The sequence below is a fragment of the Apium graveolens genome, chromosome 10, assembly GCF_009905375.1.
Source record: "Apium graveolens cultivar Ventura chromosome 10, ASM990537v1, whole genome shotgun sequence".
Classification (NCBI taxonomy): Eukaryota; Viridiplantae; Streptophyta; class Magnoliopsida; order Apiales; family Apiaceae; genus Apium; species Apium graveolens.
Window position 1 is genome coordinate 36,632,992 of NC_133656.1, and position 72,089 is coordinate 36,705,080.

The following is a 72,089-nucleotide window of genomic DNA, read 5'->3' on the forward strand; positions in this document are numbered from 1 at the left end:
TGTCTATGACACCTCTAATAAAGCTATTTTCAATAAGAAATTCAGAGAGAGTGTCATACCATTTTCTCGGAGACTGTTTGAGTCCATAGATAGCCTTGAAAAGAAAGTAGACAAAATCCAAATGATCTGGATCTTCAAAACCAGGAGGTTGCTCTACATATACCTCTTCATCCAGCTTTCCATTCAGAAAGGCACTCTTGACATCTATTTGATAAACTTTAAAGTTAGAGAATGCTGCAAATGCCAGAAATATCCTGATGGCCTCTAGTCTGGCCACTAGAGCATAGGTTTCATCATAATCAATGCCTTCAGCTTGAGAATACCCTTTAGCTACCAGTCTTGCTTTGTTTCTTGTAACCACACCATCTTCATCTAGTTTATTCCTGAATACCCATCGAGTACCAACAGCTTTCTTGTGTGTAGGTCTAGGTACCAGTTTCCAGACTTGTTGATGTTCAAACTGATTGAGTTCATCTTGTATAGCAATCACCCAATCTGCATCAGTCAATGCTTCCTCAATCTTCTTAGGTTCCATCTCAGAAAGAAATCCTGAGAACAGACACTCATTTTGAGTAGCACGTCTAGTTCTGACTCCAATATCTGGATCACCAATAATCAACTCAAAAGGATGAGCTTTATTCCAGACAGTCTGTCTTGGAAGATTTGATCTTGATGATTCGCCTTGAAATTTATTGGGATGTTATGTCCTACTAGTTGATCCTTCAGCATCTCCCCCTGAGTTGTTGCCATGTTGACTTGAAGATTCTCCGTCAGTAGCAGTGATATCTCCATTGTTGCCAAAGTTTCCATCACCATTACCTTGAGTATCATCATGATTAACAGGTTCTTCACCAGCAACAACCTCAGGTTCTTGATCATGTTCTGATTCTGAATCTGACATATCATCAAACTTCTGTTTCTCAGAAGGATCTTCAGTTTGGATACTAGGGAGTTTAGTGTCATCAAATGTAACATTGACACTTTCAGTTACTTTGTGTTGATCAATGATATACACCCTGTATGATCTTCTTCCATATCCAACAAAAATACCCTCATATGCCTTTGCCTCGAATTTACCACGACGATCATCTCCATCCTTGAGCACGAAGCATCTGGCACCAAATATATGAAAGTATTTGATAGAAGGTTTCTGTTCATTCAAAATCTCATAAGGAGTTTTCATGAAATCTTTGTTGATTAGAGTTCGATTCTGAGTATAACATGCAGTATTGACAGCTTCAGCCCAAAAGTACATTGGAAGACCTGATTCACTTAACATCGTTCTTGCAGCTTCAATCAATGTACGATTCTTCCTTTCTACCACTCCATTTTGCTGAGGGGTTCTAGGAGCTGAAAATTGTCTGGTAATCCCTTTGTCTGTACAGAATCCATTGAGAAGTGAATTCTTGAATTCTGTTCCATTATCTGACCTTATTGCTTTAACAGGGACATTAGAATCTAACTCGATCAACTTGATATGATCAATCATAACTTGTGGTGTTTCATCCTTAGAGTGAAGGAATAAAACCCACGTATACTTGGAATAGTCATCAACTATCACAAGACAGTAACACTTCTTTGACATTGAAAGAACATTAACTGGTCCAAATAAATCCATGTACAATAATTGCAGAACACCAGTTATGGAGGATGTGTCAGTGCCTCTGTGACTTGCTTTCTTTGACTTTCCTTTCTAGCAAGCCTCACATAGTCCTTCTGGGGAGAATTCCAGCTGAGGCAGACCTCTGACCAATTCTCTTTTGACAAGAGAATTCATTGTTTTGAAATTGAGATGAGAAAGTCTCTTGTGCCATAGCCAACTCTCATCAGACGATGCCTTTGCATAGAAACAATTGACTGCAGGATTGCTTCTAGAGTTCATGTCAGCTACAAACAGATTTCCTTTCCGGATTCCCATCAAGGAGGGTTTTTCATTTTTGTTGTGCAGAATCTGACACTTCAGCTTGTCGAATAAAACATTGTAGCCGTTGTCATAGAACTGACTAATGCTAAGCAGATTGTGTTCAAGTCCTTGCACAATATACACATTTTTAATGATAACATTTCCAGCTAGCAAATAGCCATATCCCTCAGTTAAACCTTTGTTGTTATCTCCAAAGGTAACCACTGGGCTAGCTTTCTCAACCACATTTGATAGCAGGGCTCTATCTCCGGTCATATGTCTTGACGATCCGCTGTCAAGAATCCACACTACCGGTTGTACCTGTTTAATGCCCTGCAATACAAATGGATTAGACCTTCTTCGGAACCCAAGCTTGGTTGGGTCCGGCATACTTGTAAAACTGGCCTTTATCAGGCAAAACAACATCCTTAACTTTAATGTTCTCAACTTTCTCAATGACTGGACATTTGACCTTGTGAACAACCTTGACAAATTTCTGTTTAGGCTTAGGCACAAATGTCTCCTTTCTAGCTTTAGGAGGACTAGCAGTCTTAGACCTATCATGCTTCCTATTATTCACATGCTGATGAAGATTAGTCTTATCATTAGAAACATGCTTACCATTAAAATAAGCATACATCAAATTAAAAGCACAAGACATACAATCAGGAACACCACATGCTTTATGAGAGGGATTAACAATAGGCAACTTATGCATGGTAGATATGGCATTTGTGTTATCCAACTCATGTGTGTCTGAGTTAGTCTCAGTTGCTTTCACAACTTTGACTGGAACCTTTGACACACTTGACTTGGAAACAACTTTCTCATTAGCAAGATCTTCAACACGGATTTCTTCTTGAATAATAAATGAGGTCTCATCAAATGGTTCAGCAATTGATTCTTTATAGAGGGGTTCATCAACACCCTTAAGCACATGTGGTACTTCCCTACCTTTAGCACATACATGAGGAGGGGAGTTTATGCCTAATTTTCCAATAGCAACATTGTAATCATAACCTATTCCAGATGTTTGATTAACAGCTTGCTTATTGTAAAACTCTTTGGACTTCGAACAAGAATTAAAGTAAGCTTTAACCTTAGCCTCAAGACCGGTGATCTTGTCTTTGAGAATAGTTTCGAGTTGTCTATAACAGTCAACTCTATTCTCTAGAAAAGATACTTGTTCTTTTAATTTATCTTGATTAATGTGCACAAGTCTTAATTCATTGACCTCTTTCTCAAGGTCTTTGAGTTGTTGATTTAACATTTCATTATCACGAAGAGCACAATCTAAGGAACCTCCTAGATGATAAACTAATTCAGCATCAGTAAATTTTACCTCTTTTCTTGATGATGAGGTGTTTACATCACTAGCCATGAGAGCAAGATTCCCAACTTCTTCATCTTCACTATCAGTATCATCCCAGCTTCTTCCCTTTGCCAGGTAAGCCCTTTCAGATTTACTCTTCTGATTAGAATCATAAGAGTTCTTCCTAACTTGTTTTGGCTTCCTGCATTCTGTGGTAAAGTGTCCCAATTCATTGCAGTTGAAGCATCGAATGGTGCTTCGATCAACCATCCATGTTTTGTACCCACCACTGCTGGTGTTAGAGGATGAAGATCCACCTTTCTGGAATCTGTTGTAGTTGGACTTGTACTTGAACTTGGGATTCCTCTTGAATCTGATATTGGAGAATCTCTTGAAAATCAGGGCCATTGACTCATCTTCCAATTGCTCCAGTTCTTCCTAGGAATAAAAATCATCTCCTGATTGATTTGTAGTAGGAGGATCAAATTATGCTACTATCATATTTTCTTCAACCTTGGAAGACTGTACCATTCTTTCTGACTGTTGAGATTGTTGTTGTTGTTGTTGTTGTTGTTGTTGTTCAGCTACTAGAGCAGTAGACGTGTTGACCACTCTTCCTTTCCCGTAGACTTCCTTCTGCTGAATCTGCTCCAACTCATAAGTCTTTAACACACCATAGAGCCTTTCCAAAGAAATCTCACTCAGATCTCTTGCTTCTCTTATGGCAGTGATTCTATGTTCGAGATGAGTTGGCAGTGTTAAAAGGAACTTTTTGTTGACCTCCCTGATAGAATAGTATTTACCATTAATGTTCAGGTTGTTGATCAATGCATTGTACCTCTCAAACACTTCAGTGATTCCTTCTCCTGGATTGGATTTAAAGTATTCATACTCAGAGGTTAGGATTTCTAACTTGTTCTCCCTAACTTCCTCTGTGCCTTCATTAATAAGCTCAATAGTTTCCCAGATGTGTTTGGAATCTTTACAGTTCATCACATGTCTATTCATCAAGGGATCAAGGGAATCTACTAAAATTAATTGAAGGCTAGCATCCAGGGAGGCTTCTTCTTTTTCAGTAGGAGAAAAATCCTCAGGATCTTTCACATAAGTTCTTGCTTTGGTAATCACCACATCATTTTCTATTACCTCTGGTTCAATAACCATCGGAATTTTAGGACCCTTCTTTAACACTTCCAGATATTTGGAATTTGCAACTTGTAAAAACAATAGCATCTTCTTCTTCCACATAACATAATTTTTTTTATCGAATAGTGGAATTTTAACGGTTCCAACTTTTTGTGTAGTCATTATGAATTTTTGAGTAAATAAAAATTCAAGGAGTGAAAGAATCACAAAAGTCTAGGATCTTGATTTGTACGTTAATCAGAAGGCTCTGATACCAATTGTTAGGTCTCAATATGTTTGTAGAAGGGGGGTTGAATACAAAGAATACCGTTTAATCGAATAAAATGCGGACTAAAAAAGTGAAACAAAATTCAAGTTAAATAAAACTATTATTAAACTTGAAAGGTGTTACAACAACGGTATTGTTTACAAGGGATTAATCTCAAATAAATTATTCCAAATCTAGAATAAATTCGACATGAACTTTTTCTATTTTGTAATAAAAAGGATCAAATGCTAAATGCAATTTGAGATTAAGTTCTAGGGATTTTGATCCACTAGATAGTTACACAAGAACAAGAAAAGGATTTCTAGTGGATTAGATTTAACAATGAATACTAGAAATAAATGATCTGTGAAATTGCAATAAGTTCTCTGCAGTTTTTCTTTTGTTCTGTGTTCTTCTGTGTTTTACATTCAATATTCTGCTTCTTGTTGAAAAATAGCTGCTCTGCTTTATATTGAATCCTGTGATTTTAATTGGCAAGACAATCCATTTAGCTCAGCATGACAATCCTTGGAACTGGTAAGACTTTCGGTAGGACTATCAATTGAACTGATAGGACTTTCGGCAAGACAATCTAAATGCACTAGCATGACTTTCGGTATGACTATTGATTGTCATACCAATTGTCTTGCTAATACAAAAGATAGTCTTGCTGGATTAAAACAGATTTTAATCAAATAATAATTCTGAATTAATTAATCAATTAATTCAATTAATCAATAAATTAATCTTTGCAGATTTAATTTATTCTCTTAATTAAATTATATGACTTAATTAATTAATAGAGAATTAATACTAATCTTGAGCAGCAACCATTCTTCTGAAAATCTTCTGAAAATCACTGTCAATTATGAATCAATTCCACCACTTCAATGTTGACACTCGATGTACTGTCTGGTTCATGAGTGACTAACTTCCGTGACGTTTCTTCATGCCTTGACCTTGATAATCTTGATTTTCTTCAGACTAAATCCTTGTAATTAATTGATACCCTGACGAGATCTCTGTCACTTGATTAAATCCACAATCTTGATTTATATCACTGAGGCTTGATCTATTTCTTGAGCTTCTTCCAGTGAATTAAGTCCTCAAGTCTGTAGACGAACAATGTTACTTAATCCTTTGACATATGTTACTATGAGAGATCTCTCTGACGATAGAACCATTATTTACTTGTTACATCCTTATTTGAGTTAAGTTAATTCCTTGAATAAACAAATAGGCTATGACATATGCCTTTCAAGAATTGGATAAAATCATCCATTGGCTTCAGTCATTTCTCATCATTCTCGCAGATGTCCATTTCTTCAATGAGCAGAACCTGCCCCCGGTTCCATCTGCCCTCATCAGGGCTACATAATAGCTTATTTCCATCTTCTGGTCTCCTCTTTTTCTCCTACTCCTTTTATTGTTGGAAGTTTAATCACTAAATGGTAGGATGATGGGACTGCCATTAAGGCATGTATGTCTGTCCTTCCCATTATTGCATTTTATGTTGACCCTACCTTTACCACCACAAAATTCAACATTTGTGTAGCTTGTCTTGGCTCCTGACCCATTATCAAAGGTAGTTTAATTATCCCTTCAACGGGACATTCGACTCCAGTAAACCCATAGATCGGCATATTAGTCGGGGTTAATTGAGAATCATTGTATCCCATCCTTATAAAGGTATCATAAAGCAAAATGTCAACTAACGCTTCATTATCTACAATGACTCTTTTTCAGGGTTCTTCCCTATGATATATGTTATGACTAGAGGATCATCATGAGAAAACTTAACCCCTTTCAAATAAAAGTCATCGAATGTCATTGATACTCCAGTCTTGGTCCTTTTCGGGGCTTCTCTAACTATTTGCATGACCTCTCGAGCATAAGCGTTCCTTGAGTTTTTAGAAGAGCCAATCGCAAATGGTCCTCCAAAGATCATGTTGATTATTGGGCCTCATGGTTGGGGGTTTCTCCCTTGATCATCTTAATCTCTCCTTCGGTCATCAAAATTTCTTCTCCCATTATTGTTACTTTCTCCCCCTCTCACTATCTCCAATGTACTTGCTCAGTCTTTCTTTTCGAATAAGGAACTCAATCTCGTCTTTCAACTATCAGGACTCATCGGTATCATGGCCAAAATCCTTATGAAATCGATAATATTTGCTTTTATTCAACTTGGTAAGATTGGACTTTAGAGGCTTTGGCCAGCGAACATCTCCATCCCTCTCAGTTTCCATCAAAATTTGACTTCTAAGAGCATTCAATCTAGCCTACTCGGCGAAATTTTGTCATGGTCCTCCCTTCTTCGGGGGTGAATCGGCGTCTTTGTTAACCCGATGATACTTGTCATTTGCATCATACTCTTCATCTGTCTTTTGTTTTTTACCACCAGCGGGCTCATTATTTACCTCCATATTTTTCATGCTTTCCTCGACTTGAATATACTTTCCTGCTCTACTTTCAAGTTGTTGCATGTTCTCTGGGGGCGTTTGGCCAGAGACATTTTGAAAAATTTATCCTTAGTCCCTTGTTGTAAGGCTATCATGGCCACCTTATCATCAAGATTTGGGACCTTCAAAACCTCTTTCTTAAAACGGTTCAGGTAATCTCTAAGAGACTCTTTTGCTCCTTGTACAATGCTCATGAGGGAAGCTGAGCTTTTTTCATGTACTTTCCAGCTGATGAAATGTTTGATTAAAGCCTGACTTAAATGTCTAAAAGATCTAATTGAATTCAGGGGAAGACATTTAATTGCATCGTTCATAGGTTGCATCAGCAGTGTGTTAAAGAAAGTCCTGACATAATTCGCCGGATTTCCATTCCCATCATAGGCCTTTATAATGGGCATCTTGAACTTCCTTGTGATATGGGTATTCATGATCTCTGCCGTAAAAGGCAGGGTCGGATCGTTAAGGTCTCCGAGGGGGAGAAATTCATACGTGTTTCCTCAAGGGACATTCATCTTTTTCCTCCTGGGAGTCTCCTCCAAGTCGATTACTTGAGTAGATCCTCTAGCTCCTCTAGCTCAGTTGGTTCTCGGTGGCTGCTTAGCCTGACTAATTTCCACATCTCTCTTAAGCCTTAGGATTTCAGCTTCATGAGCACGTATACTTTCTTCAAAAGTCTTGGATGCCATCCCTTGAGTTTCTTGAAGCTCGGGGTGCCTACCTCCAACGTGCTCTTGTCCCTACGTCTCCTCATGTGATGAGCATCCGATTCTCCGCTCTCTTCAGTTGTATAGGGTCCAGAGACACCTCGTTCATTATTGATTAGTGGAAGACCTCTAATATAATTAAAATCGTTCCATGGTTGCGGTTGAGGCGGTGGGGGAAGCCTACTTCCTCCGGCCTCAGAGTATAATGGTATCCCATAGGTGGGGTTTATTGGCCTATGGTGCACCACAATTGACATATTAAAACCCACAGATTGTGCCCCCAAATGAGCGTTCAGATTTGAGTTTTTAGGGTTCTCCCCTAAAGTCAGGATTGACCTAGATCCGGACTGGGGGATGATAGGATTCTCCATCCCTTGGGAGTAGGTTGAGTGAGGTGGAATCTCAATCGCGGATGAAATTGTTGGAGTAGTTCCAACTTATGCTCCTTCGGGAACGTTGTTTCCACTTTGAGTGGTTACCATGATTGATGTCTTTTTCCCACAAATGGCGTCAACTGTTATGTATACAAAACTAGATTGCAATTAATGTTAGGGTTTGTGGGCTCAAGGCCTTTGATTGACCACTCTCATGCTTCGTGACTCAAATCTGTCTTCACAATATATCTACGTACCTTGCTATATGCCAAGTATTAAGTCAAAAACGTAGTTCTTGAATGATGGGATAAGACCCTCTATATAGATTTTGGATGTCCACGAATTGGACTAGGGTTAGGAGACTTGGTGAGCAAACCTCCGTCTTTTAACGAACATTGGAGTCCTAAAACGTAGGAAGTAGATTCCTTGTTGGTTTAGGTGCTTTGAAGGCTAAATCATATCTTTTATTGGACATATTTAATGAGCTGTTAATTGACCCTATTAATTAATTATGAAATTATTAAATAACTAGAGTTTCGGGTTTTATTAATTGGGTTTTGTCATTGGACGATATTGGGTGTAATTAATATAACATTAATTACGTTTTTAGGCTTATTTTCGGGCCTTATCAATAACAACACAAGTTATAAGCTTTCTCACAATGTGATCATCAAATCATAAGGGTCTCATAATACTCTTTCCGTAATGAAGCATTACGGAATGATCATTGAGCACTAAATGCATCTTCACCGACCTAATTTCAATCTTCACATTATTGTTGTCTTTTTTCCTTTTAATGTTTTATTTTGAATTTTCAAAATTTAAATACTAAAAAATCATAAATATATTAAAAAAGTAGAATTCAGGTTGCAAAAATTACTTGTAGTATTTTGTCAAATACGCCATGTTTCAAAATCTTTTTGAAAGTTTTTGAAAATATTCATTATTTTTCCCTTTATAATGGTTTAATTCGAATTTTTAAAATTAAATATTAAAAAATATTAATAATAAGTGAAAAAAGAAGTTGTTAAATATGGTGTGTTTCTCAATTTTTTTGTTTGAAATTTTTGGAAAAATGTATTAATTTTTCTTTGTAAATGGTTTAATTTGAATTTTCCAGATAAAAATATTAAACAATCATGAGTAAATGAAAAAAGATCAATTTCAGTTGAAATTTTTTTAGTGGAATTGATTTGTCATATATGATGTGTTTCCAATTTTATATTTGGAAGTTTTTGAAAAAATGTATTTCTTTTTCTTTTTTTAATAGGTTAATTCAAAATTTTTAAATGAAAATATTAAAAAAAATCATAAATAAATGAAATACCAATTTAAGTTGCAGAAACTTTTGGAATTGTTTTTTGATGAACAAGTGAAAGTTTCATTAAAATATTAAAACATAGTTGGAACAAATATTTAAACTTTAAAATATAAATTTATTGTGAAACAAAATACAAGCTAAACAAATAGTTATTTTATTTTCAGACCGTTTAACACATAGAATATGCAATTTTTTGATATAAAAAGTATTATGATTACATCTCGAGCAATCAAACCTCTACCGGTTGTGAAACTAGTAGCATTACAATTAACCTTCAAATAAGTATCATATGTAGCCCAATGTTCAGAATTATGAACAATTTTTTGTTGTAAAAGGTAAGCTCTTGTAATATGCACTACTGTCGCAGATTTGATGCAAGTCATGTGGATCTTCCAAAATACTATAAAAATTCTTTTCAGAAAAATTATCGAACCCGTAAAGGATACACAAAAATATCAAAACAGAATATTAGCATCCCAAAAAGATGAGCACATAACAACCTTGATAAAAAGGTACTTAACAAGATTTCATTCAAAATGATCAAATCTTGGTTGTATTGTAAAAAACATATAAAAAGATGGTGCGTAAGAACGAATGGTAGAGGAGGAAAACTAAAAAATGGAGAAATGGCCGATATGAACCCTACATTTGCGAGTCAACTCTCAAATGTTGACAAAGCGAGGCGCGACATCGCTTAGCTTTGATAATTGATTGCAAATATTTGTTGGAATTATTTTGTCAAATAGTCTGTGTTTCACATTACTTTCAAAATTTTTGAATGTTTTTTCCTTGTCTTAATAGTTTCAACGACAAGCCCGTTGGTTGGAGCATTTGATTCTCATTCCGAGGTGAATAGAGCTGAAAATGAACAAAGCCCTTCGTCAAACAAAACTCGGGATCAACTCATATAAATGAACTCGACTCGGCTCATTTTCTTAAATGAGCCGATCGTGAAAATAAAAATAAACTCGGATAATTAAACGAGCCGAGTTGTTTGTATGTTCGGCTCAGACTCGACTCGAACTCGACTCGACTCGGACTCGGACTCTATGACTCGACTTGGATAATTTTTTTATATATAACAAATAATAAATATTTATTAATCACTTGCATAAAGATTTTAGATTTTTTAGTTAAAATTTATTACTTATTATAAAGTAAAATGATTAATTTAATTCAAATTTATTATATATTTTAATAATAATTAAAATAATTAATTTAATACATTTCACTAGTGCTTGATTACTTTAACAAATAAATTCTAATTAAACTTAACCATAAATTTCACATCACACTTTATTAGAGGAGTCTATGATAAAATCGACTAAAATTACGATTTTAAATAAATTAAAATATCAAGTTGTTAAAATAAATTATAACATTAAAATATTTTTAAGAAAAGATAAAATATTTTTTAATAATTATATTTCTCGACAAGTTAAAGGGGCTTGCTTCCCTCATTTTATTTTATATGTCTTTTCTAATACCAATTTAACTGAAATATCAAAATTACTTAATATTTGACAATCAAAATCACCAATTGAAAAGTAATGTACGATTTCTAAAGTTGTGAATGTTTCAATAATTTAAAATAAAATTGATTTGTTCTTAATACTCGACTTGTCAAATAAAATGATAAAATTATATGAATTAAGAAACAAGTGTAGAGTGTGAGTGTGCATATATAATTATAAGATCCAAACTAGTATTTGATCTCAATATAACTTTTATAAATCATACCTTAAACTTGGTCGATTAAAAAATATCTTATATATATGCGAATTATCAGTTGACAACTTGTTAGATATAATTGATGATATCTAGACAGAAACTATCAGAAGTTCTTATCAGGACTTATATCAGTAATTACTGAAGAGTGACATCATCAGTACTTATATAAGTACTTGATGATCAACAGATGATGTCATCAGGATTTGTCAGTTCGGTAGATATTCGAGGAGGAAAAGGAAAGCACGAATTCAAGGCGGTGAAAGACTTTATCTTAGAAGCAATCATACATGGATATGTTTCCTTATTGTAATAGAATATGATTACTTATTAATTGTGTAACTGTGCTTTATATAAAGCACATATAAGGTTCATGCTTGTAACACCCCCAAATCCGGGGCCGGGGATCTGGGTTGTCACGAGTTCCATTTCCCTTAACAACACTTAATCTAAATAAACAACCAATTACTGCGTACTGTGACCCTACAATATACACACACACCACAAGTTATAGTCTCAGAGATGAATACCAAAATAACACAAGTCATTTTATTCCACAATTATAAGTCACTACACCTCAAAAGGGGGTTTGAATAAATTTACATATTCTTTGCCATTATTATAATTCATAAATATACATAAGTCTGGTATATTAAAAGTTGAAAGTCTAGCCTATTGGTAGTTCCTACCTCAGCTACAACGGCATCAACGCCTACAGGAAACTGGGGAACATTTCCTATCCGCTCACGAATTGGGAACTTGGTCCTGTCCATCTTGTCTATCTGTTGTTGTGTGATGAAAGAAGAAAGTAAGGGTGAGCAACAAGCCCACCAAAATAACATGTATTGTAATTAACAATATATGAGCCTTCTCATAGTACTCATGAAAGTCTTGGTCAAGCAGATATGAACTAAGTTTGATATCTTAATGCGACGAATTCGCAAAATATCAGTATATCTACTTTTCAAAACCTTTGAAGTCCTCTGACATGTATATTATACACAGAGTTCCAGTTTATAACTGTATATAAATATCGTTGCAAGGTGATCTCATATATCTAACCTTGTCTCAACATTTTTCTGAAAATCTTTGTCATGCATAAGATAATCATTTACTAGATATAAGTTGAAAAGATGAAGTTACAAGATACTCCAATATACTTATATCTTTTTTCTGAATACTACTTGAACTACCACCGTTCAAGATATAAATAGTTCATCCCATAGATGAAGCTAAAAGACAAAACTTGTATAAAATCAATCTTTGAAATATCATCAAAATGAAATGAAGTTACGAGATACTTCATTTGATGAAAACATCATTTTGAAAACTCGACCCTGCCAACACTCAACAATCGCCCAGCTGTAGCCTTTCTATCGAAGTGCTCTGGGTAGTGTTGCAGAAATATCCAACTGGATGATGAACTCATTACGGGAGTTTGCCGCGCCAGGAAGACCACTCACGATGATCAGTCGCAGCAGTGCAACACCACCATTTTCTACATGTAGAGGAGAACAGTCGGATTTACTTGTCGATCGAACACTGGACTCCTAAGGAATGAACCGTCTTAGCGAAACTTTCGGACCATTTGGGCCAATAAATAAGGCTGGGCCGGCGCCACTCGACCACTTACACTACTCCTAGTTCAGATGAAATCCATGAATCTGAAACGTAAAGCTCGTCTCCCCTTTCCCCAAGTAGGAACTTGTTAATACGACTCCGCCAAGAAGTCGCATCTAGTTGGAAAGAAAAACTCACCGATATTTCCCAGGCGATGCCTGTTAATGGATTAACTTATTCCAAGAATTTTACTTCTCGAGTGTTGGGTAAGTAATAAAAAAACTCTTTTATCAAAACAGCAACCTTGTAGCGAATATAAAAATATATCACGGAGCCGGATCCCTCAGATTTTTGAGCGAGTATTTAAATCCCCTTCGAAAGGAAGATCTTAAATTTGAAAATGAGTTTTGGGATCCGCTCTAACTTTCAAAAAATAGTTTTGATAAAGTTTAAAAATAATCTCTAGAAATATTTAAAGTAAGAATGATTTGATAGTATCAATTATTTTACAAATACTTGGCAAATATCGATATATTATTCTTTAGGAAAATAAAGAATATTATTTAATAAAATAAGCGGAGTCATAAGTCCTCGAATGTGTATTCAAAATAATATTCATTAAATAAAATAAGCAGAGTCATAAGTCCTCGAATGAATATTCAAAATAATATTCATTTATAATATAAAACTATCGAATAAACCTTATTCGATTAATAGTTTTGAAAACTATTATATATATATAATATACTCGGGAACATCGCCTCCCGGTTTAGAAAAATGTTCAACTCCGGGTCCCCTATACTAAGGGTATACGCAAGTACTGCTTATCTCTAGCATATGTATTATGCAGTTATAATCAATTGAATCATCAATGAGAAATCAAGATTATGAAACAGGCATGCATATATATATCATAACAACATGCTCCAATATATCACAAGACTTGCTAATAACAACCATGCACTTATCACAAGATAATGCACAAACAAATATATACATCACAACAACAGTATAACGGGTAGAAAACTTGCCTGAGTGTTCCGGGGTAGAATTAAGCTTAGAGTGGGTCCGGTAACCTATGAACAACAACATAATCCAGAATTAGACCACGGTCGCTTAAAAACTAGTCAAAACTCACTCATACCTTAACGGTCGCTTATACGCTTAACAATTTGCATTAATTGCTCGTGTACCCTCGGCTCCACTAATTTTAATAAATTAATCGTTACGAATTTTAAGGCGACTCTTTCGCAAGTACTTTACCAACTGCCTAACCCACCTTACATAATTTTAAGGACCTTAACCAAGGTTTCAAAGTAAAGCGAGGGGTAATGGTTCGTCACGAAACGCCGTTACTTAAAACGGTCATTTCTCATCGCTCGTAACTCGGATTTAGGCGAACGACATATCAAAACAAAACTCGTAACATGAACTATCTAAAAATGGCAAAGGTCAGAATTTATAATTAGTTCATGGGTCCTAGAGGTGGGCATTATGACGGCTAGAACTTAGCAATTTCCAATATTTTTACCACTCCAAATCAATCCCCTCCAACTACAATCCATCCACAACTTCAAGATTCAAACCTAGGCTACTGATATTAGCCAAAACAAGCTCAAGATCCTCAATACAATTCAATATTATACCATCTCCATAATCAACTAATCTACTTAACAATCAAAGTTCAATTCAAGCTTAATCATTCAAACAACTACTCATCCATCCAAACCATCCCAAAATTCGAGCAAACAAACTTAGTACTTAAAGGTCCAAAAGTTTTATACCTTTATTTGTGAGGGGAAAGTTGCTACGAAGCCTTAAACCCTTGATTAATCCTTACACAAGCTTGGATCTCACAAACAATCAAGAAAACACAAGGTTAGATTTTGAAGTTTCTAAAAGTTCGATTGAAAGAACTGTAAAAATGAGGATCTTACCATGCTTATTTAGATGAGACTTGTGAACAAGAGTTTTAGGCCATCTCAATACCTTTTCAAAGAGCTATAGAATATACTAGTTTAGTGAGTATTGAAGGAGATATGACAATTTGAAGTTGCTGCTATGGTTTTGGCCGAGAAGAAGCTTTGAAAAATGAGGTGATGAAATGCTTCTTTGATTTGCCTTGGTTAATTGGTGTCATGTTTTATTTGATAAATATCTAGCTTCCTTTATGCTAAACATGTGGTTTTTAGTTGGATACCAAGCCAACTACAAGCTACTAATTGTGTGGCTTATATTAGTTGCTCCCACTTACTTTTACTAATTACAATTTCATGCCTCTAGTCCTCTTGCTTTTCATTTTTAACCTTTCACAAAAGATGCTCTCAATACTTATACTCTAATTCCTTATTTGGTTTCCCTTTGTTTCATTAGTCATTCGTCGTTCAATCTTGTTGATCGTTTGAGGGATCATATCCGGGATCTTATTACTTGGGCTTCCCTGAACCTTTATTAATATTTTATATTCCTTTAATGATCCTCTACTATAATCCTTAAATAAAAATACTTTTAATTATGTTACCTTATACTTAATCCTTTCGATATCTAGTGGATTTTTGGGAAAAACCAAAGTGTTCGAATCCAAATTCTGAGGACCTTTACATACACCCATTCACTTTATAGAATACTAATACGATCTCAGAATTTCCATAACAGTACTCCTATATAGCGTGGTATGATATTTTTCCTTAATCAGCATAGTCAGAAATTTTTTTACTATTTATCAGGGTTTCAAAAATTTCCAAAAATTGGGGTTATTACATTGCTATAAGCACTGCGACATTGTTCTATCATTCGCATAACCTAGCAGCTCTCAAGGATAATTGTTCATCCTTTGAGAGAGTACTTTTGTAATCATTTTTTATCTGTTAATATAAACACTGTTGATTATGTTAAAGCTTTATCGAATTGTTTGCATAAACTATATTCACCCCCCTATACAGTTGATTACGGACCTAACAATTGGTATCAGAGCTTGCTGTTAACATATATACGGTTTAAGATCTGAAAATCAATCTTTAATGGCAGACAAAGAAGCACCATAGAATCCACAACCACCACCTCCAGCCACATCACAGATTAGCAGCAATATGAGTAGGTATGAAGCCATCAAGGTGCCAATCCTGAATATACATGAATATCCAATCTGGAAAGTCAGGATGGCCATGTACTTGGATGCCACATATCCTGAATATCTAAGCAGGATTTATGATGGTCCTCATAAACCAATGAAGATAGTTGTTTCTGTTATAGGAGAACCAGAAAAGATGGTTGACAAAGACAAGAAGGACTATTCTCCTAAAGATCTTTCATCTTTTATGAAGGATGCAAAAATCAGACACATTTTGCACAACAGTCTTGATAGTGTTATGTCCAATAGGGTCATTGGATGTAAAATATCAAAAGAGATATGGGATGCTTTAGAGGCATAGTGTCAAGGCACAACTGCTATCAAGAAGAATAGGAGGACAGTACTTACTCTAGAGTATGTGCACTTTGACTCAAGATATAATGAGTCCTTAACTGAGATCTATGACATATTTCAGAAGTTGTTGAATGACTTGTCTCTTGTCGACAAGGAATATGATTTAGAGGACTCAAACTTGAAGTTTCTTCTTGCACTCCATGTGGGACTTTAATGTAACATCAATAAGGGATAGTTATGAACTTGATGAAATAGCTCTAGATGAGATCTATGGAATACCGAAAACTCTTGAACTAGAGATGGATCAAAGAAGCAAGAGAAAAAGATCCAAGTCTAGACCAGTTGTACTCAAAGTTGAAGAGAAGCCAGAAGAGAAAGCTAGGAGAAAATGATACTCCAAAGGAAAAACTATGATTGCAAAGTCAGATATTGAATCATCAAACTCTGATGATGACTCAAATACTGATAATGATTCAGATACTGACAGTGATCATGACAACAATGAAGACATGGAACAAATGACTACTCTACTGGTTAAAAGCTTCAAGAAGACGATCTACGATCTACAAGAACTTCAAGAAATTGAGAAGATTTTTCAGAAAAGGTTCCAGTTCCTCAAACTCCGATAAGAGGAATAACATGAGAAGTACTTACTGGAAGGAAACAAAGACTGGAAAACTTGATAAGTCAAAGGAAAGATGCTACAACTGTGATGGAATTGGACTCTTTGCAGCTGACTTCAGAATACCCAAAGCTGAGAAGAAACAAGCCTTGATCTCAAAGAAGAAAAACTAGGATAATTCATCAGATTCAGATGATGGGGTCAACTATGCTCTCATGACAAATATTGATACTGAGGCTGACAATACTGAAATAAAGGTACCTCAGACTACCCTTGCTTTTGATACTGATGATATCCATGAATTAAGATTGTTTCTTAAGTCTCTGCATGTTAGTTATAGGGATCAAACCTTAGAGAACAATAGAATCAAGAGTGAAAACTCCGAGTTAAAGAAAATGAATGATCACCTAGAAATTGAGTTGCTTTCCATACTAGAAACTCAAAAAGAAAGAGATAATGTTGTTTTTGTTAAAGAAAATTTGTTAGAAAAGCATGCTTATCTAGAAAAGGAGTTAGCTAAAGAAAGAGAGGTAATTAAACTTTAGACTAACTCAGGAAAAACAACTCAAGAAATTTTAGAGAATGGTTGTTGGGGATCAAGATTAGGATATGCTAATTCTGATAAGAAAATTGGAAAAGAAACTGAGAAAAATAAACCTGGTAAATACTGATACTAAGGTTATACTGAACAAGGTTCAGTTGAAGACCATTAAGTTTAATCCAAGTGCTGATATTGTTAAATCAGTTAATGAGGTAGGTTCAACCTCAACACCCAGATCAAACTTAATTATTGATAAGAGTGAACAAGTTCACACAAAGTCAGTAAATATTGGTTTAATGACTCAGAAACAGCTTAAACAAAAGCTGAAGGATTTATACATGAAAAACAAGGAGAAAAATCCTAGGAAAAACATAAATGGAAAGGTAGGTGTTAATAAGAATGGTAATTATGTAACACCTCCCAATGCACCTAGAAAGACATGTTTGAACCGTGGTAGTACTAATCATCTTGCTAATTCTTGCAGGAAAAATAAAGAGATAAATATTGTTCCTCCCAAATCAGAGTTTAGGAATAAACAGTTAGATTTAAACCACATAGTCCTTGTTTTCATTGTGGTAGTGTTTGGATGTCTATTAAATATATAAAGAGTATCACAGTTTATATTATGATTATTATGAACTGAAACCCTCTTTAAATAAAGCAAAATCTTTTTCTGCATGTATAAATATTAATACTAAGGATGTTAACATAAACTTTGATAAGAAGTCTTCTACTGCATATGTTAACAAATTTAAAAAGGCCAAAGGATCCAAGCAAGTCTGGGTCCTTAATAAACACTAACTGATTTCAAATACTGATTGCAGGGTAACAGGAGAAATTCTCTAGTCTTGGACAGTGGATGCTCAGGACACATGACTGGTTATAAATCACTGCTATCAGAATTTGAGGAGAAAGCTGACCCAAGTGTTTCTTATGGAGATGGAAACTTAGGATAAATCTTGGGACGTGGCAAAATCAAAATTGGGAATGTCATCATTGAAAATGTAGCTCTGGTTGTAGGACTCGAGCATAATCTGATCAGTGTGAGTCAAATCTGTGACAGAGGTTACCATGTGAACTTTTTATGAGGAATATTGTGAAATTGTCAATAAGATTGATGGCAAAATTGCAATGACTGGTTTAAGACATGGTAGTTTATATGAATCCATGGTCTCCACAAATACTGATAAATTAGAAGTTTGTCTACTTAGTAGAGCATCTGTGGAAGATAGATGAAACTGGAATAAAAGACTTTCTCACCTCAATTTCAACAATATCAATGAACTTGTGAGGAAAGATCTTGTGAGATGATTGCCCAATGCAGTGTTTACTCCTGATGGCTTATGTGACTCATGCCAGAAAGCTAAGAAAAGGAAAACATATTTCAAGACTAAAATTGAATCCTCCATTCTTGAACCATATCATCTACTTCATATTGATCTCTTTGGTCCAGTCAATGTTATGTCAATTGCCAATAAGAGGTATGCACTTGTAATTGTTGATGAATATACAAGATACACATGGGTGTATTTCCTGCACACCAAGGATGAATCTCCATCCATTCTTCTTGATCATGTGAGAGAGCTGGAAAAAGGATCAACATACAAAGTAAAGATCATCTAAAGTGATAATGGAACTGAATTCAAGAACATCTCTATGGAAGAGTTTTGCAAAGTCAAGGGGATAAAACAAGAACTTTTTGCTCCTGAAACTCCACAACAAAATGGAGTTATTGAAAGAAAGAATAGAACTCTCATAAAAGCTGCAAGAACCATGCTAGAGGAAGCAAAATTGCCTACCTACTTCTGGGTTGAGGCTGTGCAACCTGCTTGCTTCACACAAAATACAATATTGATCAACAGGCATGAAGAAACACCATTTGAGATGGTGAAAGGAAAGAAGATAAATTTGAAATACTTTCACATTTTTGGTTGCAAGTGTTTTATTCTCAAAACTCATCCAGAACAGCTTACCAAATTTGATATAAAAGCCGATGAAGGCATTTTTGTGGGATATCCATTATTTGCAAAAGCCTTCAGAGTTTACAACCCGAGAACAAAGACAGTCATGGAATCTATACATGTATCTTTTGATGACAAGAAAATTTCAGGTCTAGAAGATGCATATGATCATGACAAGTTGAGATTTGAAACCGAAGTTTTATATGCTGAACTATTAAATCCTGATTTACTAACAAATCCTGATATAGTAAATCCTGATATCACTCTAAGATCTGATGATCCACATGACAATGGAAACAAGCATATGTTGAGGGGGAGCAACATGATTCAAGTCCTGAGACTGCTTCAAGTGATTCAACTCAAGAAACATCAGTAAATAAGTAATCAGACTCTCATTCCTCAATTTTTGATGAGTCAAATACCGATAATAATGGGAATACTGATTCAGAGGGAGCATCAGGACATGATAGTGGTACTAGTCAAAGAAATAACAGAGAGTTTATGGATCAAGGGGGAGGTTCTTCTTCAAGGAGTCAACTTCCATCTACAAGAAAATGGTCTAAGTCACACACACCTGACTTAATCATTAGAAATCCTGATATTGGTGTAAGAACCACTCAAAATGAATATCTCTGTCATTATTTTCTATCTCATACTGAACCCAAGAAGATGGAAGAAGCTCTTCAAGATGCTGACTCGGTTACAACAATGCAAGAGGAGCTTAATAAATTTGAAAGGAACAAAGTCAGGACTCTTGTGCCAAGACCAAAGAACATATCAGTTGTTGGTACAAAGTGGGTGTTTAGAAACAAAACTGATAGTGAGGGCATTATTACAAGAAACAAAGCAAGACTGGTGGCAAAGGGCTATTCACAACAAGATGGCATTGATTATGATGAGACTTTTGCTCCAGTTACAAGGCTTGAGGCATTAAGAATTTTTCTAGCCTATATTGCTCACAAGAAGTTTAAAGTGTTCCAAATGGATGTAAAGAGTGCATTTATAAATGGGGAACTCGGAGAGGAAGTTTATGTTGAACAGCGTCCAGGGTTCATTGATCTAAAGTATCCAGATCATGTCTACTTACTACATAAATCACTCTATGGACTAAAGCAAGCTCCAAGGGCCTGATATGAAACACTTGCTCTATTTATGTTAGAAAGTGGTTTCACAAGAGGTACAATTGATAAAACTCTCTTTTATAAATACCATGATAATGAATTGTTATTAGTACATATATATGTTGATGATATCATTTTTGGATCTACTAATGATAAACTTTGTGAGAGTTTTGCAAAGCTAATGCAGACAAGATATCAAATGAGTATGATGGGAGAATTGAGTTATTTTATAGGGTTACAAGTAAAACAGACTGATGAAGGGATCTTCATAAATCAATCCAAATATACCAGAAATTTTCTCAAAAGATTTGGAATGCAAGACAACTCAACTGCATCAACTCCCATGGCCACTGCAACCAAGTTAGATTTAAATATTGGTTCTTCCATAGATATAACTTACTCCAAAGGTATGATTGGCTCACTTCTATATTTGACTGCTATTAGACCTGATATCATGTATGCTACCTATCTCTGTGCAAGGTTCCAAGCTGATCCAAGGGAACCTCATCTATTAGCTGTAAAAAAAGAATTTAAATATCTCAAAGGCACCATGAATCTGGGATTATGGTATCCTAGAGATTCCGATTTTAAGCTAATTGGACATTCAGATGCTGATTTTGCAGGATGCAAAATAGACAGGAAAAGTACTTCTCGAAGCTACCAATTTCTTGGTGGCATATTGGTTTCTGGGTATAGCAAGAAACAAAATTCAATTTCCACATCAACTGCAAAAGCTGAATATATTGTTGCAGGAAGCTGTTGTGCTCAGATTCTATGGATGAAGAATCAGTTACTGGATTATAGGTTAGACTATTATGCTATTCCTATATATTGTGATAATTAAAGTGTTATTGCAATGACAGGAAATCTAGTGCAACATTCAATGACTAAACACAACAGCATTAGGTATCATTTCATAAGAGAACATGTGGAAGAAGGTACATTGGAATTGGTCTTTGTTCCAACAGATTAGCAATTAACAAATATATTTACCAAGCCTCTATGTGAAGCTACTTTCACAAGATTGGTGAATGAAATGGGAATGATATCAGGACATTTCTCAAACTCTGATAATTAAGGAATAACTAGTGATAGTTAGAGTATGGTTTCTTATCATTATGTATCAATACTTATTAGTTATTGATAATTATATTAAACTCTGATGCCATGCAAGCATGCAATTAAATTCTATTAATCTCATCCAGGATCTGCATGTTAAACTCTGATTATGTGTTAATCTCTGATATTGGTCAAACTTGTTTTGACTAATAGATCCTGACTGTAGTTGTTAAATTCTGATATTGGTCAAACTTGTGTTGACCGATAAATCCTGATAGTTGTGATTAAATACTGATAATGGTCAGACTTTGATTGACTATTATATTTTATTGATTATTTTGAATTTATTCGAAATAAATGGTTATTCAGTGTTTTTTAATCAACAGTGAGTTAGTGGAAAATCTTTTGATTACTTGCATGGTTTAACTATTATTGTAAGTAACTATCAAATACTTGATTACTTACATTGGAAATAGGAATCTTAAGAAAGAGATTACTTTTTGTTTACCTAAATACGCGTAAGAGTGTATGTATGTTATGTTTAATTATTACATGATTAATCAAAGAGTCTTTCAGTTTCTATTTCCTCTGCTATAAATACATACCCTGCACTTCCAAAACAACTCATTCCTTTCTCATACACAACTCTTAATCTTCTCAAATCTTTTGTCCAAAACTCCAAACACTCATCAAAACAATGGCTCAACCCCAATTCTACAAACGCAACAGTAGATACTACCTACCAATCTTCAATTAAAGTGACGAAAAGATGTACTTCGATCCACACGGAATACTGGTCTGGGTCGATGGTGAAATTTATCACCCAACTGCTGTTCCAGACTCAGTGTATGATCATCTCTCTTGGGATGATCAGTTAGAACTGCCTTTCTTCACCAGTGAAGTTCTTCTTGAGGAAGAACGGCATGCTGAGTTGGCTGAACGCTTTTGTCAAGCAGCTCTTGAGCTGTAAGAGAATATCATTTCTCTTGCAGGCTCTATGTCTAGAATCAATCATCGCAGGGCGATGAGGGCGGAGCAGGATGCAAAGAGAGAGAAGAAGACTGAGTAGCTTAGATTATGTTAGGATTTTATTTTAAAATCTAAATTGTACTCATCTTCTTAATATTAATGAAAAATCTTTTGCTTTCATTGATTTCTTATTTGAATGAATGTTTATTATTTTGTTTGTGCTTAACTTATTATGACTTTTCATATTCCAATTAGTATTGTATGTTTAATTACAACAAATATGCAATAGCGCATGTGTACCACTAATCTCTGCTTGAGTTACATATGTTCACTACAGTGCAGATTGAGCACAATATTACAGGAAGCAACTGATATTACAGAAGAAATTGATAAAAGATTTTAATTCTAATCTTATGAGAATTATGATCTTTGAGTGTTTTTGTTTATCAAAATGTCTAAACGTATCTATGTTTCAAAAGTCTGATATTATGAAACAGGACATATTATTTGAAACTTTCTTTTTCTTTCAAAGAAAGTTGTCAACAATCAATCTCAATATCACATATCTTCTATCTCAAATTTCTTCTTTAAAATGAAACGCTTGAATCCATTTCTCAAATGTTGCCAAAATCAAGTGGCATGGTTCCTGAAACTATGCTCACCACTCAGAAATAATATTAAGTTGGTAAAAGACTACTCAAGGGACAATGAGTCCCTTGAAATATGACATTAAGTTGGTAAGAGACTACTCAAGAATATGAGCACTTTGACTCAAGGGACAATGAGTCCTTAACTGAGATCTATGACATATTTCAGTACTTACTCAAGAATTTTCTTTCCATCGGGATTAAAGGTTAAGACTTTAGTCCCTACACTCATTTCTATCTTGACTCCTCCAATAGGCATATCAACAACATATTCAGTTTGATCAATGTACTTTAGAATGTAGTTAGATTTTTACTTCATTCCTCTCTACTTTAACTATATCAGGTTCTTTATGAATGTAGACAATCTGGAAGTTACAGGATTTGTTACCTTGAGAATTGTAGCAATAAGTTCCAATTCCTGCCATGATTTGTCTTTTAATTATTCTTGAGTCAACCATAAATTTCTTTCAGACTCCAAAAAATAAATCATTTTCTCTCCTACAAGATCAATAATAATTTGAACTGATATGATCTTCTGTAAATCTTTAAGCATCACATTTTCTCCAATTTTTGTCAGATTAGCATGCTTCCTTAGAGTCAAACATCTCCTATAGATGAATCAGCATTTACCCTTCCCAGACCACTTGTGATTCCAGGTTTTCTAGAGTGAGAACTTCCACTTTAACAACATGGAAACCTATACTATTGCTTCTGAGATAAAGTCCTTCACCGCCTTGAAGTTCCTGTTTCCTTTTGCTCTTCGAAGATCAACTGATGTGACAAATACTGATTTCATTATCCGTTGACATTATCATCATCCGTCGATGCACTTCATCATCATCAGTCGATGCTTCTGACAGTCTCTATTTGATATCATCAATTTTTCCTAACATAAACATCGATTGTAAATTAGTGAACATGATCAATATAAACATAATTATTATTGCACATTTTTATTAAATTTGTTGTTACCTAGCTTTTAGAATACTCGACAAACATAAATTATTATTTCTTACTATCACTTATGTCAAATTTGCAAGCATGGTCAATGTAAATTTGTTAATATTGATATTACACACTTATATCAAATTTGTTGATGATAATAATGAAGGAATGATGAGTCAATTAGATATTAACCTCAAAATTTTAAAGTCCAAAGAGAAACCGTCACAATGTCACTAAATATATTTTTTTTTTAAAAATCTGAAATAAATATAATTTATCATGTATTTATATATATAATTTTTTTTATTAAAAAAAGTAAAAACCGGATCGGATCCGGATATCCGGTTTTATAAAAAGTTATGATCTGGATCCGAATCTATATAAAAATACCGGATCGGATATCCGGTCCGAATTATTCGGAATGGATATCCTGATTATCAGATTTTTTAAATCGGATACCGGATCGGAAATTCGGATAATCCGATTTTCGGATTTTTATGCTCACCCCCAATGTTTTTCCACATTTGTTTTGGATTTTTTTCAAAAAAAAAATATTTTTTCTTTTTCTAATAGGTTAATTTAAAATTATCCAAATAAAAATACTAAAAACATCATAAATAAAGAAAGTCCAATTTAAGTTGTAAAATTTATTGAAATTATTTTGTCAAATTTGCTGTGTTTCACATTTTTTTCGATATTTTTTTGAAAAGTTTTATATTTTTTTCTTTTTTTAATGATTTTAGGAAGGCGCCTGTTGCTTGGAGTATTTACATTTAATATCCACAAAAAAATGATACAAAAAATTGTTATAAAATAATGTGTCATGACTTATGTGGTACCATAGAATAATTCTACTGGTGTTTTTAATTAAACATAGGGGGTATATTTTTAATTAACCAATAAAAGTTTGACAAGTGGCATATAACAAACAATGTGCAGTTTTAAAAAAACTAAGCAGAAATGACATTTCCATATTTACATGAACAAATTTGTGTCACCTGGAAGCAGTTGAGAGCTGGTAGAGAGCAGGGAGTAGCAACACTATCCACATTATTAAACGAAGTTGTGAACCAAAAATATAACAGTTGAAAATTTAGCAGGATAAGGTTGTATTCAGATTAGTCTTAGTTCGTATTCGGCAGCCATAGTCACCCATGGAAGTGGTTGGTATCCACTTTTCTCTATGAGACGAACCTGCAAAATACCAACATGTCTAGGCTGATTTTCAAATTCATTCTAATAGTAAGAAAGCACCCTCGGCCTCGGCCTAAATTTCAAGGGACTGATTTCTGGAGAAACTTGGAAGCACACCAACAGTTTCATAACCACGACAATAAACTCTTGAAACAAAATAGATCAAGATACACACACCTGAATTCCCGAGAGAGTGAAATATGGTATTTCAAACTTCAAGCTGATAGGAGCTTTTCTATCCGCAGATTCCTCATCAGAAATTAGACTTGGAAGTTTAAATTCTGCGCCTAACATACATTCCTAAACACATTGGAACAAGAAAGTTAGAAATAAAAAACCAATTTCATATGAATAAGACTACTGCACATATACTCTGTGATTGGCTTACCTTGTTACCCGGAAAAGATTTAATCTTCCACAGAATTGCATCTTTCTCTGGAGCGTACTTTGCACACCCCATAGATGTCTTGATGTTGCATCATATGATGTAGGCACCTCGATTACAACATCGTTTGCAGAGCTGTTAAAAAAAGAAGATACAAACTTAAGCAACAATAGTAACTAAATTTGGACACTGCTAATATTTGGAGCACTAGAATCGAATGGTTTTCTGACGATACTTTGTGACTCTGGTTGAAACTGAATAGCATTTTGACACACTATTCTGAACACATAGTGCCAATAATATTTTAGAAGTACCTCATCTAACTCTGTACTAATTATAACTTTACCATCACAGAAATAACCCTTTGTAGAATGACTTCGACCATCACTCAACTATAATGAGTATTTATATTTCACAAAGTCCTATACATGATTATAAAGCCCAAATTTGAAGTAAATTTTACAGGCATAGGAATGCTATAAAATTATAGCTTCACTCCCTGAACTATGTATATACCAACATATACCTACGCTCTCTGAACTGGCTGCAGGCTTTTACCAGGATCTCTACCCGACTTCGTGCATGCCTTTCAATTCGAGCTTCCACCCAAATAAGAGGTTTCACCTGAAAGGTTTATCAGAGGAGAAAGGCAAGTAAATTACTTGAAAGACAAGCATAAGGCAAGTATTATTAGCTCCCAAGGTACCAAAACTTATATATTGTGTAGTGCTAGTCCTTTGTAATTCCATCAAGATCATAGTGTAACATAGTTGTACTATATAAGATGACTCATTAAGATGGGTACCCTAGTGCTCAGTCTGTATGTCATCAGATCAAATGATCCGTCTGGTGGGATGAATGATATAGTCCGGTCACTTTCAAACCGTGCCAAACGTACACACCTAACCGAAATCCAAATTTAAGAATGTTCTAGATTCAACCAACTTGAAACTTTTATCTTAATCAGATTATATGATAGCACTGACAGTATGCTTACTGATGAAAGAAAGAGTTGTTTTTTTACAAGTCTAAATCCTCCGTAGTTTGCAGCAAGCGCGGAGATAGACCATCCTTGCAAACATGGACTATTGAGTCATGTAAAATTGAAATAGAGAAAGTTTACATAGCTTAAGTAAGTTGTCATCTTTAGTGCCCCAGCAACATCTGATCTAAGTATTTGGCCACTGCTATTCACTAATAGATTTACATTTTCCACAACATCCAAGAATACCTGGTTAAATGCAAATGACATTAATAATTATAACACGTACTTCTTTTTTCTTGTGAAAAATCCCTTCACTACGCCAAGAAACTGCATTTGTTACAAAAGTCCATCATTTCATCGGGTATTTCATACTGCACAAAAGCAGAGGAACCCATCTAAGAAAGCTAGAGGGCTCCCAATTACTCATAAATTTAACCAAACAGTAAATGTTACCACAACAACAAAGTTAAGTTTGTTAGAAAATGGAAAATTTGAGGCATATTTTATATTTGGATCTAAGATATTTTCTTAGTGGAATCCATGAATATATTGAGACAAAGTTACTTGTTTGAAATGGGTTATGGGGATTTTGTCCCACATTGATATTGTAAAAGAAAGATATTGAGTTTATATAGTATCCTGTGTTAGTGTTTTTTACAACTACTAGCATAAGTAGAATACTTGTGTGGCCTACTGCTAGTGAGAACTCTTATATTTTTCTTTTTTATTATAAGTTTAATTATTTATATTGATTATTTAATTATTAATATAAAATATATTGAGTAAGGATTATTTTAATCATACTCTGAATATATTTTATAATATTAATATTAAGTAATATGGATATAAATTAAATAATAAGGAAAACCATTTTGTTTACTTTTTCTATTTTGTTACTTGGTGTACCACATCGAGTAAAATTAGAGAAGAGTAACTTGAGATGCCTATATATTGAGAGGTACACTTGAGATAAAAATGACACAAGTCTCGGTGCCTACCTCGCAAACATATATGAGTTGTATAGGTTTTTTGGGCAAACTGAGGTGCGAGTCGCCGTTGATCATTGTTGGTTCTGTGGCCAGATTGATCTGTTGCTGTTTTATCCTGGAAGCGATATTGCTGCATTCCATCACAGTTTAAGTGGGGGGCAATAATCTCTTCAAGAACAGTCAAGTCCTCTTGAAGGGTTTGGCGACTCAGCTGTTGTGTTCTTCTTCTTATCGGAATTTGGAAAGCGATAAGAGATAAGTTTTCTTTACTTTCTTTGTCAATTACAGTCTTTATAGTTTGTTATTGCTTTCGTGTTTTGTTTCGTTAGTTGGGTTATTTGTCATGTTCTTGTTATTATATATATAACTGCCCATTGTTGCTGTGTAGTTAGAATTATACCCAACAATCTTGAAGAGATTATAGTTATATATAGTTAATTAGCAAGATGGTTAACGAAACTGCTGATGTTCCTAAAATTGTTGAGACTGGTTCTGGTTCTGGTGGTACCACTACCATTGACTGAACCACCTATCGTTTTCCCCATCCAATTGATTTATCGGGTATGCCTAATAAATTTAGTGGTGGAGCTTCTTTTTCTCTTTGGCAGAAAAAGATGAAGCTCTAGTTAACGGTTAAGGGTCTATTGTTAGTGGTATAGAATGATCCTCCTGGGTTGGATCAAGAGAAAGCTGAATCTGTTAAGGTTTATGCTTTATGGGCTGAGAAGGATGGGGTGGCTAGGGCAGCCAATTTTGGCATCCTTGGAGAACACCTTGTTCGATGTTTATTCATCAGATGTCTATACTGCTAAAGTCTTATGGGATAAACTGGACCAAACCCATAATACTGATTCTCAAGGATTTGAGAAGTATTCTGTGGCTAGGTTTCTTGATTTTAAGCTGGTGGATGGAAAATCCATGACTGAACAGGTTCATGAGTTTGAGATGTTAGTTCATGATTTGGGTGAGTCCGGTATGGTCTTGCTTGAGAAGTTTCGAGTGATGTCTGTGATTGAAAAGCTCCCTAAGTCTTGGGAAGAGTTTGCTCTCTCCCTGAAAAGACAGAAAGGAGAGATCACATGGACTAACTTGATGTTGGATATCTCAGTAGGGAGCAGCACAAGTCTAAATAGGGACATGTGTTGCCTGTGGAATATGGGAGCTCGAAGGTAAATGTAGTGACTGTAGGACAGAAAAGGCAAGGACTGTCCAAGTAAGAAAGCTAACAAAGCTGGAGTGGTAGCTCAAGCAAATACTGTGCTTGGACTTGGAACCACGAGTGGGCCAATAGCTAACATGGTCATTGGTGAGGTTGTTGCCTCTGGAACCGATGACAGGTATGTTACTTACAACCCTGTACTACTTTCCACTTATCTGTCACATGAGTGGTTGATTGATACTGGAGCTAATGTACATATTTGTGCTGATATTAGCTTGTTTGTATCTTATCAACAGAGTCATGGAGTGACAGTGACGATGGGGAATGCTAGTGCTGCACAAGTGCTTGAAATAGGAAACGTGGACCTGAAATTTGCTTCTGGGCGGATTCTATCTCTCACTAGAGTGTATCATGTTCCCTCTATTCGTAGAAATATTATAAGTGGAAGTTGTTTAGTTAAAAACGGCTTTGAACTTTCTTTGAAGTGTAATAAAATAGTTATTACTCATACTGGTACATTCTTTGGCAAGGGTTACTTGTCTAATGGTTTGTTTTAATAAATGTTAAACCCGTTTTGGGTGGTTTTATTAATGATAGTGTTGCACCTTCTGTTAATTGTGTAGAATCATCTGATTTGTGGCACTTACGACTTGGTCATTTAAATTTTGGTGCTCTAAAGAATATGATGAATTTAGAGTTGATTCCAAAGTACGCCATTGATAAGAAATCTAAGTGTCAAGTGTGTGTAACTGCTAAACAAACAAGGAAACCTTTTCATAATATTGTTAGGGATTCAGACTTGTTAGATTTAGTGCACTCAGACATATGTGAATTTGGTGGTGTGTTGACCAAGGATCACTATAGATATTTCATTACCTTTATAAATGATTATAGTAGATATTGTTATGTTTATTTGCTTAAACATAATAATGAAGCACTAGATAAATTCATTATGTATAAAAATGAAGCTGAAACACAAATTGGCAAAGTACTTAAATGTTTGAGGTCTGATAGAGGTGGTGAGTATACGAGTACCTTGTTTAATGAATATTGCGCAAACAATGGTATAGTTCATGAGGTTACTCCACCATACACACCTGAGTCTAATGGGTGGCAGAACGAAAGAACAGAACTTTTAAAGACATGATTAACAGTATGCTAATTAATTCTGGGTTGCCTAAGTACATGTGGGGAGAGGCTCTGAATACGGCTTGCCATATTCTGAATAGAGTCCCTCTGAAACATATGGACAAGACACCATATGAATTATGGAGAAAGCGTAGGACAAGTTTGAGTTATCTTCGTGTGCGGGGTGCCTTGCTAATATGCTTTTCCCTGAACACAAGAGAAAGAAACTGGGTCCGAAAACTGTTGATTGTATCTTTCTGGGCTATCTTGAAACCACAACTGCTATGAGATTTTAGTATTAAAGTCTGACATAGATGGTATTGTGGCGAATACGATAGTTGAGTTTCGTGATGCAACTTTCTTTGAGGAAGTATTCCCAATGAAGACTGCTATATCTTTGGGTAGTTCTGAGGATGATCCCACTCACACATCAAGTTCTATTCCTGATCATGTGGAAAAGATGACAAATGTGGGGGTGCATCCTGGTAGTAGCTCTACTCCTAATAAAGTAGAGAAACCTAGAAGGAGTAAGCGTGCAAAGGTAGTCAAGGACTTTGGAAGTGACTTTATCACTTACAATGTCGAGGATGAGCCTTTAACTTTCCGTCAAGCCAAAGATTCTTCAGAGTCAAGGCATTGGAAAGGCGCTGTAAAGAGTGAAATTGACTCAATTGTTTCAAATGGAACATGGGAGTTAGTTGATCTCCCTCCAGGGTGTTCTACTATTGGATGTAAATGGATCTTCAAGAGGAAGCTAAACCCTGATGGCTCAATAAATAAGTACAAGGCTAGGCTAGTTGCTAAGGGCTTTAGGCAAAGGGAAGGCATTGATTATTTTGATACATATTCTCCAGTTGCCCGAATGACAACAATCGGAATGCTTATTGCATTGGCTTTTGTACATGGTCTTATCATCCATCAAATGGATGTAAAGACAGTTTTTCTTCATGGTGACCTTGAAGAAGAGATTTATATGGATCAGCCTGAGGGATTTGTTGCTTTTGGTAATGAGAGGAAAGTATGTAGACTAGTCAAGTCCATCCATGGCCTTAAACAAGCACCTATAGATTGGCATAAAAAGTTTGATGAAACTGTTTTAGACTTCAAATTTTTTAGTTGATGAAAGTGACAAGTGTGTCTACTATAAGGTTAGAGGTAATGATTGTGTGATCGTGTGCTTGTATGTAGATGATATCTTGTTGTTTGGAACCAATATTGAGATTATTAACGAGACAAAGAGTTTCTTGAAGATGCACTTTGAGATGAAGGATATGGGTGAAGCTAGTGTGATTCTTGGGATCAAGTTGACTCAGTCAACTGATGGAATAATTTTGTCATAGTCTCATTATATAGAGAAATCTATACTTAAGAAGTATGGTTATTTAAATTGTAGAATCGTTAGTACACCATATGATTCAAAAGTTGCCTTAGTCAAGAATAGTTCAGGAGTTCCTGTGTCTCAGTTAAGGTAATCTTAGATTATTGGGAGTTTGTAATATCTTGCTAATGTGACTAGGCCAGATATTTCTTATTCTGTGTCTAAGTTGGCTAGATATACAAGCTGTCCAAACAAGACTCATTGGGAGGCACTGGATACAGTTCTTAAATATCTGAAGGGAACTATTTCCCTTGGCTTGCATTACCGGAGATTTCCGGGGGTACTCAAGGGGTACAGTGATGCAAGTTGGATAGCTAAGAAATCTGGTTTCAATGGAGTGACTGGATATATGTTTACCCTTATGGGTGGAACAGTGTCCTGAAAGTCTTCTAGACAGACTTTGATTACTCGGTCTACTTTTAAGGCTGAGTTGTGTGCACTTGATGCCACGGGGACGGAGGCTGAATGGTTACATGGACTTATGAGTATGTTACCTGTAGTAAGCAAGCCGCTTCCTGCCATTTCTGTTCATTGTGATAGCCGTACAACTATCGACAAAGTCAGAAGTGTAAAGTATAATGCTAAAACAAAGAGACGCATCCAAGTTAGACTAAAGTCTATAAGGGGTCTTGTGTCTGATAGGATTATTGCTATAGAGTTCATAGGAACTCAAGATAATATAGCTGATCCGCTAACTAAAGGGATTGAGCATGCTATAGTCCTTAAGTTGAGGTTGGGGATGAGACTGGTAACCCATCATAATTCATCAACAGCGGGAACCCAATACACCTGAGAGGAGATCCCTCGAAGTGTATTCAATGTGGTAATAACAAGTTGTAAGGATGAATTGGTAGTACCTCTACCATATACATTTAGATACTTATGTATTTGAGTCTATTCCCTATAAAACTTAAGAGGTACTTGAATTGCTAGTTAGCAAGAGTTATTTGAACTCTGAATGGGGTCAAGTCGTTTGACGAGATGATAGCAGTACATCTCTGGAGATGCCCAGCTAAGCGAATGTAATTGTGTGGTCGCAATTAGAGGAAAGGGTTATTCCTCGAAACATTCGATGAACAGGATCGAGACATGACCATTAACGTCTCAAAGCCGTAGATTGGCACCATAGCCTTTGACTTGTCGTCGTCTATGGAGTGTGGTTACACCCAACGGATAAAGATTCAAGGTAAAACATTCCATCTGTATCCGGAAGCCATCGAAGTAGAGGACTTAGGAGGGTTCAAACCCGGGAGGGTACCGACTCTGAAAAGCAAGTCATGATAAAATCTGGTATGCAATTTAATTATGGATTTGTGGGGGATTGTTAGAAAATGGAAAGTTTGAGGCATATTTTATATATGTTCTTGATATGATTTTCGGAAACTAACACTTGGAGGTTGTTCCTTGATATGAGGACTTAAACTTTCATATTTGGATCTAAGATATTTTCTTAGTGGAATCCATGAATATATTGAGACAAAGTTGCTTGTTTGAAATGGGTTATGGGGATTTTGTCCCACATTGATATTGTAAAAGAAAGATATTGTGTTTATATAGCATCTTGTGTTAGTGTTGTTTACAACTACTAGCATAAGTGGAATGCTTGTGTAGCCTAGTGCTAGTGGGAACTTTTATATTTTTCTTTTCTATTACAAGTTTAATTATTTATATTGATTATTTAATTATTAATATAAAATATATTGAGTAAGGATTATTTTAATCATACTCTGAATATATTTTATAATATTAATATTAAGTAATCTGGATATAATATAAATAATAAGGAAAACCATTTTGTTTACTTTTTCTATTTTGTTACTTGGTGTACCACATCGAGTAAAATAGAAGAAGAGTAACTTGAGATGCCTATATATTGAAAGGTACACTTGAGATAAAAATGACACAAGTCTCGGTGCCTACCTCGCAAACATATATGAGTTGCATAGGTTTTTTGGGCAAACTGAGGTGCGAGTCACCGTTGATCATTGTTGGTTCTGTGGCCAGATTGATCTGTTGCTGTATTATCCTGGAAGCGATATTGCTGCATTCACAGCTTAAGTGGGGGGCAATAATCTCTTCAAGAACAGTCAAGTCCTCTTGAAGGGTTTGGCGACTCAGCTGTTGTGTTCTTCTTCTTATCAGAATTTGGAAAGCGATAAGAGATAAGTTTTCTTTACTTTCCTTATCAATTACAGTCTTTATAGTTTGTTATTGCCTTCATGTTTTTTTTCGTTAGTTGGTTATTTGCCATGTTCTTGTTATTATATATATAACTGCCCATTGTTGCTGTGTAGTTAGAATTATACCCAACAAAGTTATCTCTCAGGTGTATTCATTTGAGATTCTGTAGGATTTTTATTGATTTTCAAAATCAGTAGGTATTCAATAAGGATTTAAAATAATCTTTTAAAATCTGGAGATATTCATTTGAGATTTTAAAAAATCTTATAAAATCTGTAGGTATTAAATCCAGATTCTAAAAAATCAAACAAAATCTCTATGTATTCAAATTTTAACAGATTTGCAAGAGTTATGGATTTTGAAGTATTTGTTTCATATTTTATATACAAATTCATGAACCTCAAATCTCTTACTTGGAGTAAAGATTTTGATGGATTTACAAATGATAACAATTTTTTACTAGAAAATCAAAAAATAATAAGTAAAAAAGATATTACTTGCAAGTATTTATACCTACATAGTTAGCAACCTGCAACCTTTTTTTATAGGCTCAAGTTTGGTGTCACACTCAAACATGGTTTCCAAAGATTTTATTATCATCACAGAACCTCCTCTTGTTGTTACTCTTTTTTCTTTGTTGTTACACTTCTTTCTTGACAGTGTTTCGAAAGTGTCGTAACAATCATCTTTCGAAAGTGCCGTAACAGAAAGAATGTTTTGGAAGTCTTTGCAAAAATGCAGGCCATAAATATTTAGCCACTGGTTCTGGCTTGGCATCTCATCACCGACTGTCTATTGCCAACCATGCAATCCCCTATTTATTCTGGTCAATGCGAGATTTTAATGAACATTTCCATTGGCACCCTGCCAAAGCCTTTCTCAGCTATTGTTGATACAGGAAGTGATCTTATATGGACACATTGTAGTCAATGCACCAAGTGTTTTGATAAACCTCTGCTCTCTCTCTCTGTTTTATTTGCCTTCCTCTCCTTTCTCTACGTTTACTCTTCGTTTTCCTTGAAGGAATGAAGCCCTGGTGTGATCATCTAGACGTTGAAGGTGTTAGCCTTGAAAAAGATTAACAGTTGTTTGTTTTCATTTTTCTATTGGTATTTCAACAATTTAGTAACAATGGATAAGCCACTATAATTAGTTTAACTTTTGTCTTTGAAGATTAAATCTAATACATCTATATATTTATTTATCTAAAAAATATTAGTTAAAATAATCCAATAAATTATGTAAGATTTTATTCAATCCATCAAAATCAATCCATCAAAATTAACCAAAATTTGCATAGAATTAAAAAAATCAACATCCAAATCTATGTGGAATTTAAACAATCCATGGATTTTCAAAATCCATTAAAATCCATATATTATTAAGAATCCATTAAAATCTCAAATGAATACACCCCCGTTAGAAATTCCTCTTCTAACTCTTCAAAGTAATATGTAAATACCTGCATAGGAAGATAAACGATAAAATAACTTTAATTCTGATAACCCCTTTTCTTCCCGGGTCTTCTCCTCTTTCACATAAACTCGAACCCTATCTGCGTTGCTGATGATGTGTGGTTAACCTACTTTGTGGGGGATTCTGCAAAACAGAACCGGAGGGGGCTGTGTCCCCGAGCCTACTCCGGTGTAGCAGTCAAAATATTTTCTAACCCTTAAAACCCTTTTCTTAGGTCCTTTTATAGGCTCCCACATTTAGGGTTTTAGGGGTTTGTACCTCTTCATCCTAAACCTTGATCATTCTTGGTTGGTGAGTGATTGGATGGCTTCGATGGACTGTGGGGCCCGAATGTCCTTCTTCCACCAGGGTTGTCTTGGGATCCTTACATATGGACGGCTGGGATGTAATTGTTCCATTTTTGGTAACATGAGATAGTTGAGATTTTTGTCCTGTGCCACGTGTTCTAGGGACCACCCCGGTTTGGGCCTGGGGTGTTCTCTATCTGGGCTTTTGTATCACTTTATTTGGGCCTGATTATTTATGGCATATCATTTGCCTCCCACTCCCTTATGCGGGTGTGCCCGGATGGGGGAGTAGTCTTCTTTTTTCGGAGTTTGTGTGATGATCTGTGTGACTTTTGGAAAATTTTTGCATTTGTCCTTTGATTTGTGGCCCCCAGCCCCGGGGTGTTGTTGGGGTATAAGTCCCTGGGATTGTGTTTGGTTAGGCCCTCTAATTTTTGTAATTTGGAAAAAAAAATTGCAGCTTTCCTTTGATTTGTGGCCCCTAGCCCCAGGGTGTTGTTGGGTACAAGTCCCCGAGGTTGTGTTTGGTTAGGCCCTCTGATTTTTGTACCTTGGAAATTTTTTTGCAGCTTTCCTTTGATTTGTGGCCCCCTATCCCCGGGGTGTTGTAGGGTACAAGTCCTCGGGGTTGTGTTTGGTTAGACCCTTTGATTTTTGTAACTTGGAATTGTTTTTGCAGGTTTCCTTTGATTTGTGGCCCCTAGCCCCGGGGAGTTGTTGGGTACAAATCCTCGGGGTTGTGTTTGGTTAGGCCCTTCTGCTGGGCTGCTAGGTATAGATGTGACATGTGCGCGGTATTTTGTCATTTTTTCGGGGTGTCAAGTGGCGGTTGAGTTTCCTGTAGGAGTATATGTATACATATATGCATATATACGAAACATTGCAGTTTTTTCCCCATTTTTCTACTTAAAAGTCGTGCCTATTAAATAATTACAACAATGTAATCATTAACTGCAGCGGTTACTATTTGGACGCATAGGATCGCGCCACGTGTTCTGGATCAACGGACAGGATTGTGCAGCAGTTGAGTGGGTTTTTACCCCACTTGTACCTATAAATACCCCTCCTTTCCTTCTTCTTCATTCTTTACGCTAACACGAAAATCAAACACACTTTTATTTTCTTCGAAGGGCCTTGTGGAGTTTTTCTGGTTCGAAGCCATACTTTTTCTCCTGCTTTCTTGTAAATCCTCCGTCTCTACTTAATACTTCGCTACACCATACTTGTCTTTGATTTGATGAATCGAGTAACGAGTTTCTCAAATGCATGTAACTCATTTGATATGCCATTTCTGACTTAACTTTGTAGTTCTGGGTTTTGATATTTTAGTATACAGAACTGTTGTTGATGTTTGGGGGTTTTGTTCGTATATATATTTTTGGTTTTGTTTCACAAAACGAATCTATTTTTTGGTTCTTGTGCATGTAAGAAAGGGGGTTTGGTTTATGTATAAAACTGGTTTTGTTCTTATTGTTCGTGACTGTTCCTGGTGTTTTATTTGCAAGCATATATGTGTATGTATAGACTATATGACGTATTTTGGTGTTTTGATTCTAAGGTTATCTGTTTCTGAGTAGTTTTCTATTTTTTGTCCCTTTTTTCTTTTGTTCCAAAAATAGCATAGACTCCGGGGTTATATGGTTAGGAGAGTGAGAATGAAAAAATTAGCCAACCTGAAACGTAGGCCCGACCGTCCTCACTTTGGTTTTCTTGTCCATTCCTCTAGTGACTCTTCTCCGGAACCTGAGAGTATGCCTCCCCGACGTCAACCCGTAGTTGAGGAGTTGTCCACCTTCCTTCTGAATCCTGGGCAGACTTTGGGTAGGAGAGATGGGTCTTGGGTAGACATAGACCACTACTCCGTCCAGACTCGGGAGAATAGTCCCCCACACGACTATTATTTCAGGGACCTTTATGATATTTATAGGCCCAGGGGCAAAGAACTTTATGATGGGGCACGTATGGATGAGCTGTTTTTTAACGCTCCCAGGACCAGCTATGTTCCAGCCCCCCGTCATCCTGACCTTGCCACCTATTCCTTTGAGCATATAGATGACCTAGTTAAAGCAGTTTTCCACTTCGGGGAAGCTATGGAGTGGAGGTGGCCCGAACCTCACGAGAGGGTTTATCACCGTCTTATGGGTGGTTGGGTAGCTATTCCGTTAGAGAATCTTCGTAGTATGAGGCCAAACCTTCACCAATTCACCAAATCTTTATGCCGCGATGTCTACGGAATACCTTTTACCCAGTTGGCCCCGAACTCTATAAAGTGGGTTTCTTGGTTCCTTGCTAGCTGTCATGTAAAGAAGTACTTGCCTACCTTCAAGTTTTTCCACTACCTCTTTAAGATTAAGAAGTCCACCCTGCCTCCCCTGTTTGTGTTCACTTTTAACATAGATGGCTGCGGGTTCCCTGTTGACGCCAAGAGTGCGCCTGTCTTTATGTTAAATTTGCTCCGGGGCTGGCACCAGGAGTTCATCTTTGTCCGGGGTGGGGACCCGGAGTTTATGCCTGTGTATAAAAATGTTTTAAAAAATAACAGGTTCCCAACCGAGCGGCTCGGTGGAGCTGCCTTGGCGAAGATGTACGACTTTGTCGTGGCTCTGGGTGCTCAGTGGACACGGGATACTTTTTTAGATAACCAAACATTGTATAATGTTGGCTGTAAGTATTTTACTTTATGTAGTTTTTTACTTGTATTTTTTACTTGTATTTTTACTTGACATATATATGTGCTCCGATGCCCCTTTTCTAAATTGTAGTTCCTTTGTGCAGGTTTTCTGTTGCTCAACCCTTTCCATCACGCCATGTCGCCGCAGTTCAGGGATTTGGCTAGTAGGTTTAAGAAGATCGGTGGTGCTGTGCAGCTGGATTCGGGGAAGAAGAAGGTTGGTGTTGGGAGTGGTTCACAGGTCCGGGATGCAGGTTCCTCGGGGACCAGCGTGAGGCAGAGTGTGTCGGAGGTTACTGCTCCTGTTGTTCCGGGGCCCGATGAGGTGGAGGTTCTGGAGTTGGAGGAAGAGGAAGTGGGCGCTTTGAACCCTCGCAAGAGGAAAGCCACAGAGGATGTTGCTGGTGGCTTCGGGACCCAACAGCGGAGGAGGGTGACCACTCTGGGTCCGACTGAGGAAGTGAGTCAGAAGCTGGTAGAGGAGGAGGCCCTGAAGAACCTCTTGGCCCGGATGACCCTTGATGATCGCCGGAGCGAGATGTTTGACAACTATGCCACTCCCGCCGACTTTGTGTGCTATACTAAGGAGGATATGGATAATTTCTTGGATCATCTTGTTCGGGATGTTTCGGAAGTATGTGTACTTCGTTATTGTCTCCTTTTCTTTTACGTCTACGTTAAGTCTTTTCTATTTCTTTCCCAGGACAATGCCCGGATCAGCTACTGCTATACCATCATCCACAATTATCGTGTGAGAGTGGCTAAAGCGAAGACTGCGGTGAAAGAGTTGGCTGATGAGAAGGAAAAGTTCAACAAGTACCGGGAGGTGAAAGAGAGAGAGTCCCAGGAGCATAAGCAGGCCCTTGCTGAGGAGGTGAATGCCCGGGAGGCTGCTGAGAAGGTGGTTGGGTCCCTCCGGGCGGAGTTGGAGAACTTACAGATAGAGCTTACTGTCAGGCCTCGGGCAGAGAAAGTCCTTGCAGCCTTTCGGGGTACTCCCGCCTACTATGCGGAACTCAATAACAAGATTTTTGAGAAGGTTAACATATGTTGGGACATCGCTTCTGCTTATTTGGCTGAGAACCCAGGTGGTGATATGGACGAGTTCATAGAGCTGTATCTTGCGGAGGAGCTCTATCGTGAGGAAGCTAAAGCTGCTGGAGAGGGCACCTCCGGGGCGTATCCACCTCCTCCTGAAGAGGCCCGTGAGAAGACTCTTCATCCCCCCGAGAACTGATGGATGAAGACCCAAGCTTCGTGACTTGTAATTGATTTCTTAGTTCGTTTATGTTGAAGACTTGGCCCTTGTGGCTTTCATAATTGTTGGTTTTTAATTTCCGTATGACTTTGACTTGAATTTGGTTCGGGTCTGGTTTGTCTCGGGCAAGCATGTATATATATTTCCCTTTACGTATTTGGTTTCTGTAGCTGCTTACTGAAAAAGAATTTCTAGTACACATGGTTTGTGCGATCGTCCTCGGGATGGGGTCAAAACTGAATAATTTCTAGTATACTTTGTGTATTCGTCCCCGGGATGGGGTTAAAACTGAATAATTTTTTTAAGCACACATAGTTTGTGTAGTCGCCCTCGGGATGGGGTTAAAACTTTTAACTGAATAAATTTTTTTAGGTACACATGGTTTGTGTATTCGTCCCCGGGATGGGGTTAAAATTTTTATTTGAATAAAAAATTTCTAAGTTTGGGCGCGACCAACAATTGCAATGTAATCGTAATAACATTATTTTGGACAAAATAAGCATGACATATTTTATTGCAAAATAGGTATCGAGAGTCGATTACATTCTAGATGGGAAAATACAGATTTGTGTTTCTTATTATTCAACAAAAACTATATCCATGCGCACCTTTCTACTGATAGAATTTCCAGAGACGAAGTCTGTGCCAGATGTTCGGGACTTTGGTTCCGTTGAGGTAGTTTAGCTTGTAGGTTCCTGGACGGAGCACCTCTTTGACTATGTAGGGCCCTTCCCAGTTGGGGTGTAGCTTTCCTTGGTTAGTTGGGTCTGAAGCCTCGGTGTGCCGGAGTACCAGGTCGCCTGCTTCGTATTCCTATATCTTGGCTTTCTTCCCAAAATAGAGCTTTTTTTTCTCCTTGTAAGCCTCCATTTTTAGCACTGCCCTGTTAGATATATTTGATAAATCATGTGTAATATGATTTGTGTTTAGTTTTCAGATCTTACCTTATAGGACAAATCAATACTTAACTGGAAATCAGCACTTATACTGAAGACAGAACTTAAGATATCAGAACTTAAGTTATCAGAACTTAAGGTTCAGAAGATATTTATCAGGAGATAATATCAGGACTTAAGATAACTTTCAGATAAGGCAGGCGGCTGATTGAAAGGAAAGAAGATCGAGAATAAGACAGAAAGAATTGTGCATGAAGAAGGAATTCTATGAAGAATAGAATACTTGGAAGAAAAGATAACTGGTTGATATATTTTAGGAAGCAGAATTATATTCCATATCAATTAAAAGATTATCTTGTAACTGTGTAGTAAATAAACACAGGCATAGAGTTTACACAAAAGTGTTACGATTATCGAAGTTATTATTCTTTGTAACTCTAGCAGCTCTCGTGATAATTTGTCCATCACTGAGAGAGGACAGTTTCATATTGTAACAGAGTTTATTGTGTTAAATAAAATCTGTATTCTGTTACTTAAGTTCTTATATTCGATTTGATTATGCTAAACACTGTATTCAACCCCCTTCTATAGTGTGTGTGACCTAACAATTGGTATCAGAGCCTTCTGTTAACACACAAACAGTTTAAGATCCAAAATCAATCATGTCTGAAGAAGAAACTCCAACCAAGCCCACCAAAATTGAAGAATCTCCAAAAACAATAACTCATAGTCGATATGAGACTATAAGAGTTCCCATGTTGAAACCTTTTGAGTATTCCATATGAAAAGTGAAGATGTCTATGTTTCTGGAAGCTACAGATCCAGAATATCTCGACAGGATTTATGAAGGACCACATATGCCAACCAAACTCTCTGTGGAAGTTGCAGGACAGCCAGCAAATTGTGTACCAAAGGAGAAAAGTGATTACACTGCTGAAGATATCTCATCGATTGCAAAGGATGCAAAGGTAAGACACTTGCTGCAGAGTGCCATTGATAATATCATGTCAAACAGGGTAATAAATTGCAAGACTGTAAAAGAGATATGGGGTGCTTTGGAAATAAGGTGTCAGGGAACTGATTCAATCAAGAAGAACAGGAAGACAATACTCACTCAAGAGTATGAGCACTTTGACTCAAAGCCTGATGAGTCATTGACTGATTTATATGACAGATTTGTCAAACTCTTGAATGATTTATCTCTAGTTGACAAAGAGTATGATATTGAAGATTCAAATCTTAAGTTCCTGTTAGCTCTTCCTGAAAGATGGGATTTGATAGCACACAATAATAAGAGACAACTATAATCTTGATGAAACAACTCTTGATGAAATTTATGGGATGCTCAAGACTCATGAACTTGAGATGGAACAAAGAAGCAAGAGAAATGGAAGAAAGTCATGAACAGTTGCCTTTGTGATTGAGGAGGAATGTCCCAAAGTAGCTGCCTCAAGAAAAGGCAAGGAAAAAGCTCTCATCATAAAGTCTGATACTGAGTCATCAAGTTCTAATAGTGATGATGACTCAGAAACTAAAAGTATACCTGAGATGGACCCTGATGACGAGATGATGAAGTTGTGTGCTCTTATGGTGAAAGGGATCACAAAAATTGCGTACGGAAAATTCAGGAGAGGAAATAATTTTTCCAGGATAGGTGCAAGTTCTGAAAAGAAAGGTTTCAGAAAATCTGAAGGCAAAGGATGAAAGTCTGACAGAGGAGATTACTCAAATGTTAAATGCTACAACTGTGGTGAGAAAGGCCACATATCTCCAGATTGTAGAAAAGGGAAAAGTGACAAAGGAAAGGCTCTTGTCACAAAGAAGAAAAGCTGGTCAGATGCTTCAGATTCTGAGGATGAGGAAAACTATGCCTTGATGGCAAATGCTGTTAGCAGTTCTGACACTACTGACTTAAAGGTACCTCAAACTACTTATGCCTTTCATATTGATGGTATTACCGAGTTGAGAAGATATCTTAAAACCATGTTCATTAGTTATAAAGATCAAACTTTAACATGTGAAAGATTAACTTCTGAAAATCTTGCTTATAAAAAGAGGAATGATTATTTAGAAAAAGAGTTAGTCATGTTCCATCAAACTCAGAAAGATAGAGATGATGCCTTTTATGTTAGGGATGAAGTGTTAAAAATGAATGAATCTCTAAAAACTGAGTCAGAAAAGGAAAGAGAGATTATCAGGACTTGGACTAACTCTGGTAAAGCAACTCAGGATATTCTTAGTAGTGGAAACTGGAAAGAGGGCTTAGGTTATGGAGATGGTAAGAACAGTAAGGGAACTGTAGAAACTGAGCCTATAGTTGTTAAACAAAAACCAAAGGTAAATCCTATTAAGTTTGTAACTGTAAAGTCTGATATTGATAAATCTTGCTTATAAAAAGAGGAATGATTATTTAGAAAAAGAGTTAGTCATGTTCCATCAAACTCAGAAAGATAGAGATGATGCCTATTATGTTAGGGATGAAGTGTTAAAAATGAATGAATCTCTAAAAACTGAGTTAGAAAAGGAAAGAGAGATTATCAGGACTTGGACTAACTCTGGTAAAGCAACTCAGGATATTCTTAGTAGTGGAAATTGGAAAGAGGGCATAGGTTATGGAGATGGTAAGAACAGTAAGGGAACTGTAAAAACTGAGCCTATAGTTGTTAAACAAAAACCAAAGGTAAATCCTGTTAAGTTTGTAACTGCAAAGTCTGATATTGATAAATCAGAAGTTAAGGAGATAGTAACTTCTGACAAACCTAAATAGGATAAGCCAACTGAAGTTAATATAGGCTTAATGACTAAGAAACAGCTTAAGCATAAGCTGAAAGATGTTAAGAATGTAAACAAGGTAAAGCCACCTAGGAAAAATAGGAATGGAAAGGAAGGTGTGAACAAAAGTAACAATTATAAGCCCGTTCCTAATGCTCCTAGAGAAACATGTCATAACTGTGGAAATTCTAACCATCTGGTTTGTTTTTGCAGGAAGAATACGAATATAAACTCCTTACCTTCAAAATCAGGAGTTAAGAGTCAGTCTATTAGATATAAGCCACAAAATCCTTGTTTTCATTGTGGTAGTTTATGGCATTCCATATATACTTGTAAGGAATATCATAGTATGTACTATGATTATAATCAAATAAAACCTTCTGTAAAGAAACTTAGCATTATTCCTTCTAGTATAAGTTCTGAAGCAAAGTCTGATATTGCAAATTCTGATAATAAAACTGTTAACATAAACTCTGATGCTAAATCCGCTGCAAATGTTAACAAACTTAAAAAGGCCAAAGGATCCAAGCAAGTCTGGGTCCTTAAAACTAATTATTAGTGGTCTTTGTGATTGCAGGGCAACAGGAAGAAAATCCTAGTTCTGGACAATGGATGTTCAGGACATATGACTGGAAATAAAGCCCTGCTATCAGACTTTGTGGAGAAAGCTGGCCCAGGTGTTTCTTATGGAGATGGCAACATTGGAAAAACTCTGGGATATGGCAATATTAATCTTGGGAATGTCATCATTGAAAAAGTAGCTCTTGTCTCAGGACTTAAACACAATCTGCTTAGTGTGAGTCAAATCTGTGACAGAGGTTATCATGTGGATTTCTTTGAAGAACACTGTGAAGTTGTAAGAAAATCTACAGGTAAAGTTGTTCTGAAAGGATACATGCATGGTAACATTTATGAAGCCAAGCTTTCAACAAGTACTGATGGTTCTGTAATTTGTCTGTTGAGTAGAGCATCAATTGAAGAAAGCTGGAATTGGCACAAGAAACTCTCTCATTTAAATTTTAACAATATAAATGAACTAGTCAAGAAAGATCTTGTGAGAGGATTGACAAAATTAGTATTTGCTCCTGATGGCCTTTGTGATTCATGTCAGAAGGCAAAACAAAGAAAATCTTCATTCAAGAGCAAGACTGAATCATCAATTCTTGAGCCTTATCACCTACTACCTATTGATCTATTTGGTCCAGTTAATGTCATGTCTATTGCAAAGAAGAAATATGCTATGGTCATAGTGGATGAGTTCACCAGATACACATGGGTGTATTTCTTGCACACAAAAAGTGAAACTGCATCTATCTTGATTGATCATGTCAAACAACTGGATAAATTGGTCAAAGATTCTGTGAAGATCATAAGGAGTGATAATGGCACTGAGTTCAAGAATTTGATTATGGAAGAGTTCTGCAAAGACCATGGAATAAAGCAGGAATTTTCTGCTCCTGGAACTCCACAACAAAATGGAGTTGTTGAAAGAAAGAATATAACTCTTATTGAAGCTGCACGAACTATGCTTGATGAAACAAAGTTGCCAACCTACTTTTGGGATGAAGCTGTGCAGACTGCTTGTTTTACTCAGAATGCAACACTCATTAACAAGCATGTAAAAACACCATATGAGATGGTGAAGAAAAAGAAGCCAAATCTGAAGTACTTTCATGTATTTGGATGCAAGTGTTTTGTTCTTAAGACTCATCCCGAACAGCTATCGAAATTTGATCTAAAAGCTGATGAAGGAATTTTTGTTGGATATCCACTTTCTACAAAAGCCTTCAAAGTCTACAATTTAAGAACAAGGGTTGTCATGGAATCTATAAATGTCTCTTTTGATGATAAGAAGATTACTGGAGTTGAAGATTTCAATGATCATGATCAGCTGAGATTCGAGAATGAAGTTTTAAATTCTGATTCTGTAAATCCTGATACCGCAAATTCTGATGGATTAAACTCTGATGTTATTGAAACTGTGGTGACTATGCCTAAGGAAAATGCACCTGTGCAGGGGGAGCATACTGAAGATCCAACCACATCTCAAGAAGCATCAGAACCTACAACAGGCTCTTCAAGTTCTGATGATTCTGGAAACTCATGTTATGATATTTCTGGAAACTCAAATAATGAAGGATGCAACTCAGAGAGCATAATTTCAGGGGGAGCATCAGGAAAAAAGGTTGATGGAGACAGCATGGATCATGGGGGAGCATCCAGTTCTAGAGAAAACCTTCCATCTGCAAGGAAGTGGACTAAAGCACATACACCTGACTTAATTATTAGAAATTCTGATGCAGGCGTCAGAACTAGAACAACTACATCAAATGAATGTCTTTATCTTTCTTTTATCTCTCAGACTGAACCAAAGAAAGTGGAAGAAGCTCTTCAAGATGCTGATTGGGTGCAAGCAATGCAGGAAGAGTTAAATGAATTTGAAAGCAATAAAGTCTGGACCCTAGTGCTAAGACCAAGGAACAGATCAGTTGTTGGTACAAAGTGGGTGTTCAAAAGCAAAACTGACAGTGATGGCATAATTACAAGGAACAAAGCAAGGCTGGTTGCAAAAGGTTACTCTCAACAAGAGGGAATTGATTATGATGAAACATTTGTACCAGTTGCTAGATTGGAAGCCATAAGGATATTTTTGGCTTATGCTGCTCACAAGAAGTTTAAAGTCTTTCAAATGGATGTGAAAAGTGCTTTTCTTAATGGAGAATTGGAAGAGGAAGCATATGTTGAACAACCTCCAGGCTTTGTAGATCCCAAATTTCCCAATCATGTCTACAGGCTTGATAAAGCACTTTATGGCCTTAAGCAAGCTCCAAGAGCATGGTATGAGACTTTAGCTCAGTTTGGAAAATCGATTTAATAGAGGAACTATTGAAAAAACACTGTTCTACCTCAACCATGGAAAGGACTTACTTTTGGTGCAATTATATGTTGATGATATCATTTTTGGTTCTACAAATGACAGACTTTGTAAGAAGTTTACCAAAACTGATGCAGTCAAGATATCAAATGAGTATGATGGGAGAACTTAACTATTTTCTAGGCCTTCAAGTCAAGCAGAATGAAGAAGGAACTTTTATTTGTCAATCAAAGTACACCAGAAATTTGTTGAAGAAATTTGGAATGCAGGATTGTTCAAGTGCATCTACTCCTATGGCCACTGCAACTAAGTTGGATAAGGATACTGGTAAATTAGTAGATATTACTGATTACAGAGGTATGATTGGCTCACTACTCTATCTAACTGCAAGTAGACCTGATATCATGTATGCTACATGTCTTTGTGCAAGATTTCAAGCAGATCCAAGAGAACCTCACTTAATAGCTGTGAAAAGAATTTTCAAGTATCTTAAGGGTACAGCTGATCTGGGATTGTAATATCCTAGAGAATCAGACTTTAAGCTAATAGGTTACTCAGATGCAGATTTTGTAAGATGCAAAATTGACAGGAAAAGCACAAGTGGAAGTTGCCAATTTCTTGGAGGCAGATTGGTTTCTTGGTCCAGTAAGAAACATAAGTCAATTTCCACATCAACTGCAGAAGAATAATACATTGCTGCAGGAAGCTGTTGTGCACAGATTCTTTGGATGAAGAATCAGCTACTGGATTATGGGTTAGAATTTTCTAAAATCCCTATTTACTGTGATAATCAAAGTGCAATTGCTATGACGGGTAATCCAGTTCAGCACTCAATGACAAAGCACATCAGCATTAGGTACCATTTCATAAGGGAACATGTGGATGAAGGTACAGTGGAATTGCATTTTGTTCCCACAGATCAAGCTTCACAAAACCACTGTGTGAAGCTACTTTTAAAAGATTGGTAAATGAACTTGGAATGGTTTCAGGTTCTTTCTCTAAATCTGCTTAGTTTATGTTTTGATATATCAGACTTTATGATCACTATTTACAGATAATACTATCTTTGTGTATTCTGTGCTTAAATTGAAAATTACTTAAGTACTGATTATTGTCTGATGTAAATTTCTAAACTCTGATAGTGATATGAATGTTTCTGTGACTATTTAATCCAATGAGGATAACTGTGCTAGATGCTGACCTAGTAGTCTTTAATATACTAAAGATCCCATATTTGAAGTAATTGTTTATGTGGAAATCTTTTAACACAAGCAAATTCTGATACTGAGCTTAGTTGAAGTTTACTTTGTGTATCTTATTACTAAGTCAAAAACTAGAATAGTGCTTCTTATCTGTTAAATTCTGATGTTAGTAAATCTGGTGGATGTACTAAGTGTTGATAAACCTCACTTATCAAAAGAAAAAGAGAAGAAAAGTAATAAAAATCAGGTACTCCTTTGAGATCTAGAGTAAAAATATGGAAGGGAAAACCCAAGTGCATTGCTGGTATTAAGTAATATGCATTAGAAAAGCAAAATAAAATTTTCTTGGTGACTTTTCACACTCTATGATTACTGGAGAAATACTCTGATAACAACATACATTCTAATAAGCAGTCGTGACTCACTTACACTGAGAAGCCACTGTAAAATAGAATTTCAAAAGATGCATAAAATGAGCACAAAATAGTTGAGGTGGACTCATGCATGAACTCATTCTAAAGTAGACTTCTGAATAATGACAGATTTTAAGTAAAGTTCTTAGTTATGCCTTATTTCTAAGATGTACTGAAGTGAATCAGACTTTACTCTTTGTTTGATATTTTGCTTAATGCACACACTTACACTCCATATGAATGATGAAAATTACTGTGGTGATAAATGTTATTTTAGATGAACAGTTTATTTGTCAGATTGCATAAATTTTGAGGATAAGTTCTGATGGAAGTTCTGATGATTAAGTTCTGATGAAACCATATCAGTATTTGTGTGAAGAATTACAGGAATACACATTCACTTTTCGAGTTAAGGAGCCATATTCTGATGACTTATAAATCTTGATAATAATCAAGTTTTGATGCTGTCGTGACTGTATTTATTTACTTGGTTTATTTTTGGTCATTACTTGAACGATAATATTTTTACAGAATATTGGTTAATGTGAGATAAAACAGTCATAATCATTATGGGTTAGTGGTTAGCGTGTATGTCTTGAAAACCTGCATGCGCACAATAATTATTATTATATCCCGTGCCCATTAACTCTGACTTTAGATCTTTTACTGACTATTATTATTATACATTAGTCTATGGAGTCGAGGGGTCATTATTCTTATTTGTAATGTTTAACCAGTCCTCACGTCTCTTGGTATTCCATTGCCTATTTAAATGACTGATCATTCATCAGTAAAACCACATCTGTTCATTTCTTTCAAACAATGGCTCATTTCAGTTAGTTTTACTCTTATGGCACATAAACTGTGACCATTTTTTGAAATGGGATTCCGACTTCATATCCTATCAACAACATTCCATTTGTCATCTGGATTCAACTTCTAGAGAACATTAAAAATGATCTGTTGTCTTTCCAAAGAGAAGCTCATCTTCGTATTCTTAGACAATAGGAGAAAATCATTCGTCTTGCTGTTCTCTTTGTTGAAAGTAGGAAGAAGAATTAATTGTAGCCATCCATTTCTCTTCACCGTTAGCTTTGTCAGGCTTCTTAGACTAGGACTAAGGTTGTTGATGTTAGGAATCGTAGAATAGGACTATCTTGTAATTTTTACATGTAATTGATAAATTTCATCGTATGTAATCATATGATATATTAATGAAATTTTCTTTAAATTGCAAGATTTGTTCTTTGTTTCTCAAATTATGTGACTATGCATGTTGAATTGTAATTTATTAATCTTTACTTCATCGACTTTTAACTTTATTTTGTGATGAATGTTTTGATTAAATTCTGTTGATTTGAGAAAACAAGTGAGGAACAGGTTCCAATATCAGAACCTGTTATTCTAGAAGCTGAGAAGGTTTCTTCTCAGAAAGATACTGTAACTAGGAGTTCTAGGCCCCTCAAAAGGCTTAGACAATTAAACTCTGATGATAAAACTCCTACAGTGTCTCCACCTTTGAGGAAATTAAAGAAACAGAGAGCTCATAAGGACATAATTGAGTCAGATTCAGAAGATGTAGTTGAAGCAGCTAAGGAAGGGGATCAGGAATCTCTGATCTCAACAGAACCAGTTGTTATTGAATTACTTCCTTCTACACAAATAGAAACTGCACAACCAGAAACTGCTCAAGCTAAAATGCCTACACCTCCTCTGTCACATATAGTTGATCCAGTACATACTGAAGAACCAGGTACAAGTGTTGAAATTGATATTCATCACCTGATTCTGCCTGAGGTTTTATACTTGGAAGCTCCACTAATTCAACTCACTCCACCAACAACATCAATGTTGAATGTTGATCGGAACCTGATTGCAGATCAGAATTTAGAGGAAAATGTTGAAGCCTCTATAGCCTCACATACTGCTATTTTATCAGAGGATGCTGATACTGCAGGATCTACAAGTTCTGATGCTGCTAATGAAGAAACTACTGGTGAAGCTGCTGAAAATTTAGATGCTGATGCAGCTGGTCCATCAGGACATGCACCTCAACAAACTGTTCATAAAGCTGATTTAGTCAAGAAGTTTGTTACAGGGGAATCACCAGTACCTTGGAGTGAAACTCCTAGAGCAAAGGAGTGGACTAAAGAATGGAACTCAGTTAGTTTTTTTCCTTCTGAAAAGATTCTTGCTGAGCATCTTGCAAAAGCTGATGAAATGCTACTAAATGATGATTTCAAGGCACAACTGAGAGTTACTGTATTGTGTACAAGGCACCTTCAAGGTCAATACTCAATAACTCATGACAAGGTGAACAAAATTCAGGAAGCTCTAATCCAGCAAGATATGAATGTGAAACTTGAAAAGAATAGATTTTTCAAGCCAACCTTTGACAGAATTGCCTACATTGAGAAAACTCAGGAGAAGCAACAAGCTCAAATTGAAGAAATTCTGCAGAATCAGGCTTCTCACCAAATTCAACTCAATGAGATCCAATCCTCAGTGGAATTGCTTGTCTCTCTTCTATTACCTGCTGATGCCAAAAAGGGGGAGAAAGTGATTAAGTCCAAATGCAAATCTATTCAGACACTGAAAGGAAAGGATGATGGAAATGATGACCAGGGAAACTCTGATAAGGGTAGAGGTCAAGGTCAAGGCAAAGGACTTTCGTCAAGTAAAGCTAGAATTACAAGTCAAGGAACAAGTTCTGATACTGGGAGAAGAATAAGTTCTGATACTGGTAAAAGGATAAGTTCTGGTGGATATCTAGGACTTGATGAAGAAATTTCAAAGCAGTTATTTCTTAAAGAAAATCCAGGAATGGACTTTGAGAGTCTAAATGAAGAAGAAGCTAGACTCAAAGCAGAAGGTGTCAAGACAAAATCTGAAGCTTCTGTTATTGAAAAGAAATTTCCAAAGCTTAAGGGTATTGTGATAAAGGAAAGAACAAGTTCTGAGGCAACGAAGGCCAAATTACAAATGGAAATTGATCCAAGGTCCAAGGGCAAAGAAAAAGTTGATGAACATGTAAAGGTTTATATGCCAGTTATGGATAAAGAAATAATTGATGAAGAAGTAGATGCTAACCTTAATCTGATGCATAAGAAGATTTTTCAAACAACCTCTGACATGGCTCATGTTGTTCAGAGTCAAGATTTAGTAAGTTCTGATATGACAGTGAAGCAAGCAACCTCTGACATAGCTCAAGTTGGCTTGATATCAAAAGATAAGGAAAATGAAACCTCTGACATTGCTCATGTTAAACCTTCAAAGATACTCCTACCAGGATTCACCAAAGCTAAACAGACTTAATCTTTGAAGACTGTAATAGGTGGTTTTGAAGCAAGAGTTGTTACAGGAAAGGAAGCAAGAGATAAATCTGGGTTGGGTAGTTCTGATGAAAGAAGAGTACATAACACTACCAATGATCCAACTTCCTTAAGTGAACCAGGTGTTGGAGCAACTCCTGAAAGATTGAATCGACTTGAATCTGTACAAATGGTTTACCATACCTTCTTGAAAGAACATATCTTGTTATATTTTATGACAGATGGAAGGGTATACCAGATTAAGAAAAATGCTATACCACTGAAGTATTTTGAGGAACTGGAACATGTTCTATACCTACTTCAAGTGAAAGACAGATTAACAGATAGTGCTGCAGGATATTTAAAGTCTCAAATTCAAAGACAGAAGAAGCTTTATTCTATAAAGTCTGACAGCATATACTGTCCCAAGTATAGAGATCACAAGGGTGATATTGTCGATATGAAGCCTAACTCTGCTAGGATTATAACTACTTTTCTGGGTTATAAGGCTGTGGAATTCAATCTAGAGTCTGACAAGGCATATCTGATAAGACTTGATCAGGAGATAAGAAAAGCTAAGATAAATGATCTCAGAGCAGCTATTTTTCAAACTTGAGAAGATACAGCTGAATTGATAAATGCTAAAAGGAGGATGGTCAATGAACTTGAATATGCAGAGAGATGTTTGTTGAAGAACTATCTCAGGACAACTCGTGATATCAAAGAGATCAGAAGAAATTAAAAATTAAAGCCAAGTCAAAGATCTACAACTACTTAAATTCTGAAGTTTATACAGACTGAAGCGGTTATCAAAAGTTAAAGATGGTAAAGCTGAAAGGACTGTAAGTTGTAGTTATCTAGTCAAATTCTCATGCATTTGTACTTAATGTTTTTGACATCATCAAATATCTGTTGAACTTGTATATTATGCTAATTTACAAGTTGAGGGAGATTGTTAGATATATTTGATAATGTCATGTGTAATATGATTTGTGTTTAGTTTTCAGATCTTACCTTACAGGACAAATCAATACTTAACTGGAAATCAGCACTTATACTGAAGACATAACTTAAGATATCAAAACTTAAATTATCAGAACTTAAGGTTCAGAAGATATTTATCAGGAGATAATATCAGGACTTAAGATGACTTTGAGATAAGGCAGGCGGCTGATTGAAAGGAAAGAAGATCGAGACTAAGACAGAAAGAATTGTGCATGAAGAAGGAATTCTATGAAGAATAGAATACTTGGAAGAAAAGATAACTGGTTGATATATTTTAGGAAGCAGAATTATATTCCATATCAATTAGAAGATTATCTTGTGACTGTGTAGTATATAAACACAGGCATAGAGTTTACACAAAAAGTGTTACGATTATCGAAGTTATTATTCTTTGTAACTCTAGCAGCTCTCGTGATAATTTGTTCATCACTGAGAGAGGACAGTTTCATATTATAACAGAGTTTATTGTGTTAAATAAAATCTGTATTCTGTTACTTAAGTTCTTATATTCGATTTGATTGTGCTAAACACTATATTCAACCCCCTTCTACAACCCGATCTCTCACCTCGTCCAGAAGTTCCAGATTGGTTTTGAGACCTTCAATATTTGAGACTTCATCGAAATTAGCGATTTTGTGAGATGGTGATCCCATTTCGACAGGTAACCGGGCTTCAGTGCCGTAAGCAAGTTTGAAAGGGGTTTCCCCAGTCCCCGCTCTGGGGGTGGTCCTGTATGACCATTGGACTTTTGGGAGTTCATCTGACCAAGTTTTCTTGGATTCTTCCAACCTTTTCTCTAGGCCCTGGAGTATGGTCCTGTTGGTCACCTCGACTTGTCCATTTTCCTGAGGGTGTGCCACAGATGCCCTTTTATGTTTGATTCTGAGTTTTTTCAAATATGCTTCAAAGTCAGATCCAACGAACTGTGGGCCATTGTTAGAGACTAAAACCACCAGGATCCCGAATCGCATAACGATTGAATCCATGAATTTGATACAATCTTGTTGATTGATTGTCCTCATTGCCTTGGCTTCTGCCCATTTTGTCATATAGTCAATGGCTACCGGAACGTAGCGGGGGTCACCTTTTGCCCGGGAAAAGAGCCCATGATATCTATGCCCCAAACGGCAAATGGGACTGGAGATAACACTGATGGTGGCAGGCTCGGGCTTTGCCTGGGAACCTTGCTGAATTTCTGGCATTGGGGACATTTCTTGACATAGGCAATGGAGTCGGAGTGGATTGTGGGCCAGTAGTATCCTTGTCTGATGATTTGTAGGCCAGAGCTTTGGCTGCCAGGTGATCTCCGCAGATACCTTCATGGACTTCCCGGAGACAGTAGTCTGCTTCCTCCGGGTCTACACATTTCAAAGTAGGTGCTGAGAAAGTTCTTCTGTATAACTGATCATTTTCCAGGAAGAAACGGACAACCTTGTGCTTTAGGTATTTGGCTTTGTTCTGGTCTTCTGGGAGCGTTTCGTCCCTCAGGTAGGCTATGTAGGGGGTCATCCAGTTGTCTGGACTACTGATGCATAAGATCTCGGCCCATTCCGTGCTAGGTGTCCTTAGCTCTTCAAAATAGACTGAACAGCTGAGGTCCGAAGTGTTCTGCATGAGCTTGAATAACTCATCTTCATTGGCATTTTCTGCTCTGTTTATCCGGAGGATGGTGGTATCGGGGATGGTTTCCAGGATATCTCGTACCATTTCTTGATATTGTGCCAATTTTGGGTCTTTCACAATATACTCTCCACTGGTTTGCTTGACTACGGTCTGAGAATCACTATAGACGACCATCTTGGTTACCCCGAGAGATTTTGCTAACCTGAGTCCGGAGAGGAGTGCCTCATATTCAGCTTGATTGTTTATTACTTTGAAGGCAAAGGTTATCGCTTGTTGAATGGTGAAACCTTCCGGGCTGATCAGAATGAGGCCAGCCCCGGATCTCTCGACCGTCGATGAGCTGTCCATGTAGAGCTTCCAGGAGCCTGTGCCTGGGTTGGCGTCTTCATAGGCAGTCCCGCTGGGAGTATGTGATTGTTGTTCCGGGAAGGTACATTCCATGACAAATTCTGTCAGGGCCTGGGCCTTTATCGCCGTCCGTGGCATAAATTTGATGTTAAACTGGCTCAATTCAATGGTCCAGTTGACCAGCCTCCCGGATGCGTCCGACTTGTGAATGATTTTCCTGAGTTGTTGATCCGTGACCACCCTAATTTCCCGGCCTTAGAAATATTTCCTTAACTTCCTGCTAGAGTGTACGAGGGCCAAGGCGAATTTTTCCAAGTTTGGGTACCGGGTCTCGGCATCTTTGAGGACTTGGCTGACATAGTAGATGGGGCTTTGGATTTCTCTTTCTTCCCCGACGAGAGCAGAAGAGACGATTTTGGGGCCAGCGACAATGTAAAGAGAAAAAGGCTCTCCGGGCTTGGCTTTTAATAGCACCGGGGGTTCATCAATGTTGTTTAACCTCCTCAAATGCTATGGTACATTCTGGAGTCCAATCTACCAATTTCCTGTTTCGGGCACCCTTTAGTAGTTCGAAGAATGGAAGACATCTTTCTGCAATCCTAGGGATGAACTTGCGTAGAGCCTCCAGGCATCCTGCCAACTTATGGCGTTGTTTTTTTTCCGGGTTTGCTTCGATCACTCTTTCGCTGACTAGGAAGCCCAGAATTTTGCCTGAAGGTACTCCAAACGCGTATTTTTCTGGGTTCAACTTCATGTTGTACTTCCTCAAGTTGTCAAAACATTCCTTAAGATCTTTGATATGATCCGGGATCGTGATTGACTTGGAGATCATGTCGTCTATATAGGACTCCATATTCCTCCCCAGTTGGCTTTTGAAGATGGTGTTCATCATTTTCTGTTAAGTGGCCCCAACATTAATGAGCCCGAAGGGCATCATGATGAAAGCATAGACTGCCCGATGGGTAATGAAGGATGTTTTAGCGATGTCTTCTAGATTCATGCGGACTTGGTTATATCTCGAGAAGGCGTCCATAAAGCTGAGCATAGTGTGACCAGAAGTCGCGTCGATTAGCTGATCGATGTTGGGGAGGGGATATGAATCTTTTGAAGGGTTTTTAGCACATAAACGCAACGAAAACGTAAATTCAAATCTTAAAAAACCGAAACCCTCCGCAGGATCCATGCAAAAAATAATATTTAATTCGTAGTTCAGTATGTTTACCTTAAAAAAGCTTTACGTTAATGGAAAGATGGAGGTCTTTAATAGCGATCCAAGAACGATGAACGGAAATCCCTAGCAGCTGCTCCTCAAGTGTGAAGCACTCCACCGGTATCCACCAAGAGTACAATGTGATGGAGGAGGAAGAGGTTGAGAGAATTAGTTGTCTCCCTCTTGTTCTACTTTAGAATTAGGGTTAATTATTTGGGTTGAGGCAAATAGGGTTTATAATAGTATATTTATAGGAAAAATTTTCAGCTGAAATTTTTCCATAAAATATTATTATTATTAATCCTTTAATTGATTATTCTTATTAACCAATTAACTAATAATTAAAACACCTTTTAATCATTAATCCCTTTTCTAAACACTTTAGAAAAATAATTCTCTCACTTGATTTAATTTCCAAAATTAAATTCTTAATTAATAATATTAAGAATTAATTAAATCTCATTTAATCAATTATTAAATCTGCTAATTAATTATTTATTTCATAAATAAATAATTACCATCCATTATTAATTAATTCCTCCACCATTAAATCATTCTCTTTTATGGTGTGACCCTGTAGGTTCAATATTAAGCCGGTAGTAGAAATAAATAATAATAAAACTATTTTATCATTATTTATATAAATTCTCTAATTCATTAAATATGATTAATTAATAAATTAATCATATTTATTCTACATCGTGAGGGATACTTCTCAGCATATCGCGACTATTCGGATAATACGAATTCACTGCTTAGAATACCAAGAACCTATTCAGTGAGTAGTTACCGTACAATCAATTCCTTCTACCCTGCAATGTCACGATTAAATACAAGGCATGGAACTTGTGTCAAGCCTATCTTATTTAATCATTTGCTTTCCCATTCACTATGCTTAGTTCTATTTAATGTAAATTAGAAACTCCTTTCTAATTTCATTCACTCTGGCCAGAGATTCCTGAACTAGCATAAGTGGATCAGCATTGAACATTCTCTTCCTTCACTGGAAGGGGTAGATCCTTTATTGATCATACACTATCTTCGTGTACAAATTCTTATACCCAGTAGAGCCCTTATAATTATCCCTGGAGACTAAGAACTAAACCAAAGCATAGTTCAGTGTACACAAGATGACTATGATGGCCTCAAGTCTAAGGATACTTGTACAACTATCACTATATGAACAACTGCTGACACGTGAGTGAACTCCATCAGTTGTTCAGTTGTGTGAGTCATGTTCAATGAACTTATTCTATAATAAGCACCTACATACTAGCTATAGTGTCACCACACAAATGTTTATGAGAACAGACATCCTTCATAATGAAGCAAGCATAGTATGTACCGATCTTTGCGGATTACTAATTACCAGTTAGTAATCCTACGACCAGGAAATATTTAAGTTTAGAGTTATCATCTTTTAGGTCTCATTATTATGATCTCATCATAATCCATAAAAAGCTTTACTCTAAACTATGGTATATCTTATTTAAACACTTAAATAGATAAAGCCCGCATTAAAAACAAAACAAGTCTTTTATTAATATCAATGAAATCAAAACAGATTACATAAAAGTTATTCCTAAATCATCATACATGATTGGACTTAGGACACATCTCTTTCATCTTTCGGGCATGCAACGTTGAGGCTTGTGTAATCGACACACATTCTCCATTTTCCATTCGGTTTCTTGACTAACACCACATTGGCAAGCTAGTCGGGGTACTTGATTTCGCAGATGATATCGGCCTTGAGCAATTTTTCTATTTCTTAGTCTATAGCCAGCTGGCGCTTCGGGGCAAAGTTCCTCCACTTCTGTTTGATCGGCTTCTTCCGTGGATCCACATCCAGACTGTGCATTGCCACAGAATGGTCTATCCCGGGCATGTCTTCCGGTGTCCATGCAAACACGTTCGCGTATTCTTTTAGTAGCTGAATGACTTCTTGTTAGAAGGATGTTTCCATGCCTTTCCCAATTTTCAGCTTCCGAGTGGGGTTCCCGGTTTTTAACTCTATCTCCACAGTCTGTGCAGCAGGTTCCACTTTGGTCTTTTCCTTTACTTCCACAAATTTTTGTATCCGAGCGTCAGCATTGGTTACGCCGTACCCCGAATCCTCTATCATGTTGACGTCCAACTTTGGCATTTTGCTGAGATGCTCGCGATGTTTCTTGCGGCTTTGACCTTTGGGTAAGACCATTGCCTTCTTTCTGTTCTCCGGGTCAGTTTCGGCCATGACCAGAGCCTGCCCATAGCATCTCCCGGACACGTCCCGGTCCCCTTTGAGTTCTCCAATGCCTCCCGGGGTGGGAAATTTTAGTTTCAGGTGAATTGTCGAAGGGATAGCCCGGAGCTTGGTGATAGTGGGCCTCCCCAGAATCATGTTGTAAGAGGATGTAGCGCTTATCACGTAGAATTTTATGACATGAGAGACTTGCAGGGGTGCAGTGCCAAAGACAACGGGGATATATATTACCCCATAGATCGGGATCATGTTATTCCCGAATCCGTAGAGGGGGTCTTCAAGGCAAGGATCCACATGAAGGTGTCCCAATTTTATCCTGTTAAGTGTGTGCTAAAAAACAATGTTAGCCGAGGAGCCGTTATCAACCAAAATTCTTTTTACCTCATTGTTGGCGATGTCGAGGGTCACGACTAGGGATTGATTGTGTCCTGGGTCCAGACCCTCATAATCAGCGTTAGAGAAATATATGGGTTCATCTTCGAATAGTTGGATCATCATGACATCGCTGTCCATGTCAGGGCTCCGAGGCGGAGATGAGGCTCATTCAAAAATCATGTTGACCACGTGCTTGTCACTATTAAAGGCCTTGTCTTTGTCACTTGGTCTCCTTTACAGGTACTGGTTCATGTTGCCTTCTTGATCTGGTCTTCAATAAACATCTTGAAGGAGAAGCAGTTTTCGATGGCATGGCCATGATCCTCATGATACCCACAATATTTGTTGCGCGCCCTGTTCTCCGGAGGCACCAGCAACGGCTTTGGAGGATAATAGAAGGGTTTCCCTTTGACCTCTCTTAAGATGTCAGCTCGGGTTGGTTGAGAGATGTCCATTCGGGCTCTGGCTTGGGCTCTTTCTTGGGCTTGGGTTTCCTTTCAATCCTCTGAGGTCTGGAGTAGTTGTCCCGGGGTGGGGTTCCCTGAGACTGCTGTATGTAGTTAGCCTGCCTGTCCGCCTTATATCTTTTCTCTTTTCTGTAAGAGGAGCGGCGCTCCGGAGACTCATCATCATCTTGGATTCGTCTGTTCATCTTCATGGAAGTAAGGAAGTCATTTTCCTTGATAAATTTTGAGGCCAATGCATAAGCAGAAGCAAGGCTTTGGGGCTCTCTATGGATCAGGTCTTTGACGTAGCCTTCGCACGAAATCGGGTGGAGGTTTCGTCGGAAGATATTGACAGCTTCTTTCTCCTCGAGGTTGGAGAGCTGGTTGACCACTTCCTGAAATCTCTTGATGAATTCCGGCAGTGTTTCTCTGCTTCTTTGTTGAATGGTTTCCAAGTGATACATCTGGAGCTCGTTCATGCGGTAGGCCTGGAATCTCTTTAGAAACATTTCCCGAAAGTCTTTCCTTGAGTCGATGCTTCGAGAGGAAATTTGGCTGAACCATTTCTGTGCCCCTCCTTTTAATGTTGAAGCGAAGAAACGGCACTTGGTGAGGTCGTTGTAATCATAGATATTCACGATCTGTACAAAGTAGTTTAGATGCTCTTCGGGGTCGGCCAGTCCGTCGAAAGAATCAAAGTTGAAGTGTTTAAGGCTGGGTTCCCTGTGGGTGGACTCCATTTTTCTGGTGAAGGGCGTGGCCGCGGCCCCGACCTCCATGTCTCCCTCTACTTTTCTTTTGAGATCCCGGAGAGCCTGGGCCGTCTGCTCCTCTTTAGACTATTTCTCTTGCTCGGAGTCTGAGGAGACATGAACTCTGCGTGTCTTCTTCTTTTGTTTCATCTCCTCCTCTTGGATCCTTTTTTCAATATTGGCCTTGGCCTCCTCTTCCTTCCGGATGCGGTCCCGGAGCGCAGCTCTCTTGATTTCGTCCCGGGCGTCTTCTGATGGCCTCTTGGTTTTACCAATTCGGTCCTAGACTGAGCCCCGAGATTCTCCGGAATGTTCCTCCTGGTCTCCCGGACGGGTTTCAGGAGTCTTGTGATTCTTTTTTTTCCACAGGTCCATAGCTGTTTGGATTTGCTCCGGGGTCATATTTCCCCAAGGGTTTGTAGAAGTTTCTGCATACTTGTGAGCGCTTTCTCAATGGTTAGTCTCTGGTCTCCGGGCTGGAGTTAAGATGAAGCACGAGTTATGGAGGGCTCCTCTTCTATCTCCTCCATATTGCCATCCCTGGGTGGGAAAACGGTGGGCTGAATAGTTCCTGAGACCGACATTTTACTCTTTCTTGTAGCCATTTTTCAAAACAGGGTGTGGGAAAAAATATCACAAGTGCAACGAGGTGTGTAACTATATTAGAACGAAAGATACAAGGAATGTGTTAGAAAGATAGTGAGGGTACTGTCCTTACTTGGGAGGGGGTTTTCTTGATTCTTAAAACTGTATAACGTAACTGGAAACAGCACCACACCACCGGAGGTTCGAGCCCCTCCTTCTAGCGCTAATGATAACTCTGTTTCTTCCCGGGTCTTCTCCTCTCTCACATAAACTCGAGCCCTATACGCGTGGTTGATGACGTGTGGTTGACCTACTTTGTGGGGGATTCTGCAAAACAGAACCAGAGAGGTGGCTATGTCCCCGCGGCCACTCCGGTGTGAGAATACGAATGGGGTTTCTTAAAGAAGAAGAAGAGTGAAGAAGGAGCTATTCAAAAATATATGTATAGTGGTGTGTGTATAGGTGTGTAGCAGTCAAAATATTTTCTAACCCCTAAAACCCTTTTCTTGGGTCCTTTTATAGGCTCCCAAATTTAGGGTTTTAGGAGTTTGTACCTCTTCATCCTAGCCCTTGATCATTCTTGGTTGGTGAGTGATTGAATGGTTTGGATGGACTATGGGCCCAGATGTCCTTCTTCCACCATGATTGTCTTGGGATCCTTATATATGGATGGTTGGTATGTAATTATTCCATTTTTGGTAACATGAGACAGTTGACATTTTTATCATGTGTCACGTGTTCCTGGGATCACCCCGGTTTGGGCCTGGGGCGTTTTGGTTTTTTATCACTTTATTTATGGCCTATCAAATTCCATCGACATAATGATTAGAGAAATGCTTGTACCAGGCGATGCAGAAAGAGGAGGAGGATAGCAGCATTGCAGTTTTGCCTAGCAGCCGTCATCAAATAAATATTATTGTGAGGTATAAACAGGTACGCCACACCATTTTCATATGCAACCGGACCATGAGCATTTATATCACCCTTTGAAAATATAAACATTATATCAGAAAATTGTAATGAAGTTGTTGAAAGAGCAATTAAAAACCTTCAAATTGCATTAGTAGTACCTCTGTGCTGAGAAGCTTTGAGAAGAAGCGCTCCGGCTGAAGCAAAGAAACATCACCTCTGTAATCGCGACAAAGCAGAGTCCTTTAATGTCCATAATAAATTGTACCGACGTGGCACCCGCCATTAATCTACTTCAATGCTGAATTTAAGATGATTGTTAAGATACACCAGATCAATATTGTTAAGATCATGCATCTGCTAATATACCAATTACATATCAAATATTATACGTAAACAAGGACATTATCAAAAATTCAACTAGAAACTATCAAAACCTCTCAACTACAAATCACGTTAAATTACAAATTCCCCCTACCAAAAATTACATTGAAGGAATTGCACCTAGCTAAATTGCGAATTGTTGGAATATTAATTAGCTGTGATGTGTTGAATTTGAAATGTTGCAATCTAGAGAGAGTTTTCCGGTACATCAGCTGAATCTGAATTGAAGAATTCATCTTTTTTCGACATGCAATTTTGAACGGCTATGTAAATATTTGGTACATTTTGTGTAGTTTAATGGGTTTGAGGTAGACGTGTATGCGATTCGGATCGGTTTTATGTAAAATTCAATCAAATTGTGAAAAACGGTTTTACATAATTGTCAACCATAATCGTTTGTGATTGCAGTTAACCGCGTTAATTGCAGTTACGAATTTACTATTATTCGGATCGATTTACGATTTAATTATTTACTAAAAAACGATTAATAATTTCCCAAAACAATAAATTGAAAATATCAATAAATTAGGTTTAAGTTGCGTAATAAGTTTACATTTAAAACTAAAATCAGTCAATTATGAAATAGGAAAATTAAGTTACATATTTTGCATCCTAGTTAGCGACCAAGATGAAGTTACTTCGGTAAAAATAAATTATAAACTTAAACTAATTAATTGTCAATTGAACTGAATCTATGAATATATATCATGACTGGACTGAAGTTAAATTGCAAGTTAAAATTTACTAGGGACTTTAATTTGCGCGTAAAGTCTCAGCAATTAAGTCTTTATATACATTTTAGATGCACGTGCTTGACTACTGGGTACCACGGAGTACTGTTACGACTAAGTTTAATTTTACGTATTGGACTAGCTTTGAGCATTTGAAGTCGTGACAATTGAGCATTAATAAAGGTTAATTAATTTAAAAATATTAAAGAATAACTTTTATAAAAAAAACAAATGCGTTTATATATTAATTTATATGGTATCAAGTACATTTTTGAAAATATATTTTATTATAAATATATTTCACGATTTGCGGTTACGGTTACGATTTTAAAATTTTAAAACCGCATCCAAACAACGAATAAGCGATTATTAAATTTAAATCCGCAACCAACCCTCGTTTCGTGATTATACGCAAAATGCGGTCCGGTTACGAGCGATTGGGCGATTTGATGCGGTTGAGCGGTTGCAGTTCTGCACTACAATAATCTTTTTTGGATTTGTGTGGATTCGGCCCATAAGAATGTAATTTATTTATTTAATAATTAGCATATCCAAATATTTTTTATTTTTATTTTAAATATTTACTAGCTTATAACCCGTGTAATGCACGATTTTTGAAAATTTACCTTATTTATTTTTTGTTAAATTTTAATGTACATATATATATCTATATTTCTGACGTTGTTGCAATATTATTTTTATTTTTGATTGTTTTTTTGTAATATTGTTGCAACAAATGCGCATATATTGAGAAATATAAATACGAAAAATTTAATTATAGCTATATATAATGTAATATGACATGGATAGAAAATATATCACAAAAACACATTAAATGTCACATTAATTACGCTTGGAATTCATGTCCAAAGCCCAATACAAACCAAGCGGGTCTAGGCTCGTAACAGACTAAAGACGAACCAAGTAGTCAAGGCCTACTAAAAGGTGTCGTCAAGATCCACTAACATGAGCTGTTCATGGACTAGGCCCAATACGGCTAAAAGAGAATATACAAAACGTCTAACTCGGACATTAACTCCTACAAGGAAGGATCTAGAATCTCTTGCCTTATAGGAGTCCTAGTTACCATCTAAGATTAAGACTTATCCACCAAGTCTCCTAACACCAGTCTAAACTTAGAAAATATTGATGTGCAAGTGTATGCAATCGCAAACAAGTAATATAGTAGTTATACCAGTTATCGTATCTCAAGTATTGTATCTTTGTATTAATTTGCAAGTAATATCTAACAATTCAGTTGTCGAGCACAAAAAGTGTTGAAGATTTTTATAACTAAACTAATTAATAAAAACTAATTTAAACAACTAAAATTAAACTAGCATGAAGAGTTGGTAGGGATTCAAATATGAGAAGATAAGTCAAGATAATTGCTTCCCCTTAACACGTGAAAATTGGTAAAAGAGTTGCGATGTACTATAGCAAATCCAAAGTTCACTAGCTAGAATTTATTGGTCGTAGGTGCCTCTCGAAATCAATATGATATAACTCCTATCAAATAAACTAACATATGTCTATGTCAATTTACTTTTCAAAATTTAATTAAGCACCAATCCACAAAGTTATGCATGGTCACAATATATGTCTACACCGTACCAATATTATAATTAAAAGATATAAGCATGCACCATTCAAGTTTTATGTCTATCAATTATAACCCTCTTGGTATTATAATTAATTAAATAACCTATCACAGTTGATCAGAAAATAACAAGTATAAGCATGAAAATCACTTGAACGAATAAACTTTAGAACTGCATACAATACTTTTTAATAAAACATCAATAATCCCATGTTAGGGTTCCATAAAAATCCCAACTTTAATAAAATTAGTTCATAATAAAAATCACAATAGCATCCAAGATTTGATAACACATATTAATAATGAAAAGGTGAAGAAGAGAATTCAAATCACAAAGATGGAAAAAAACAATCCAAGTGAACGTCTTCTGTGGCTATGTCTCCTTCCTCGGGCTTCTTCTTCTCTCTGTATTATTTATCTCTCTATTGTGCTCCGTCTGAATAATAATTTTAATATATATAATATAAGTATTTTTAATGAAATAAAGTAAATACAAAGAGATTTCCCAATTAGAATTGAATTCCAGGAAAGTAGAAATTCATAGTTGACTTTTTGACTCAGATTCTGGGCTGATTCGGCTGGGATATAAATTCAAAACCAATTCTGAATTAAAACTCTTCTCATAAGCTTTTCATGGGCTGTTGAATTATCAGAATCGGACTTCTAGAACTTCAGATATGGTCCAAACAGTGTAGACTGCGAAGAAGGCCCATAAAATCCGATTTTTAATCAAATTAAACTTCAAATATGATTTTTTCAACTCCAAGCCTTCCTTTATTATATCTTCTTGATACCTAAAATAAGACATTAATATTTATTAAATAAAAATCCAAATTAATGCAATATAACCAAAATATAGGCATAATACTAAGATAAAATGCACGCTCATCACATCCCACACTTAACATCTTGCACGTCCTCGGGCAATGAATAAAAGAAAAATACTAAGTCCTAAATTTCTAGTCCCACTGCCGTAGGTGATCACGGTTGCATTCGGCATATGCAACAAGCCCTTTAAACCCCTAAGTAGCCCTAGTGAACGAGTAAGATCTCGTGAGGGCCTATAGTGAATGTACCCACAAAATTCCTAATTTTTTTCTGACTGCCAAGTCTCAAACATAAAATATATCATAGCACTCCACACATGCAAATTTAGTGATGTAATAGCTCACATGTATCATACAATGTGGTTCCTCAACTTTACACACCAACACAATTATTCAAGCACACACACATAGTCTCGAAAGACTAAAATAATCATGAATAACGTCAAAGTCTCAATCAACAAGAAAATAGCATGCTTTGGATAGAAAAATAACCTCACAAACACTCAAATCACACAATTGTTTAGGTGTAATTGTATCACTCAAGTTCAGTCAATTGCGCATGTGCTACTATAAGCTTGCTTGTTCACCAAAATCTCTAGACTTCGTTCATGTATAAATGAAAAGGTCTTTGTCAAGGGATGTAACGAGACTTAGGCAATGGGTAGGATATCAAAGAAATAGGCTAACAAGTGGCTGAACTTGATAACTAGCAGAACAAAGTGTTCACTTTTAATTATAGCACCCAACATGAAAAGTAGATCGCGTACCTTTCCACTTTCACATTATACAAACCAATGAACACCAACTTTACTTGATCTTCTTCTTGCTCAATTTTTTTATTCTGTTTTTTTCAAAGTCAAGTCATTTTCCAGTAATCAAGGGCAGTGAAAAGTCACCAAGACATTGTACTTAATACCAGCACATGTACATGAATCGTTCTTTTCATATGACATTGCACTTGCCACCCATTGATCTCAAAGGAGTACTTGATACTTTGTTGCAATACATAATTTTTTTCTTTTTTTTGGAAGATCAAGTGCTTTATCTCGATTCCCACCAAAATATCCCACTTGAACAAAGAAATCCCCACACTTAAAATTTTACCAATCCCAAACATAAATCATCATGCTTTACTAGTCAATCAAGACAAGAATAAATACTTAAGCTCAAGATTTAATTGGTGATATATGAAGAAAAAGATTATAGGCTCAAAGGGGCTCGCTAAGGATTACTTTTCAGGGAACTATTTGGAACAATATGGTTAATCCTAGTGCCTTTATCACTTTTACACAAGCACAATATCAATATGCGCATGACCTGGTTGAAAGCGAGTTCTAGAGCAGCATGCGTAATGACGAATAACTCACAAAAAAATTGATTTGATAAAAGGATGCATCAATTATAAATTAAGCCCAAGATCTCACAGGTAATAGCATGCTATACTCATCAATATTGACAATGACGTACATTCAAGTTTTGAATTTTCGCAAGTACGTAATGTTGTGCAAGACATGCCTGTACTTTAACAAGACCAAGTCAAATTGACAACCCTAAGTAATTTGTATTGTAATCTTAGTTTGCATTTGTACTTATAAAATTTAAAGTCTGTAAAAATGTAAAAAAGCAGACTGGAGTCTTTATGTTTAAACAGTATCAAGCCTAAGGATTCTATCTGGAAGAAGATCAAGAAGATTATGCCTCAGAAGAATCCTGAAGAAGTTTGGAGTTGAATAAATCTGTTTGGATAAAAATATTTTCAGTCAAAGATCTCTACAAGTCACAGATTTAGTGTTATAGAGAAGTCACTAGAGAACTCCAAATGACTTATCGAGAAGTCAGGAAAGCTAATAGAGAACTCAGAGATATCGACAAGCCAAATTGAAGACATGAACAAGTCATTTCTTCACTAGAGAACTCAGAGTTATCGACAAGTCAACATTCATTAGAGAACTCTGAGTTATCGATAAGTCAAATTCCACTAGAGAAATCAGAGATATCGATAAGCCAAAATTTACTAGAGAACTGTGAGTTATCGACAAGTCAAATTTGACTAGAGAACTATGAGTTATCGATAAGTCAATAAGCCACTAGAGAACTCAGAGATATCGATAAGTCAAAGTGAAGATATGAAGACTAAATATCTCGACAAGCCAAATTCTCCTATAAAGAACTGAGAGACCTCTACAAGTCAAATTAACTACAGAGTATTAGAGATATCGATAAGCCAATATACTTATCGAGTTGTCAAGTTCTCTACAGACTAAAATGGAGATCTCGAGGTAAAATCTCAAAGTATAAAATTACAGACCAGTTCAATATCCAAGATTTACAATCAACAAACAATCCAACCAGCTGGATTGACAAGTCTACAAAAAGTAGCTTGAAGAGTGTGCAAGATCAAGGGTGAAGATTAACTGACAAAGAAAGATCAAAGTTAACACAATATGCAAAGATATGCTAAGCCATAAATGGAAGATATACTTTTCCTAAAATAGAAATGACAAGTGACAGTTTACTAAAGTTAAGTGCATGTCTTATTATACACTGTGTAAACCAACAGTTAACTATATTATAAAGTTAATACTGGTCCTTTGTTAGATGTAACAATTTAGATCAGGAACTCTTGTATTCTCTCAAGAATATAGCTAAGCTCTTTATCAACAAAGAGCCTAGAAGTTTTGTAGCAAAATATTCTTAATTTTAATATAAAATTAAGTGAGTTTTGAAAGATCTGTGTTCTTTTTATTACATGTTTAATTTCTGTGTGAACATATTTGTAACACCCCCAGATCCGGGGTCGGGGATCCGGGTCGTCACGGTCTTTCTTTCCACAATATCACTTCACTTAATTAATAATAAATAACCTTATGCTGTGACCCCACACTAACACACACCATAACCCGTTATAGTCTCAGAGATGAAATTTAAATAAGTACAAGTCTTTGAATCCACAATTTAAAAGTTATTACAACCCAAAATGATTACTTGATAAATTTACAGTTAATTACCATTATCTGCCACAAGTTATAATTATACATAATTGATTCTCAAAAGTAGATGGTCTGATCTACAATAGATCTACCTCTGCAGCTATAGCAGCTACAACATCATCGGGAAGACGCGGGACGCTTCCCACGCGCTTGCGCTGGGTCTGCTGGAGTCTGGCCATCTTTCCTAACTGTTGTTGTGTGATGAAAAAATAAAGCAAGAGTGAGCCTTACAGCTCGCAAGATAATATATAGTGATAACAATAATATAAGTATCTAAATGGATACTTATTAGAATCTTTATCATGTGTAATGTAACACCCCCAAATCCGGGGTCGGGGATCCGGGTTGTCACGAGTTCCATTTCCCTTAATAACACCCAATCTTAATAATTACTCAACTACTCTGTACTGTGACCCCACAATAAACACACACACCACACGTTATAGTCTCAGAGATGAACATCCAAAAATAACCACAAGTCATTTTATTCCACAATTATATGCCAATACACCTTAAACAGGTTTCTGAATAAATTTACATTTCTTTGCCATTATTACAATTCATAAATATACATAATCTGATACATCAAAAGTTGAAAGCCTAGCCTATTGGTAGTTCCTACCTCAGCTATGGCGGCATCAGTGCTTCTAGAAAACTGCGGAACGTCTCCTAACCTCTTGCGAATCGGGAGCTTGGTCCGGTTCATCTTGTCTATCTGATGTTGTGTGATGAAAGAAGAAAGCAAGGGTGAGCAGCAAGCCCACCAAAATAATATGTATAATGATTAATAGTATATGAGCCTTCTCTTAGTACTCATGAAAGTCTTGGTCAAAAGAAATGAACCAAGTTGATATCTTAATGCGATGAAGTCGCAAAATATTCAGTATATATATATACATATATACTTTTCAAAATATTGGAAGTCCTCTTCCATGCATAATATACACAAAGTCCCAGTGTATAACTGTATAAAAAATATCGTTGCAAGGTGATCTCATATATCTAACCTTGTCTCAATGTTTTTCTGAAAGTCTTTGTCATTCGTAAGATAATCATTTACTAGATATAAGTTTAAAAGATAAAGTTACAAGATACTCCAATATACTTATATCTTTTCTAAATACTACTTGAACTACCACCGTTCAAGTTATAATTAGTTCAAAAGTTCATCACATAGATGAGACTACAAGACCAGATTTGAATAGATTAAATCTTTAAAATATCATCAAAATAAAATGAAGTTACGAGATACTTCATTTGATGCAAACATCATTTTGAAAACTTGACCCTGCCAACACTCAACAATCGCCCAACCGTAGCCTTTCTATCGAAGTGCTCTGGGTAGTGTTGCAGAAATATCCAATTGGATGATGAACTCATTACGGGAGTTTACCGCGCCAGGAAGACCACTTACGATGATCAGTCGTAGTAGTGCAACCCCACCATTTTCTACATGTAGAGGAGAACCTGTCGGATTTACTTGTCAACCGAACACTGAACTCCTAAGGAATGGACCGCCTTAGCGGAACTTCCAGGCCATTTGGGCCAATATAATAAGGCTGGGCCGGCGCTACTCGACCACTTACGCCACTCCTAGTTCAGATGAAATCCATGACTCTGAAACGTAAAGCTCGTCCCCCCTTTCCCCAAGTAGAAACTTGTTGATACGGCTCCACCAAGAAGTCGTATCTAGTTGGAAAGGAAAACTCACCGATATTTCCCAGGCGATGCCTGTTAATGGATTAACTTGTTCCAAGAATTTTACTTCCCGAGTATTGGGTAAGTAATCAAAAACTCTTTTATCAAGACAGCAACCTTGTTGCGAATATAAAACACACCACAGAGCCGGATCCCTCAGGTTTTGAGCGAGTATTTAAATCCCCTTCGAAAGGAGGATCTTAAATATAAAAATGAGTTTTGGGATCCGCTCTAACTTTTAAAAATCATTTTGAAGACTCGCAAAACATTTTTAAGAATGTTTGGAGTGATGCTGATTTAACAAAATAAATCAGTCCCAATATATTAGAAAATATCTGAATATTATTATTTAAATAATATTCCCATAAAGAATAATCTTTATAAAAATAATTGAAGTAGAAGTATTAAAACTTATACTTGAAACGAGTAGCAAATAATCAAAGATATACTTATACGAAAGTAATATCTTTATTTGAATAATCAAAAATAAGTTTGATTATCGACACCTTATTCTTTAATACAATAAAGAATATTATTAAGTAATAAGCGGAGTCATAATACCTCGAATGAATACTATAAATAATATTCATAAAATAAAGGAGTCATACATCCTCAAATGAATATCCAAGTAATATTCAATAATAATATAAACTGAGTCATAAGCCCTCGAATGAATATTCAAATAATATTCAAATAATAAAATAAACTGAGTCATAAGCCCTCGAATGAATATTCAAATAATATTCAAATAATAAAATAAACTGGGTCATAAGCCCTCGAATGAATATTCAAAATAATATTCAATTAAGTAAAATAAAGGTATCGAATAAACCTTATTCGATCAATAGTTTTAAAAACTATATCCATATATATATATATATATATATATATAATATACTCGGGAACATCGACTCCCGGTTTAGAAATATGTTCACCTTTTATCCCCTATACTAAGGGTATACGCAACTACTTGCTTATTTCTAGCATAGGTATTATGCAACTATAAGCATTGAAATCAACATATAGATAACCAGATTATGAAACAGACATGCATATATACCATATCAGCATGCTCCAATATATCGCAAAATTTGCTAATAACAATCATGCAATATCACAAGATAATGCATATACATATATTTACATCACAACAACAGTATAACGGGTAGAAAACTTGCCTGAGCGACTGGGGGTTACGAATGGCTCGGGACGAGTCTGGTAACCTATAAGCAACAAGTAAGTTGGAATTAAATCAAAGTCACTTGTAAATCTATACCCTAACCAACTCAGACTCTAACGCTCGTTTTGCGCTCACTGATTCGCTTAAGTCACTCGGGTACCCTCGGCTCCACCATTTTTCATAATTTAACCTTTACAAGTTTTAAAGCGATTCCTTCGCGAGTGTCTTACCAACTGCCTAACACACTTACCATAAATGTTTCATACATTAATTAACCCTTTTTGGTCCTTAACCTATGTTTCAAAGTAAGGCGAGGGGAAAAGTTTCGTTCGCGAAACGCCGTTACTTGAAACGGTCGTTTCTCCTAAACCGTGCATCGGAATCGAACGAACTACATATCAAAATGAAGCTCGTAACATGAGCTATCTAAACATGGCAGTGGTCATAATCTAGCAGGGGGTTCTCGGGTCCTAATGTTATGCACAAAAACAGTCCAAAGAAAATCGGACGTTACGACGGCTATGTTTACGCGATTACCAATGTTTAAACTACTCCAATTAACCACCAACCAACTCATAACCATCAATACAACAAACCTTCACCTAAACCATACCACATCAGTCCATAATCTCCAAGGTTTTCAACTCAAACAACCACAATCAAGACCTATGAACTATAATCAAGCTTCAATTACCAAAACACTTCCAAATCAAACCAAACTACTAATAATCACAATCCATGCTTCTCATTTCACAACACCAACCATTAAACTTACTAAAAAATAAAGTAAAGGCTAGGGTTTGAAGTTTATACCTTCCTTGGGAGGTGTTAAGTTGCTAGGAAGCCTTAGGGAGCCTCCTACAAGCTTGATCTTTCCAAAGAAATCAAGAACACAAAGTTAGGCTTTGAAGTTTCTAAAAGTCCGATTTAAAGAACTGTCAAAATGAGGGTCTTACCATGATTATTTGGACGAGACTTGTGAACAAGAGTTGTAGGCCATCTCAATACCTTTCCAATGAGCTATAGAACACAATATTTGAGTGAGAAATGAAGGAGATACAGCAGTTTTAGTGTTCTGGTTCTGTTTTGGCCGAGAGCATGAAGAACAATGCCTTGGTTTCTTTTTGATTTTGATGAAAAATGATTTGCTTGGCTTGGTTGGTTTGATTTTTATGTTTGTTTTAGTAAATTACCTAGTTGCCCTTGATTTTGTGTGGTTAAAAAGTCACCACATCTCCTTCCTTTTTTGTCATGCTTGTGTCATCCTCATGATGTCATCCTCCCCTCCTTGTCCTCTTTCTATTGGCTGGATGACATCATCCCCACTAATCCCCTTGATTAACTTCCTAATCGTTTGCCTAATGACCGCTGATCTGTTATACGGTTCGCTTAACTTTCGTTTTCGTTTATCGTTTGAGGGATCATACCCGGGATCTTATTACTTAGGTTCCCTTAACCTTTCTCAATATATTATATTCCTTTTATGATCCTCTTCTATAATCCTTTAATTTAAATCCTTTTAATCATGTTACCTTATACTCAATTCTTTCGGTATCTGGTGGATTTTCGAGAAAAATCAAAGTGTTCGGAATTGGATTCTGACGATCTTTACATACACTTATTTACTTTATGGAATACTAATACGACCTTAGAATATCCATAACAGAACCCCTACATAGTGTGGCATAAAAAGTTTTCTCATTCAGCAAAAACACTATTCATAAGGGTTTCAAAAATTTCCCAAAAATTGGGGTTATTACAGTCTCCCCTCCTTAAAAGGATTCCGTCCCGGAATCAGATAGAGAGTGAATAGGGATACTCTCTTAGCATTGCACTTTCTAACTCTCGAGTAAATTTTCCCACATTGTGGTTCTACCATCAAACTCTTACTAGTTTGATAACCCTTCTCCTAAGCACTCGTTCCTTTTTACTCTATACCCTTCCTGGTTGCTCCGTATAGGTTACGTCTGGTTGCATGTCTATGCGCTCATATGCCCCTATTTGTCTGGCATCCGAATTACACTTCCTTAACATTGATACGTGAAACACGTTACGACCTGCTACATGTTCGGGGTTAGGGCTAGCTCATATGCTAACTTCCCAAACGTCTTAATATATCCAAGGGTCCAACAAATTATTGACTTAGCTTTCCTTTCTTTCCGAACCTCATCAATCCTTTCCAAGGGATACCTATAACATTACTAGGTCCCCTATTTCATACTCTTTATCCTTTCGTGTCAAATCAACATACTTATCATGTCCATCTTGGGCTACTACCAGCCGTCCTCTGATTAGATCTATCATATCCTTGGTCCTTTGGACTACTGCGGGTCCGAGCATCTTGCGCTCTACAACTTCATCCTAACATAAGGGAGATCGACATTGTCTTCCCTCAAGGATCTCATAAGGCGACATCTCGATAATGACATATGATCTATTGTCGTGATATAACTAAATCCGCGTTAAGTGATCATTCCAAATTCTTTCAAGTCTATTGCACAGACTCTCATTATAGCGTTTAGCATTAGAGCTTTTGCTTCTCAATACCCATTCTTTTCTAGTTCGTAATCGCTACAAC

At 36.5% G+C, this 72,089-nt stretch overlaps 1 protein-coding gene and 1 pseudogene across 1 annotated transcript; both read right to left on the reverse strand.

The window, feature by feature from the left end:
• Positions 1–24,946: 24,946 nt before the first annotated feature.
• On the reverse strand, positions 24,947–26,950 carry LOC141690506 (AP-1 complex subunit mu-2-like; annotated as a pseudogene).
• A 25,194-nt stretch (positions 26,951–52,144) lies between these two features.
• On the reverse strand, positions 52,145–52,819 carry LOC141690508 (uncharacterized). Its single transcript, XM_074495300.1, has one exon. It carries the CDS (start codon positions 52,817–52,819, stop codon positions 52,145–52,147), a length of 675 nt encoding a protein of 224 aa, XP_074351401.1.
• Positions 52,820–72,089: the final 19,270 nt, after the last annotated feature.

Coding starts and splice junctions, on each gene's coding strand:
- LOC141690508 (XM_074495300.1), bottom strand. CDS start 52,819: ATGTCCCCAATGCCAGAAATTCAGCAAGGTTCCCAGGCAAAGCCCGAG.